We start from the raw sequence: 72089 nt of genomic DNA on the forward strand, positions 1-72089 counted from the left end.
TTGTAGGGTTAGGTAATTTATTACCATTGTTTCTTGTTTTTTGCACTAGGCTTGTAGAGCTATGAAATTCCCTCTCCAGACTGCTTTCACTGTGTCCCATAGATTTTGGATTGTTTTGTTTTCATTGTCATTTGTTGCCATGATGTTTTTTTATTTCTTCTTTGATCTCTCTGGTAAACTAGTCATTGTTTAATAATATGCAATTTAGTTTACATGTGTTTTATTGTTTTTATTGTAGTTGATTTCCAGTTTTATGCCATTGTGGTCTGAGAACATGCATTTAATGATTTCTATCTTCTTGAATTTGAAGAGACTTTGCCTGTGACACAATATATGGTCTATCTTTGTAAATGACCCATGTGCTCTTGAGAAGAATGTATATTCTGCGGCTTTGGGGTGAAATGTTCTGAAGATGTCAATTAATTCCATCTGGTCTAGTGAGTCATTTAGGATTGATGTTTCTTTGCTGATTTTTTGTTTAGAGGATTTGTCCAATGGTGATAGTGGGGTATTAAAGTCCCCTACTATGATTGTATTGCTGTCAATCTCTCCCTTGATATCCTCCAGGAGTTTTTTTTTTTATTAATATGGGTGCTCCTGTATTGGGTGCGTATATGTTTACCAGAGTTATTTCTTCCAGTTGGATTGCTCCCTTTAGTATTATGAAGTGGCTTTCCTTACCTCTTTTTATGCCCTTCACTTTGAGATCTAATTTGTCAGATATAAATATTGCTACCCCCAACTTTTTTTTTAATTTCCATTTGCCAGAAAATACTTTTTTCATCCCTTCACCCTCAGTCTTTTTTTTTTTTTTTTCCTGAGGTGTGTTTCCTGTAGACAGTAGATATATGGGTCATTTTTTCTTATCCACTCAGTTACCGTATGTTTTGATTGGGGCATTTAATCCATTTACATTTAAAGTTATTATTTATAGGTACTTGTCTGTCGCCATTTTTATTTTTTACCCCTGTGTTCCTTCTTCACTTCCAATTTCTTCTTTTTACAGCAGACCCCTTAGCATTTCTTGCATTGCTGGTTTGGTGGTAATAAACTCCCTTAGTCTTTTTTTGTCTGTGAAGCTCCTAATTTACCCTCAATTTTGATTGATAGCCTTGCTGGGTACAGTATTCTTGGATTCAGGCCCTTCCTTTGCATGACTTTGTGTACTTCATTCCATTCCCTTCTGCATAATGTGTTTCTGTTGAGAAATCAGTTGCTAGTCTGATGGGGGATCCTTTGTAGGTAATTTTCTGTCTCTCTGTGGCCACTTTTAATATTCTTACTTTGTTGCTGGTGTTTCCCAGTTTAATTATAATGTGCATTGGCATCAGTCTTTTGGAATTCATTTTGTCTGGGACTCTGTGAGTTTTTTGGATTTGTGTGGGCTTTTTCTTCCCTATATCAGGGATGTTTTCTGTCATTATTTCTTCAAACAGTTTTTCTATTCCTTGCTCAGTTTCCTCTCCTTCCGAACCCCTATTATGTGGATGTTGTTTCATTTTGTGTTGTCCCAAAGTTTCCTTAAGCTCTCCTCCTGCTTTTTATTTTTATTTTCTAGAAATTGCTCTACTTGAGTATTTTTCCTACCTTGCCTTCTAGCTCACTGATGCAGTCCTCTGTTTCTTCTAGTCTATACTATTGATGCTTTCTATTGAGTTCTTTATAGCAGCAATGTCATTTTTCATTTCTTCTTGGTTCTTATTCATTTCCTCTTGGTTCTTACACATATTATTAAATTTGAATTCCATTCTTTTCTTCCACCTCTAACCATTTCTCTGACAGGTTGCTTGCCTCCATTTTGTTTACTTCCTTTTCTGGTGATGCCTGCTTTTTTTTTCATATGCGGGCTGCTTCTTTATCTCCCCATAATCTCTCTTCTCTGGGTGTCTGGTTATGTAGTTCTCTCTCTCTTGCATTGATTAAAAGGCACAAAATACAACACAACAAGGCACAATGCACTAGGCAATGAACACAAATATATTCACAACTAGTGGCTCGGTGCATGAAATTCGTGCACATTAAATGGGGATTAATTAGAGGAAATAATTTAATATTGTTCTTTGCCCTTTATAATAGGAGTGTCAGAGATGAAAGAAAATTAGTAAAATGTATATGAAAACCTTCCTCCTGTCAGAGTCTGCAGCACACCATGGGACCCAGAGTCAAGTCCCTGCCCACCCACATGTGCCTCAAAATCGCATGAGACTCAAACCCGGCCAGCCTCTCACCCCTCATTGGGATAGGTCCAGACCTGGCTAGTCCCACCCTTGTCAAGCCCTGCTGGGCAGGGGGCATAGCCTCAGGTCCCCTGACCAGGTGCCAGGACGGGGGGCGTGGCCTGAGGTCCCCCAGCCCAGACTGGGGGTGGAGGGGGCGCATGACATGAGGTCCCCTGTCAAGCCCCTCCAGGTGTGGGACATGGCCTGAGATCCCCTGTCAAGCCCTGCCAGGTGTGGAATGTGGCCTGAGGTCCCCTGTCAAGCCCTGCCTGCCTGAGGTCCCCTGTCAAGCCCCACGGGGGTTAGGGAGGGTGTAGCCTCAGGTCCCTGCTGATTGCTTGTTAAGGCTCCTTATGGGAACTTGGCCTCAGCTGTGGGTGCAGCCATCTTTGTGATGGAGTGATGGTTAATAAGCATATTCCCTCTTTATTAGATAGGATATTAACAACCCCAAATAAAGGTGACCACCAGAGTAAAGCAAATTAGAGGATAAAAAAGAAGAAGAGAAAAAAATAGGAGTGTGAAAATGAAATTGGGAAAAGGAAAAAAAAAGTAAGAGAGAAAAGAAAGAGAATAAGAAAGAAGAGGGGAAAAAAGTATTTATGTGGGGGAAAACTCCAATAGAACAGCCACTAATGCCAACAGATGCCAGCAACAAATACCTGGAGATGAATGCAAACTACAAACAACAACTAATATCAAGCGAGGTGAGGGAAAACAGAAGCAAAAAACAAAACAAAAGAAAAAGTGAAACAATCTCACAAACAAGCATAAAAAACCAATATAATCAATAATCAAGTAAACAACAAGAAAAGGACCGAGAGAAAAAAAAATATTTGGATAGTGAAGAAAGAGAAGACAGAGATGTGTATGGACTTGGAGCAGGGGATTGGAAATTAAATATATAAGTAGGGTGAAATTTTAACAGGGTGTAAAAAGAAGGGATACGGAAAATCTAAAGCAGGAATAGGGTAAGAGAAACAGGACAACAAAATGGGAAAAGTGAGGAAGAGAGTGTTGATATAAAGGTAAAGTTGAGATAGAGTAAAATGATGCTAAAGGAAAGATGAAAATAGAATGTAGAACACTAATCCCAAAGTAAAATAAAAAGAAAATAAAATGACACCTTTTTAAAAAGGTAAAATAGTAGTAGTAATAATACTGATTGAAGATAAAAATTTAATAATTAAAAAGGTAAATTCAAGTGAGGAAAAAAGAAAAAAATAGTTTCTTAAGTAAAAGATGAAAAAAAAATGTGCAGTTGTGAAGGTCATTCACTTCCTCTACTGTTCTGTTTGGCATGCCTGTTTCCTCATCAGGACTTTATTGAATTTCTCTATGTTCTACTTCTCCTCAGTGTTGTAGGCTACAGTCCTGATTTTTAGGCAGGCAGTCCTTCTCTGTTTCTTACACTCCTTTATTTGTATTTACACAAGAGTCAATTTGTGATTCAACCCCTGGTTTGCAGTGTTTCTGGATTGACCTCTGGGGCTATAGGTCCTTTGTAGCTTGTGCTTAGGTTTTGTTTTTCCTGTGGCATTTAATACCGGTTTGGGTGAATGGACTGTGCCAGAGCTAGTTCTCTGATCATTATTTCCCTCTCTGATCCCCAGGTTCCACAAAAACAACTTTCCCCTGAAGTCTCTTAGAGTGTCCCCAATTGGGTGATCTTATCTATTGGGCTTAGTAATCAAAAGCAAGTATTTAAAGAGAAAAGAGAGAGAGAGAGAGAGAGAGAAGAGACAGAGGAAGTGTGCAAACTCTGGCGCTGCGGCACAAGTAGTGCAGTCTTTTTTCCGCTTGGGTCTAAGCAGCCAGCACACTTAAAATTTTTAGGCAGTTCTTTTGCACACAGTTCAGCTATGGGTTGCTTTTTAGAGTTCCCTTCTGTTCGCAGCTCTGTGGATCTGCTTCCACATTCGTGGATCACGCCAGCCCCAACGGCCTCGGATTTCTCTGGGCGCAGACTTCCCCAGGTCCTCCAGCTCCCCCCATTTGCATTTCTCTCTCCTGCTTGGACCACAGACCTCACCTTATCCCAGGCAAACTCTGACCTTCTTGTGAGGAGGTGCAGAGCTCCTCTGTATCCGTGTGCTCGCCCCACTTAGTGACCAGTGTTCACTGGTTCACAGCTGTTCACTGGGTGCCTTATTTTAGATTCCTGGGATTTTCAGGCTTCCAATAACATCCACTCTCCCCTTTAAGATGGTGTGGTCTCTGCGTCAGAGCTGGTCATTCTGGGAGGGATTCCAGCAGCAGTGGAGGCTGCCTGGTCAGGGGAACCCTGCCCAGCAGTCCCCCACAGTCTCCTGGAGTATAGCTGTCCCTCAGCTCACCAACAGACACTCCCAGTGCGACCACACACTCTCCCTTTGTTCTCTCACTCACAAACTATCTTGTAGTCTGCCTTCCTGTCAGCAGCCATCTCCTGAGAAATCCCAAAGACTTTGATTTTATATAAATGATTATGTACTTGTCCCAAGTGCAATGAAAAGCTATTGAGTTGTTTGGAAATTTCTAGTATAAGACTTTTAAAATTATCCATACAAGATATGATGGAAATTTACAGTAAAAAAGTAATAATCAAGATGAGTAAAAGTGGAGAGAGTATCCAATATTTAACATCAACTTGATATGAAAGGTGATATGTATCAAGCATTGTAAAGGGTCTGAGATTTTAACTTTTTTGCAAGATTACCATCAGCCTGCTATAGTTTCATGGCTTCTGGCAGAAAACATGAGACTCCTGGGTTAAGGACAAAGAACTTTATTATGGGAAAGTACTTATTACTATGGCACTAGCAATAAGCACAGTGTTAACATTTGTACCAATTTTCTGACATGCAATCCCATAGCAATGTGAAATGTGCCTATACATACAGTTGGTTGTATGAAAACAAAGGAACCCCAAATTTAATAAACCCAAATCTTTATAATGTGCAGTAAACCTGACAAACTTTTGTCCTGGATGGTAGAATTATCTTTATTACATTGGACAATAGACAAACTTGCTTTTCACTCTGGAGGAATGTAATTTTTATCATCCAAGATAAATAGCTATACAAACATACTTGAAAAAAAGTAGTCCCAAACAAAGGCAGTCAGTGAAACTATTCACTAGTCATGCAGAAAATATGAGAAATCCATGGATAATTGTCTTTCAAAATTATGATGAGTAATGAAGAGAAAAGTATAAACAAAATTTTGAAATGTATGACTTATTCAAGATAATCAAAGGGTGTCTTTCACTAAAATAAATAATAGGTTTTTTAAAGTATGGAATGAAGGGGGTGATGAGGAAAACATTGTCATTTCAGTTGCAGAAATGTTGGTTTTTAGGTACCCTTGAGATATCTAGGTAGAGATGCCAAGTAGATAAGTTAGATATATGTGAGTGAAGCTCAGAAAAAAATTGCTTTGTTTGATATAAAATTGGAAGTTGTTTACATTACTCCATAATGCAAGTCTCAGGTATGAAAGAGGTTTCAAAGGAAAATAGGAACTCTTCATTATTATTTAGTTACTAGAGACCTAGTGCACAAAATTAGTGCATGGGTAGGGTCGCTTTGACTGGCCAGCAATCAGGGCCAATTGGGGCTTCCTTCCCCCAGCTTCCAGCTGCCAGCTGCTGGCCGGAGACTTCCTTCATTTTATGCCACCCCCTGTTGGTCAGTGCACATCATAGAGAGCGGTCGAACTTTCGAGGGGGCAATTTGCATATTAGCCTTTTGTTATATAGGATGTGTGTCCAGGACTAAACTAATCAAAATGAAACATCTCTATTTTTGTATGTACATTCAGTTAGTTTTTTAAAAAAATATTTTTTATTGATTTCAGAGAGGAAGGGAGAGGGAGAGAGATAGAAACATCAATAAAGAGAGAGAATCATTGATTGGCTGCCTCCTGCACACCTCCACTGGGGATCAAGCCCACAACCCGGGCATGTCCCCTTGACCAGAATCAAACCTGCGACCTTTCAGTATGCAGGCAGACACTCTATTCACTGAACCAAACCAACTAGGGCCATTCAGTTAGTTTTGTTTTTTATCTTGATATGTTATGTATATAAAAATTATGGAGCAGGAAGAAATGTGAAAGAGTAACTATATCATTTTTCTTAATCATTTTACAGTCACAGATATTCTTTAAATATGTGAAAAATATAAACTCCACAGAAAAAAATGTGTGTGCACATATACACAAAATAGAGATTCATGTGCCATCCCCAGGTCTATGCATGTCAAGGTTAGAGCCCTCAGTCAAGTTCAATATTTTCATTTAATATCTTAAAACACTGAGTAAAAACAAAAGAAATTACATGCTCAAAGCCATGAATAGTATACATTAATATAACCAGGCAATTAAGAATTACAAAAATATTTCTAAAATGGATACAGCCTATTTTTCTAGGCATCTCCACATTTGTGTTCACAAATTTTAGTGTAGCAGAGAGTATAAACTCTTGAAGAGCCCTGCTGCATTTACATCCAAGATGCATGATTTCGTAATTCAGCATTCTATCAGAAAAACAGAATCACTCAGATAGAAATTTAAACAGTTATGATAGATTGATTAATCAATCAATAGATAGATATAAAAAGGTAGAAATAGATTTGATAAAGATATTTGACCTTATATAATTGTGAAAACAAGTTATTGCTTTTACCACTGATGCTGGAGCTTGAATTCCCAGAGTAAGCATGTGGAAAGAGATGAAGTATGTAAAGTGGGGGACAGTAAGAGTGAATTGGAACACATAAACATCAGGTGGGAACACATAAGAGTGAAACCCATGTCATTTATTGTTGAAGAAAAAAATCAAAAGACAGGAGGAGAGCCTGAAGGAGATTTGGGACAATATGAAATTATGCAACATACATATAATAGGGGTGCCAGAATGACAAGAAGAAGAGCAAGGGCTTGAAAACTAATTTGATGAAATAATGTCAGAAAAGTTCCCTGATTTGGGGAAGAAAAAAGTCACACAAGCACAGAGAGTCTGAAACAAGATAAACCCCAAAAAACCCACACCAAGACACTTCATAATTACAACAGCAAATGTTATCAACAAATAGAGACTCTTAAAGGCTGCAAGAGAGAGACAGAAAGTTACCTACAAGTGATTTCCCATTAGATTAATAATTGATTTCTCAACAGAAACACATCAGGCCAGAAAGGAATGTAAGGAAGTATACAAAGTGATGCAAAGCAAGGAACTGAACCCAAGAATACTTTATCCAGCAAGGCTATCATTCAAAATTGAAGGGGAAATCAGTAGCTTCACAGACTAAGAAAGGCTAAGGGAGTTTATCACTACCAAGCCAGCAATACAAGAAATGCTAAAGAGACTGTTTTAAAAAGAAGAAGAAGAAACAAGGTAAATAAAAAGGTAGGGAGGAAGAAAAAACACGGGCAAAAAAAAAAAAAATGGCTCCAAACAAGTACCTATCTTATATAATAAAAGGGTAATATGCAAATCAAACAAACAGCAGAACAACTGGTCGCAATGACGCACACTGACCACCAGGGCGGCAGAGTCTCAATGCAGGAGCTGTTCTCTGGTGGTCAGTGTGCTCCCACAGGGGGAGTGCTGCTCAGCCACAAGCCGAGCTGAAGGCTGGTGAGCACAGCGGCGGTGGTGAGACCTCCCCTACCTCCGTGGCAGGGCTAAGGATGTCTGACTGAAGCTTATGTGCACTCGGGAGTGGGCCTAAGCCATCAGTGGTACATCCCAGGAGGGCTCCCGGATTGGGAAAGGGTGCAGGCTGGGCTGGCAACCACCCCTGATGTGCACGAATGTTGTGCAACAGGCCTCTAATCAATAACTTTAAATATAAATGGACTAAATGCTCCAATAAAAAGACATTGAGTGGATAAATGGGTAAGAAAACATGACCCATATGCATGCTGTCTACAAGAGACCTACCTCAGAACAAGAGACTCACACAGAATGAAAGTGAAGGGATGAAAAATATATTTCAGGCAAATGGAAATGGAAAAAAAATACAAAACTGGGGTAGCAATGCTAGTACTTATATCTGACAAAACAGACCTCAAAGGGAAGGCTATAACAAGAGATAAGGAAGGCCACTTCATAATACTAAAGGGATCGATACAACAAGAGGATATAACTCTGGTAAAAATACACTGAGTGGCCAGATTATTATGATCTCTGAACGCATAATAATCTGGCCACTCAGTGTATATCCTATATAATAAGAGGCTAATATGCAAATTGTCCCCTCTACCAGGAGTTCGACCAGCAGGCAGCCCGGCCAACCACCCATGTCAGCTCCCCCTGGCCAGGCTGACCAGACCTCACCCATGCACGAATTCATGCACTGGACCTCTAATATATATATATATATATATATATATATATATATATATATACACACACATACACACACACACACTGAGTGGCCAGATTATTATGCATTCAGAGATCATAATAATCTTGCCACTCAGTGTATATGCAACCAATACAGGAGCACCCAAATCATAAAAACGTTGTGGAAGATATCAAGGGACAGATCAGCAGCAATAGTGGGGGATTCCAGTACTCCACTGACATCATTGAATAAATTCTCTATACAAATGATCAACAAAGAAACAGCTATCCTAAATATCTCACTACAGCAGATGGTCTTAATTGACATCTTCAGAACAATTCACCCCAAAGTTACAGAATATTCATTCTTCTCAAGTGCACATGGGACATTTTCAAAGATAGATCACATATTGGGTCACAGGCAAAGACTCTCCAAATTCAAAAATATTGAAATCATATCAAGCATCTTCTCATATCACAATGGCATAATATTAGAACTCAACTACAATAAAAACAATAAAAAATTGAAATACTTGGAGGCTTGATAGCATGCTATTAAGCAATGATTGGGTTATCAAAGAGATCAAAGAAGAAATTAAAAACATCCAGGAAATGAATGACAATGAAAACACAACAATCCAAAAAATATGAGACACAGTGAAAGCAGTCCTGAGAGGGAAGCTCATAGCATTACAGGCCTAACTCAAAAAAAAAAAAAAAAAAAAATCAGGTAATGAATTATCTAACTCAACAAATTAAAGAATTAGAAAGACAGAAATAAGAAAGGCCCAGAGTGAGCAGAAGGAAGGAGATAATAAAGATCAGAGCAGAAATAAATGACATAGAGACCAAAACAAAACAAAAAACAATAAAAAAGATCAATGAAACCAAAACCTGGTTCTTTGAAAGGATAAACAAGATTGATGAACCTCTAGCCAGGATCACCAAGAAGCAGAGAGGACCCAAATAAGCAAAACCAGAAATGAAAGAGGCAAAATAACAACAGACCCAACAGAAATACAAAAAATTGTAAAATAAATAAAAAAATAAAATACTACCGTGTTTCCCCGAAAATAAGACAGTGTCTTATATTAATTTTGCCCCCAAAGACGCGCTAGGTCTTATTTTCAGGGGATGTCTTCTTTTTCCATGAAGAAGAATATGGTACACATTTATTTATTTTTTTAAATAAATCTTTATTGTTCAGATTATTACAGGTATTCCTCTTTTTTCCCCCTAGCTCCCCTCCACCTGATTCCCCACCCCACCCCATGCCCTTACCACCCTCCACTGTCTTCATCCATAGGTGTAAGCTTTTTGTCCAGTCTCTTTCCGCACCCTCACACCCCCTCCCCCCTGAGAATTGTCAGTCCACTCCCTTTCTATGTCCCTGATTTTATTATATTCTCCAGTCCATTCTGTTCTTCAGATTTTTTATTCACTTGATTTTTAGATTCACTTGTTGGTAGGTATGTATTTGATGTCATTTTGTTGTTCATAATTTTTATCTTTACCTTTTTCTTCTTCTTCCTCTTCTTAAAGAACACCCTTCAGCATTTCATGTAATCCTGGTTTGGTGGTGATGAACTCCTTTAGCTTTTTCTTGTCTGTGAAGCTCTTTATCTGACCTTCAACTCTGAATGATAGCTTTGCTGGATAGAGTAAGCTTGGTTGTAGGTTCTTGCTGTTCATCACTTTGAACATTTCTTGCCACTCCCTTCTGGCCTGCATAGTTTCTGCCGAGAAATCAGCTGACAGTCGTATGGGTGCTCCCTTGTAGGTAACTAACCGTTTTTCTCTTGCTGCTTTCAAGATTCTCTCTTTGTCTTTTGCTCTTGGCATTTTAATTATGATGTGTCTTGGTGTGGTCCTCTTTGGATTCCTCTTGTATGGGGTTCTGTGTGCTTCCTGAACTTGTAAGTCTATTTCTTTCACCAGGTAGGGAAAGTTTTCTGTCATTATTTCTTCTAATAGGTTTTCAATATTTTGCTCTTTCTCTTCTTCTGGCACCCCAAAAATTCGGATGTTGGTACACTTAAAGTTGTCCCAGAGGCTCCTTACACTATCTTCATATTTTTGGATTTTTTCTTTTTGTTTTTCTGGTTGGGTGTTTTTTGTTTCCTCATATTTCAGATCTTTGGTTTGATTCTTGGGGTACGTTGATCTACAGTTGAGTTTCTGTATATTCTTTATTTCAGACAGTGTATGCTTAATTTCTGACTGGTCCTTTTCCATTTTTTTGGCATTCTCATTAAGGTCCTTGAAGGTCTCACTAAGCTCCTCGGAGGTCTCATCAAGTTTCTCGGCAGTTTTTAGAAGATTCTTGAGTAACCTTATAAATGTGGTTCTGAACTCTATGTCGTCCATTAGTTTGCTTTCCTCCATTTCTCTCATTCGTAACATGTTTCTTTGTCTCCGCATTTTGCTGCTTCCTTGTGTTGATGGAGTGGCTTTGTGTGGTAGGTGACCTATAGGGGCCAGTAGCTCAGCCTCCCCAATCACCTTAGGTGGACGCCTTTGGTACACCCCTTTGTGGGCTGAGTGCAAAGTCTTGGTGTAGTTAAGCCTTGATTGCTGTTGGTACACTGGGAGGAATTGACCTCCAGGCCAATTGGCTGTGAGGACCCGCTGTGTCTATAATGGAAGAACTGCTGTGCTGGAGACACGCTTATGGTGCAGGACTTGTTTCAGTGGGGCTTTGGTGCTCACTGAGTCTGCCTCTTGAATGTATCACTTATGGATGTGAGGAGTTGAAATCTGGTGTCTCACACTGACCACTACGTACACTGGCTTCTGGATCTCCAATGGGGTGCAGGTCAGCTACTGTCTGAGGCCACCCAACAGGAGCTATAGCAAGAACTACAGTTTTCTCCTCTTTTCTTGGGGTTTGGAGGTTTTGGAGCTGTCTGACTCGGGCTGCAAGTTTGCTAGGTAAAGCTGAGATAGGGCAGGCCATTCATATGCTAAAGCCACTGCTTGGAGCTTGGGTGGGTTCGTAGATTGTGCAGGGTGGGGTCTCAGGGCGTGACTAGGCTAGGGTGTGGCAAACAGTGATGGCTGCCAGTAAGCCGGCTCTGCGGGTCTGCGGCTCTGACCTTGTCCCTTTGTCCTGTGGCCCAGCACAATAAACAATTGTTCCTGAGCGCAGCCCTGCAAGCAAGCCTCCCTCACTTTCCGACCCCACGGCAGACAGTCCAGCTTCTCCCCATAGGAGTTTGGGTCCCCCGCGTCTCCCCAGAAACGAGTTCGGAGTAATCGGGAGCTTATGTCCCTTCGGGCTGAAAACAGCAGCGCTCCCAGTCACCCATCGCCAGCCCGATTCGCAAGTCTCCGTACCTCAGCTTTTCAGGGCTTGTGCACCCCTCAATGCTGTTTTCTCTTTCCTTCTAGTTGTAGAACTTCCACTCAGCCAGCTTTCCCGTGGTTCTGGGTGATAGACGTTTTGTCTTTTAGTTGTAGTTTTGAAATTGTTGTGTGAGGCAACAGTTTAGGTATTTACTTACGCCGCCATCTTGGATCTCCTCCTCACGGTACACATTTATTGTTAAATGAAAATAAAGGAAATTTATTACCTGTATAGGGTACGGTAGTACGGTAGTTGTCAACACAAACCAGACAAACTGGGAATCCTACAGTATCAAGAATTTACTCATTTATTCAATGACAATCATGTCATCATCTTCTGGAACATCATCATAACAATCCAATTCCTGAATTTCCTGGTGAATTTCTTGTGACTCCATTTCTTTCAGAATCAGTGGACCAAATCTCTCATGTTTAGCAATAGCACTGTCTTTAAATGAGTACTTCTTGTCAAGGTAGCCTGCTCGCAGTGCACTTGCAATGCAACTGTCAGTGATTTTCTCCCATGAATTCTTCACCCAAGTCACAACTTCTTGCAGTTTAGGTTTCACAAAGTTTCCAAACTGATTTCTCTCCATTCTATTTTCAATGTAGTCATTAATTTCCATGCTCAAATTGTCTTTGAATGGCTTGTTTTTTGCAATATCAAGAGTCTGGAGATAGGCCGTCATTCCTGAGGGAATCATTATCTGATCTATTTTTCTTTCGTGAAGAAATGTCTTCATGTATTTAGCGCAGTGAGTGCTGGCTGCATCCCAGACTAGCAGACCTCTTTGGCTCCCTACATAACAAGCGGCAGCATTAAATCGACCCACTTCCTTATAACTGCTTGTGTGGTCCAGGCTTTTTCAGTTTCAAGAATAAAAATGCCCAAAACACGTTCAATCTTATCCTTCTTGCCCTTAGAAATGATTAAAGGTGGGATTTTAGTGCCATCCAGACGAATTGCCAAAATACAGGAAACATGTGCACTTTTGTAAGCAGTGGAGGGAATGTACGCTAAGGAGGCACCCCGTTGTTCAATTGTTGTTTGTGATGATTGGCCCATAAACACTGCAGTTTCATCCATAGCAATCCTGTTGGAAAGATTGTATTTAGAGAAGTCAGCATCATCAATAAAGGACTTGAATGCAAGTGCTCGCTTAATAACTTGAGTATCTTCCAACCTAAACAATGTTGTAGATCTTCTTAAAGACAGTTCACTTCGCTGAAGGAAATTATCCAGCAAGTGTTGTGATGCTTTGAAGTCTTTGGGGGCTATGTCAAACTGTGGTGCCATTGCAAGGGCAAATTCTTGAATCTGAGTCCTATTCACAACCAAAGCCTTTGCTCTCCTGTCAACAACCCATTCACAGATCAGGTCTTCCAGCTCGGAAAATAATGGTTGCCGACCTGATCCACACTTGCGCTTTTTAGCATTTCCTTTGTCCACTTGTTCAATGAGGTTACCATACTCTGCTCGCCATTTTCAGACCAATCGGATACTCAACATCTTCTCTTTGCGGATAGCAGTAAGATTTTGGCCGCAAGAGTCTTCCATGATTCCTTTCTTGTACTCCACAGAGTAGCTTTTTCTTTTTGCGCTCATTTCTAGGGGTAAAAAAAAAGGAATTGGGGTATCAAGGTGGGGGGAGGGGGATCACTCAAAATGACGCAGGGGGGATGAGAGGGGGGAATCAAAATGGCACAGGAGAATCAGAGGGGGGATTACCATTTTAGTAACCCCTTTTGATCCTCCTGTGTCATTTTGATTGCCCCCTCTGATCCTCCTGTGTCATTTTAAGTGATTCCCCTCCCCCTACCCCTGTGCCACTGAACACCTTCACCAGACATCCCCCCTACCCCTTTATCAGACATTTATCCCCTGAGGCCTGCCTGGGGACTGTTACTGGGCTTGCTGGGTCCTGGATCTGGGCTGGAGCAGGGTCTGCCACTGACTGAGAACCTTCAGTTATCACGAAGGGGGCCGTGAGCATCAGGTAGTGTCACCAGAGACAGACCAGCACTCACCACCTTCGCCGCATCCCGTCCGCTCTAATCCTCCTTTTCTTCTACACGCATCTGCGAAAGTCTCCTCCTCTCTCCCGCCCCGCGCTCACTGCTCACTCCGACCTCCACTCCACCTCCACACAGCAGTGACGTCAGGACTCCGCGTAATGTCACTGGTTGCTAGACGCCAGTCGGGGCGGCCCTAGCGACCAGTTTACGGTAAATTAATTTTCATTCTGAGACAGAGCCTGGGGGCCTTATTTTCGGGGATGCCTTATATTTCACATGCAAAAAAATGAAACTAGGCCACCAACTTACACCATACACAAAAATAAACTCAAAATGGATACAGGGCTTAAATGTAAGGAGGGAAATCTTAGAATCCATGGGCAGCAAAATGGCAGACATTTGTCGTAGCAATATCTTTACAGATACAGCTCCTAGGGTAATGGAAACTAAGGAGAAAATAAACAAATGGGACTACATCAAAATAAAAAGCTTCTGCACTACAAAAGAAACCATCAACAAAAGAACAAGAAAGCCCACTGCATGGGAGAACATATTTGCCAATGTTATCTCCTTTAAGGGTTTAACCTCCAAAATTTACAGGGAACTCATAAAACTTAACAAAAGGAAGATAAGCAATCCAGTCAAAAAATAGGCAAGCGACCTAAATAGACACCTTTGAAAGAGGACATACAGAAGGCCTAGATATATGAAAACATGCTCAAAGTTACTAATGATCCAAAAGATGCAAATCAAAACAACAATGAGTTACATCTCACACCTGTCATTATGGCTATCATCAACAAATCAACAAACAGCAAGTGCTGGTGAAGATGCAGAGAAAAATGAACCCTCTTGTACTGCTGGTGGGAATGCAGACTGGTGTATCCACTGTGGAAAACAGTATGACCTTTCCTCAAAAAATTAAAAATGAAACTTTCATTTGACCCAGTAATCCCCCTTCTAAGAATATACCCCAAGAAAGCAGAAACACCAGTCAGAAAGGATATATGCACCCCAATGTTCATACCAGCACAATTCACAATAGCGAATATTTGGAAACAGCTTAAGTGCCCATCAGCAGATGAGTGGATTAAAAAACCATGGTACATCTACACAATGGACTACTGTACTGCTGTAATAAAGAAGGAGTTCTTACCATTTGCAAAAACATGGATGGACCTGGAGATCATTATGCTAAGTGAAATAAGCCAGTCAGAGAAAGATAAATATCACATGATCTCACTCATTTGTGGAATATAATGAATAACATAAACTGATGAACGAAAACAGAACCAGAGTCATTGAAGCATCAAATAGACTGTCCAACCTATGAGGGAAGGGGGGTTGGAGGCATAAGAGATCAACCAAAGGACTTGTATGCATCTATATGAGCATGACCAATGGACACAGATGGGGAGGGGGGTGAAGAAATATTCTGGGTGTTGGGGGCAGCCAGGGAGAAGTCAATGGGGAAAGAGGGAGATTTATGTAATGCATTAACCAATAAAGAACTTAAAAAATAAATTTAAAAAATGGAATTTCTATTTGACACAAGGATCACACTTCTGGGAATATACACTAAAAATCCCAAGACACCAATCAGGAAAAATATATGCACCCCTATGTTCATAGCAGCATTATTTACAATGCTAACATTTGGAAACAGCCCATGTACCCATTAGTAGAAGAATGGAGAAAAAAAATCTGTGGGATATTTACACAATGAAATACTATGCAGCTATAAAAAGAGGGAAATCTTACTCTTTGGGACAGAATGGACCTGGAGAATATTATACTAAGTGAAATAAGCCATCTGAGAAAGACAAATATCACATGATTTCACTTATTTATGAAATCTAATGAATAAAAGGAATTGACCAATAAAATAAGACCTGAAGCATGGAGGCATGGGACAGACTAGCATACTTTGATGTAGGTTTGGGGTGATGAGAAAAGATAAAAACAAAGAATCTGTATACTTATATGAATAGCCCATGGACACAGGCAATAGGGTGGTGAAGACCTGAGGGAGGTGGTTAAAGCAGGGGTAAGTGAAAGACATTTGTAATACTATCAACAATAAAAGTATACATAAAATTTTTCAAATAATTGTGCATGCCAACTTCAGGCACAACAATTTACTTTTTAATCTAAGAACCATGATACCAGAAGCTCTAGATATCTACAAAAATGCTGAAATTTTAAAAAGGGAGCCTAGAATTACAATGGACAAAATGACAAATGTTCCAATTAGACAAGACCATTCATTTAGGAAGTGCACTTGGAAGTAAGTGTTCTTAAATTAAACAAACAGAATGGGATTCCTGTTTTATTTGCATACAGGAGATTCCAAAAAGCTTCATTGAAAAATGTATTCCAAATTCCCTATGAAAAATTAAAGACAAAAGTGTTACCTAAAGCAAAAAACTATAAGACTGCCATGACTCATAGTACTCCCCTCTATCCTTTATTTGAATATTCAAAGACTACCAATTCTCTGTCTGATTTGTCTTTCCACTCTGAAGAGACTAAAACACTGTAATCAAAAGTTCACCAAGTTAGTGACCTTATAGACACCCCCATATCTAGCCTCAAGGGAGGGTTCTCATATAGACTCCTCTCAAGTTTGATAAGACTTTGTTTAATTCTCCATTAAGTTGCTACCAAATTTTTCCTTAAATAGCCAATGGGAAGGTAAAATTAAAATTAATGGAACACCTTGCCAAAATCTGGTAGATACTGGGGCTATACTCTGTAACTTTAGACCCCACTTGCTCAACAGCCTGCAAATTGGATCCTAGGAAACTGGCATAAGCCAGTGAAGGGTGAGAATTCTTACCAGCGTCAGTTCTCCTGGATCCCTTTCTGCAGTGCCCAGTCTATCTTTGAGTGTGGTTCTGACTCTTGGTAGTATCTTTTAATTCTGTCAGGAATATTTACTGTTTGTCCCAGCAGAAACATGACAAGATATTTGAAATATTTTTTTAAGTAGCTACATGTAAGAAGTTGGCCAAATTAGAAATTGATATTCAGAGCCAGATAGGAATATTTTAGGTCTTCTCATCTAAGCTAAAATAAAACCATCTACCCAGAGGGAAAGGAAAAAAAAAACCTTTTAAAGACTTTATGGGATGATTATTAAAATATTTCAAAGACACAGCTTTAAATCTAGTACACAAATCTTTTTATTTCTGTCTTATATGTAGATCTCCTCCCTGATATAAAGTAGTAAATTGAGGATAAAGTATTAAGGAAATTAAAATGATTTATTGCTTTTAAATGAGAAAGAGAAAAGCCATATTCACAATCTGAGTGAATATTAAAAAGTTGTGGAAGGTTTTTAGAAAAAAAATATTGGAAAGGAATTCTATTTGTGATCAAGGTGGCTAATGTTGAGTAGATTTGTGTTTTTGTAGAATTTGTTTTTCTCTCTGCTAACAATGACAAAGTTTACTTGGACTTTTGGTCCTCTTTGATAAGAAATTGTGAAAGTTTATTTATATTTGAAGTAATTTGTGTGACAGCAAAGATTTTGTGCTTTACCAAAATAATTTACTGTACTTCAAGTTGTTATATAATTTCTTTGATTACTTAAGAAAACCCAGCTTTCTCAATATTAAGAGAGCTAAGTTTTGTTTACAACCATGTAATCTTCTGTAGTTGCTTTAACATCTTCTGTTGTTTAGTTCAAAAGCAATTAGTATTATATTATAATGATCTGTGATCCTATTTAGTCAAGTGTTCACACCTTTTCATTTTGACAACTTCTCCAAATCAAATTTTTAAAAAGAGGCATTTTTACCTAAAAGTAACCTAGAGATTTTTAAAAGTGCCCCTGGAAAGTCTCAAAGAATTTGTTTCTCCCTTGGTAAAATGTTAAACTAATTAGATTTATTTGATATGTTAAATTATATGGGAAGCCTTATCAAATAAGAATTTATGTTTAATCTTATTTATATTTGTTTGTATACATATTATTAATGCAAGTGTTCTAGAAATTGTATGAAATCCTAGAATTCTCATATACCCTAGTATAATGTTATATCATAATTCCAGATATTATCTTAAAACTAGAGGCCCGGGGCATGAATTTGTGCATGGGTGGGGTCCCTCGGCCTGACCAGTGATTGGGGCCAGTCAGGGCCCAACTCACCCAGTCCTGATTGGGGCTAATCAGGGACAGCTGGCGAAGGGGAGGGACCACGGGAGGTTGGCCAGCCACAGGAGGTTGGCTGTGGGAGTGCACTGACCTACAGGGGGCAGCTTCTGCATTGAACATCTGCCCCCTGGTGGTCAGTGCACATCATAAAAACCAGTCGACCTGTCATTTGGTTGACTGGTTGTAACAGTCGCTTAGGCTTTTATATACACAAAGTGGCCAGATTATTATGATCTTTAAATGCATAATAATCTGGTCACTCTGTGTATATAATCTGGCCACTCTGAATTCCTATCTGGCTCTGAATATATATACACTAGAGGACCGGTGCACGAAATTCATACATGGGGTGTGTGTGTCCCTCACCCAGCCTGCACCCTCTCCAATCTGGGACCCCTCGAGGGATGTCCGACTGCCCGCTTAGGCCCGATCCCGGTGGACCTCACAATCCAGGACTGCTGGCTCCCAACTGCTCGCCTGCCTGCCTTTCTGATTGCTCCTAACCGCTTCTGCCTGCCAGCCTGATCACCCCCTAACCACTCCCCTGCCAGCCTGATTGATGCCTAACTGCTCCCCTGCCAGCCTGGTCACCCCTAACTGCCCTCCCCTGCAGGCCTGGTCACCCCTAACTGCCCTCCCCTGCAGGCCTGGTCACCCCTAACTGCCTTTCCCTTCAGGCCTGGTCACCCCCAACTGCTCTCCCCTGCTGGCTTGGTCACCCCTAACTGCCCTCCCCTGCAGGCTTAATTGCCCCCAACTGCCCTCCCTTTAAGGCTTGGTCCCTCCCAACTGCCCTCCCATCTTGTGGTGGCCATCTTGTGTCCAGATGGGGGCAGCCATGTTGTGTGTTGGAGTGATGGTCAATCTGCATATTACACTTTTATTAGATAAGATAGAGGCCTGGTGCATGGGTGGGGGCCAGCTGGTTTGCCCTGAAGGGTGTCCCAGATCAGGGTGAGAGTTCCCTTGGGGTGTGGGGTGGCCTGGGAGAGGGGCCTGTGGTGGTTTGCAGGCCAACCACGCCCCCTGGTGACCCAAGCGGAGGCCCTGGTATCTGGAGTTTATTTATCTTCTACAATTGAAACTTTGTAGCCTGGAGCGGAGCCAAGCCTTCTGCTTGCTCTGTAGGGGCAGCCTTTTTTGGGGGGATTTATGTATCTTCTATAATTGAAACTTTGTAGCCTTAAGCAGAGGCCTGGGCTGGCCAGGGTGTGCGGAAAGCTTGGATTCCTCCATCACTGGGGGCAACCCTAGCCTCCTGCTCTTTCCAGCTCCATGGCTGCCGCCATTTCTGTTTGGGTTTATGTATCTTCCATCATTGAAACTTGGTAGCCTTGAGTGGATGCCTAGGCTGGCAAGGGCAGGCGGAAAGCTTGGCTTCCTCCATTGCCAGGGAAACCCATGCCTCCCTCCTGCTCTCTGTGGTCTTAGCCATCTTGGTTGGGTTTATATTATATTATAATGATCTGTGATCCTATTTAGTCAAGTGTTTACACCTTGAACTTTATCCTATCTAATAAAAGAGTAATATGCAAAATAACCATCACTCCGCTACACCCACAAGCCATGCCCACAAAGCCACACCCACCGGCCAATCAGGAGGGAATATGCAAATAAACCTAACCAAGATTTCTACGGCCACAGAGAGCAGGAGGGAGGCTTGGGTTTTTCTGGCAATGGAGGAAGCCAAGCTTTCCGCCTGCCCTTGCCAGCCTAGGCATCCACTCAAGGCTACCAAGTTTCAATGGTAGAAGATGCATAACCCAAACAGAAATGGCGGCAGCCATGGAGCTGGAAAGAGCAGGAGCCTAGGGTTGCCACGGGCGATGGAGGAAGCCAAGCTTTCTGTACACCCTGGCCGGCCCAGGCCTCACTTAAGGCTACAAAGTTTCATTTATAGAAGATACATAAATCCCAATAGAAATGGCTGCCACCACAGAGCAAGCAGAAGGCCTGGCTCCGCTCCAGGCTACAAAGTTTCAATTGTAGAAGATAAATAAACCCCAGATACCAGGGCCTCTGCTTGGGTCACCAGGGGGCGTGGCTGGTTTGCAAACCACCACAGGTCCCTTGCCCAGGCCACCCCAAGCCCCAAGGGAACCCCCACCGTGATCCCAGACATCCTTCAGGGCAAACCAGCTGGCCCCCACCCATGCACCAGGCCTCTATCTTATCTAATAAAAGTGTAATATGCAGATTGACCATCACTCCAACACACAAGATGGCTGCCCCCATGTGGTCAAAGATCCTGTCCCCATGTGGACACAAGATGGCCAGCAGGGGAGGGCAGTTGTGAGGAACCAGGCCTGCAAGGGAGGGCAGTTGTGGGCAATCAGGCCAGCAGGGAGGGCAGTTGGGAGGGACCAGGCCTGCAAGGGAGGGCAGTTGGGAGGGAACAGGCCTGCAAGGGAGGGCAGTTGGGGGCAATCAAGCCTGCAGGGGAGGGCAATTAGGGGTGACCAAGCTGGCAGAGGAGGGAAGTTGGGGCTACCTGGCCTGCAGGGAAAGGCAGTTGGGAGGGACCCAGGCCTGCAAGGGAGGGCAGTTAGGGGTGACCAGGACTGCAGGGGAGGGCAGTTACGGGAAAACAGTCTGGCAGGGGAGCAGTTAGGCATCAATCAGGCTGGCACGGGAGTGGTTAGGGGGTGATCAGGCTGGCAGGCAGAAGCGGTTAGGGGCAATCAGGAAGGTATGCAGGTGAGCAGTTGGGAGCCAGCAGTCCTGGATTGTGAGAGGGTTGTCCGAGTTCCCATCCCTTGAGGGGTCCCAGATTGAAGAGGGTGCAGGCTGGGCTGAGGGACAATTCCCCCCCCCCATGCACGAATTTTGTGCACCGGGCCTCTAGTGTATGTATATGTATATATATATATATATAAACATACAGTGAGTGTATGTTTGTGTGTGTGTGTGTGTGTGTGTGTGTGTGTGTGTATACAGGCCCAGTGCATGAATTAATGCATGGGTGGGGTCGGCCAGCCTTGCCAGGGGGAGGGGACATGGGCGGTTGGTGGCCTGCCTGCTGGTCAAACTCCTGGTCAAGGGGGCAATTTGCACATTAGCCTTTTATTATATAGGATATACACTGAGTGGCCAGGTTATTATGCATTCAGAGATCATAATAATCTGGCCACTCAGTGTATATAGATGTTATATATCATAGAAATAATCGTTTCCTTGTCAATTATATTATAACTAGTAGCCCTGTGTACGAATCCATGTGCCAGTAGCTCTTTGTGGGGCCTGGCTACTCCACGCCCACTGCCCAGAGGTTCTCTGCAGCTCAGAGGCCCATCTGTGGCCAGGTGCAGAACGCTTGCCTAGTTGCTGGGGTGATGCAAGCATTTTGCGCCCCAGCCTGGCCAGAGGCCAATCTGCACCTGGGCGCGGAACACTTGCTTCGTTGCCGTGGTGACAAAGCAAGCTTTCTGCCAGACCTCTCACGCTGCCCACTCTCAGCTGCCCCCCCCGCCCCTGGGGGACTCCAGCAGGGCTGAGAGGACTGGGCACCACCATCTTGTGGCTATGGGCACCGCCATCTTTGTGACGGAGTGATGGTTAATTTGCATATTATCATTTTATTAGCTAGGATGATGTCTCATTGATGGGATGACTTATAATCTGATAGATAGAGCACCTGAATTAATCTGAAAAATAATCATATTATTTTAAATCTTAGAACACATATACTTATGTGAATAGGGGGTTAAGTTTCTTATATGTGAATAGGGGGTTAAATTTTTCTTAAGTTTCCTTTTCAAGACCTGTGCAAAACCATTAAGGAGGTGACTCAGGTGTGAATCCAGCAAGCAGAACCAATAATCATGGTCAGACCAACCCACCAGGAGTCAAAATATCATCTTGTTGCCTGATGACTAAGAACAATAGTTGACTCCTGTGGACCTCCAAGGTTGCACATAGCTGCATTCCATTCCCAGCTTCACCCTAGCTCATTCCCATTTATAATCCTCTCCCCTGCACCTTGCTGTAAGGCAGGATTTAAATGCTTGTAAGCGCCCCCTGTCTTTTTGGTTGGCTGGCCTTCTCAATAAACACCTTACGTGATTCAACCCTGTCTTCCTTATTTGACACAGCGACAGGCAGCCTAAGCCCAACCAGTGGTTTCGTGGTAACATCATCAGATATATAGCAATGTGTATTTTTATGTCTTTTGTCATTTACAGTCTTTTATTTTTTTACTCCAGTGCTTTTTCAAAAGTGAAATTCATGGGAAAAAACCATACCAATAAGTCTTAACGACTGACACCACTGCCAAATGTCAGTGTCAAATCTTGAGTGCATCTTTCACTAACAGAAGATGTCTCTCCTGACATCTTGTTCTGTGTAAACACAGGTAACTTCAAAATCAAATTGACTAGGGAGAGAAGTAACAGACATTGAGGTAGACTGCTTCCACCCAATATGTCAGATTAAGAAAAATTCTTTCCATTCCTTCTCCCTTCACTGATCATCCTTTCCCTAAATCTTACACCATGATAATAATTATGATCTTTTTTTTAATTATGATATTTTTGTCTTGCTCTGGCATGGAAAGATAATGCCATTGTTCACATATCTCAGGCCATTACAAAGGGAGCCGGGGTATTCTCCAATCTCCAAACAACTATTGTAAAGGTGCTTGTGATTCTGTAGTTCTGCCCATCACAGACTTCTCTCTGATTTCCAATGCTTCCATTTCTCTGGAACAAACTCAACACCCTCTTCATTGTGTCAGGTTTTCTAACCCTGGGGATCTGTTTTCCCATCTCTGGTTAACAATCAAAAACCCTAGAAACTTGTATCCAGGATCTGTACAAAGCAACAGACTGAAGGCAAGGGTAACCAAAATAAAATTACCTGTGCCATCTACAGACCCTTCATTTTACTGGGCTTCATGGCTGTCACCTCTCAAGTCCTGAACCACACATTCAAACAGGAATTACCAGGTGGTATTCATGATTTAAAATTTGCATCCTTTGATAGATCACTAATCCTATGAATAGGATTAAGTAAAAATGAAACTATAATAAAGAATCTCTACTTAACCCTTCAAAATATTGCAAGAATCCACTGTTAAAGCAATAGCTGCCAACAAAAAATTTCTAAACACTCAGGCCAAAGTTGTTTCTGATAATCAAATAGACCTAGGCTATCTTTTAATTAAACAAGGAGGTATTTGTGCCATAGTCAAGACCACTTGCACAATTTGAAGTAATACTTCTTGGGAAGTTAAAACTCAGTTACACAAAATCCAAGTACAAGCCCATTGGTTACCACAGATCTAATGTAACTTATCTTGGAACTTTTTACTTATTCAGTTGGTAACAAACAGTATTGGGCTCATTGTTTAGATGTGTAAACCAATTTGGTTTTTCTAACCCATTTTCATTGTATATTATGCTGTTTTTTAAAAGCATTCAGCTGTTGTCCATACAGCATTTGTAAACACAAGAACCTTATAGTTGGATGCTTCTCCAATTCTTTGAAATGATATCTAACACTTAGACTGATGCTTGTCCAATGCTTTAAAATGATACCTAAAACACATATCCTTGACAAAGCCTCCCTATCTTGACCCTCATTTTAACCCAATATAAGGAGTTGCTCAAATCTCATCTTTCAGTTGCTACTCACCCCAGAAGCTTCTCTCACCCTAAAGAAAGGTGTCCAATCATGACAATAAAAAAAATTAGATGATCAATCAAAAGGCAAAGTTCAGACAGAAGAAACACTCAGCAATGCATTGGGTTATCAGTGCCTCCTAATGGGGATTTGATCAAAAGCAGGCAATGTAGCAGCAAAATAAAATGGAATCACTTATGTTAGGGATAAAATTAAGATGATCAATACAGACAAGTAAAGAAAAGTTATCCCAATCTTACAGGAATTTACACTTCTTAGATATCAGCAAAGGACATCAGCCAATCTCCAAATGCAATTCTGTCCATGCCATCTCTGGAATCCTTTATTCCCCTGACACAAATAAGAAAGAGGACCATGAGATAATCAATTACCTGAAAAAGCCATATAACCTGTATTTATCCCATAAAAATTCTGTAGCCCGTGAGTAACTTTAAACTCATTGCTCCAATAGTCTTGAGTATCCAGGATTGCAGGTCAAAGCCTTGCATTAAACTTATTCTATTCTATTTTGTGTGTTTGTTTGCTTTCAATTCATTATGCAGAGTTTGATTTCTTCACACTTCTTTGACCCTTTAGTTGTTTAATAAAGTGTTGTTTAATTTATGCATATTTATGAATTGTCTTTATTTTATCAATTTCTAACTTCATTCCATTGTGATCAGAGAAGATACTTTGTATGCTTTTGACCTTTTAAAATTTATTACTATTGTTTTATATCCTTACAATATGGTCTACCTTGGAGAATATTCTATGTGCATGTGAGAAGAATGTATAAATTGATGTTGTTGGAGGAGTGATGTATATTTCTGTCAGATCTAGTTTATCATATTATTCAAATTTTCTACTTTCTGTTGATCATCTGTCTAGATGTTGTATCCATTATTGAAAATAGGTTATCAAAATATCCAACCAGTATTGTTGAATTATTATTTTCCTTTAATTTTGCCAAGGTTTGATCAATACATTTTGGACTCTATTATTTGTTGCATACATGTTTATAATTGTGATATATTTTCGATAAACTGTCGCTTTCATGAATATAAAGTGTTGCTCTTTGCCTCTTCCAATTTTTTACTTAAAATCTATTTTGTCGCCGAAACCGGTTTGGCTCAGTGGATAGAGCGTCGGCCTGCGGACTGAGGGGTCCCAGGTTCGATTCCGGTCAGGGGCACGTACCTTGGTTGCGGGCACATCCCCAGTGGGGAGTGTGCAGGAGGCAGCTGATCGATGTTTCTCTCTCATCGATGTTTCTAACTCTCTATACCTCTCCCTTCCTCTCTGTAAAAAATCAATAAAATATATTAAAAATATATATAAAAAATCTATTTTGTCTATTTCAGGTGTATAGGTCTCTTTTGGTTTCTATTTTCATATAATATTTTCTTCATCCTTTCATTGTCCACCTATTTGTTTTTTGTTTTTTAATATTTATCTTTTTCTTTCTTTTTGGGGGGAGATGGGACCCTTATTTTTTTAAATTTAAATTCTTTATTTTTTAAAGCATTACATATGTCGCCCTAACTGGTTTGGCTCAGTGGATAGAGCATTGGCCTGCGGACTGAAAGGTCCCAGGTTCAATTCCAGTCAAGGGCATGTACCTTGGTTGTGGGCACGTCCCCAGTAGGAGGTGTGCAGGAGGCAGCTGATCAATGTTTCTCTCTCATTGATGTTTCTAACTCTCTATCCTTCTCCCTTCCTCTCTGTAAAAAATCAATAAAATATATTAAAAAAAATAAAGCATTACATATGTCTCTTCCCCCCCCCCATTGACCTCTCCCCAGCTGCTCCCACCCCCAGCACATGCTCTCATCGCTTTATTGTCCGTGTCCATTGATTATGCTTATATGCATGCACTCAAGTCCTTTGGCTGATCTCTTACCTATCCCCACCATCCACTTTTTTCAATTTAACCTTATTATTTGTTATTAAATTTATAGGGGTGACATTGGTTAATTAGATTATATAGGTTTCAAGTGTACATTTCTATGATACAGGATCTGTGTACCCAACACCAAAAGTCAAATCATCTTCCATCATTACATATTTGACCCTTTTTACACTTTATTACCCCATCCTTCTTCCTTCAGATAACCACCGTAGTATCATCTGTGTCTATGAAGATTTTTTTTCTTACTTGTTCATTTGTTACTTTCAGTTTTATATCCTACATAAGAGTGAAATCATATGGTTATTCACTTGTTTTTGTTTTAAGTGTAAAGTGAATTTCTTATAAACAGCATATAGTTGGATACATTTTTATCTATTGTGCCAATCTATGTCTTTCAAATTCTGAATTCAGTACATTTACGTTTACTGATAATGAAGGAATTACTTATGCCATTATGATATTTTCCAGATATTTCAAATATATTTTTTGTTCCTCATTTCTTTTATACAGCTTCTTTGATTGCTGTTTTTCTAGTATACCATTTTTATTCTCTTTTCATTTTATTTTCCTTTTGTTTTTGTAATGCTCACTGAGGATCTTTTCCAATGATTCTTAGAGACACTGGAAGGGAGAGGGAGAGACAGAGAGAGACACATCGGTTGGTTGCTTCATGCACATCCCCTGACCAGGGCTGAGAGTCTGCAACTAAGATACATGCCCTTGACTGGAATTGAACCTGAGACCCTTCAGTCTGTAGGCTTATGCTCTATCCACTGAGCCAAACTGGCTAAGGCTTATTTCCATATATATCTATATACTGAGTGGCCAGATTATTATAATCTCTGAACGCCTAATAATCTGGCCACTCAGTGTATGTCCTATATAATAAAAGGCTAATATGTAAATTGTCCCCTCAACCAGGGGTTAGATCAGCAGGCAGTCCTGCCAACCGCCCATGTTCCCTCCCCCTGGCCAGGCTGGCCGGACCCCACCCATGCACGAATTCATGCACCGGGCCTCTAAAATAAATATATATATACTGAGTGGCCAGATTATTATGCATTCAGAGATCATAATAATCTGGACACTCAGCATATATATTATTATTATTATTTTTAGTAGCTAACATGGGGAGTACAATTAATATTCTAAATGTATAGCAATTCAGTGTAAAATGATACCAATGCAGCTTCAAAAGTATATAGTGTACATGAATCCTGCTTACTAGTAGATCTAATTCTAACCATTATGTTGTTATTTTCACAAACTACATCTTCATATGATATGTGCCTGTTAAAATATTTTTATGATTTTACTTTTAAATCACATAGGAAACAACAAAAGTAGTTACATTACCAAAATACAAGAATAGTAGCTTTTACATAATGTATAGCTATATAGTTATATTGACCAGTAATTTTTATTTATTTGGATGGCTTCATGTTACTACCTAGTATTTTTTATTTTCAGGCAAAAGGAATCCCTTAGCATTTATTGTAGTACATAGGTTCTATTTATTTGGAAGTGTTTTAATTTTCTCTTTAGTTTTGAAGAATAGTTTTGCAGATGTACAATTCTAGGTTGACTTTTTTTTCAAAGTTTTAAATAGATCATCTCACTGTCTTCTGTCATCCATGGTTTCTGATAAGAAATCTTATAAAGAATATCTTAATGGGTTGCTTCTTTTCCTGTTGCTTTCAAGATTCCTTCTTTGCCTTTCAACCATTTATGCTGTGTCTTAGTGGGTTTGGGATTCTTTGAGTTTACCTCTTGGAGTTTATTAAAGTTCTTGGGAATATAGAGTAATGTCTTTTGTCAGATTTGAGCTTTCAGTCATTTTTTTCTTCAAGTATTTTTTCCTGTTTCTGTCTCTTCTTCTTCTGGGATTTCAATAATGTATATGTCAACATATTTGATGGCATCCCTTAAGAACTATTTTTTTTTGTTTTGTTTTTTATTTTTTTATTTTTTTATTTATTGATTAAAATATTACAAATTTTCTTTCTACTCATCAGAATGTTATTTCAACTATCCTTTCTTCAAGTTCTCAGATTTTTTTCTTCTTTCTGCTTAAATCTGCTGTTGAACTTGTCTAGCATTTGTGTAGTGTATTTATAAAATTTCAGCTGTTGTATTTTAGCTCTAGAATTCCTATACAACTTCTTTTTGTAATTTCTGTCTCTTATTGTTATCACTCAAGTTTCCATCTCTTAATGTTATTGATAGCATTTTCCTGATTTTCTTTAGTTCTTTGTTAATGATTTCTTTCAGCTGCTTGACATATTTAAGACAGTGAATTTAAATTTTTGGTCTAGTAAACTAAATGTGTGGTGCTTTCTCAGAACTGATTTCAGTTAATACTTTTTTCTTGTTAGTGAAACATACTTTCTAGTTTCTCTGTATGCCTGTAATTTTTTATTGTTGCTATTGAGAACTGGACATTTTGAGTAATCTAATGTGGTAACTTTGGATTCTGATTTTATCTCCTCCCTCAAGATTGTTGTTTTATTTAATTAAGAGCATAGTTGTCCCTTTGTTTAGTGACTTTTTCAAACTATTTTTGCAAAATAGCTATGTGTAGTCACTGAATTCTCTTCTATTCTATCTATTTTCAGCCAAATAAGATGTCAGTATTTCCTCAAATGCCTGGATGCAATAAGAAAAAGAACAAAAGAGTGTCTGACTCTTTTAAGTTCCTTCTGACGATCTTCACCAGGGAAGCTGTTTTAGCCTATGGGTTTGAAATTGTCTGGCTGCTGTTCCAGATAATCAGTAATCAAAAGTAGTGATCGCCGAAACCGGTTTGGCTCAGTGGATAGAGCGTCGGCCTGCGGACTCAAGGGTCCCAGGTTCGATTCCGGTCAAGGGCATGTACTGTGGTTGCGGGCACATCCCCAGTGGGGGGTGTGCAGGAGGCAGCTGATCGATGTTTCTCTCTCATCGATGTTTCTAGCTCTCTATCCCTCTCCCTTCCTCTCTGTAAAATATCAATAAAATATATTTAAAAAAAAAAAAAAAGTAGTGATCAAAATCCAGAAATCCAATTCTTAGATGGCAAGATATCTCTTGCCCTCTCTGGCATCAACAACACACACCTGGATTGCAGATTGCTACCTTCAGTCCACCTGCCGTTAAGCTGGGAGCACAATACATAATGCCAAAATTCACCAAGGTTTAGCAGTATCTTTCCTCATCAAATCTACCCCTGAAATCTGAAAATTTTTGTGTAGACTCCAGAGTTCCAAATAGTTGCTTTCCTTCTAACTCAATGATTGCTTTAATGGAGGGAGCTTTCTGGAGGAAACCAGTAAGTAAGAATTCCTGGAGCTTCTATGACCTCTTCCTTGAAACCACCACTATGTGTAAATTTAATATGTATTACTTAGGAGATAATTTAATCTTCAAATCAACTATCATTTCCTCCTCTTATAATTGAAAAGTGGAAGATCATAGAAGTTAAGTAGGTTGGTCAAGATCACACCATTACTAACTAGCAGATTATTTCAAATGCACATTTGTCTAGCTACAAAATATATACTCTTCTCACAATATCATAATTATTTTTGTTCCTTTTTAAACTTTATTTTGCTTGAATTTAATCCCAATAAAGTACAAATGCATAAACCATACAATTTGGTTAGTTTTTTAAAAAATATATTTTATTGATTTTTAACAGAGAGGAAGGGAGAAGGATAGAGAGTCAGAAATATCGATGAGAGAGAAACATTGATAAGCTGTCCCCTGCACACTTCCCACTGGGGATGTGCCCGCAACCAAGGTACATGCCCTTTGTCGGAATCGAACCTGGGACCCTTGAGTCCGCAGGCCGACGCTCTATCCACTGAGCCAAACCGGTTAGGGCAATTTTGGTTAGTTTTTATATAGGTGTATAAATGTATAACTGTTAAAACCTCATCACAATCAAGGTAACAAACATTTTTACCACCCCTCAATTTTCTCATGCTTATTTATAACTTGTTTTTCCTTCCATTTCTATCCTTGGGAAACCACTGATGTGCTCATTATAAATTATTTTGAGTTTCATATAAATATAATAGTACAATGTGTACGTACTTTTCTTTTTCTTTTTTTATTTATTTTTTTGGCAGGGTAGAGAGACTGGCTTCTTTGACCCAGTATAACTTTGATTTCCATAGATGTCCTGTGTAGCAATACTTATTTAATTAATTAATTATTTTGCTGAGTAGTTTTCCACTGTATTAATATACCACAAATGGTTATCTTTGCACTTGTTTATGGACATTTTAATAATCATTTACTTTCAGGCTATGAAATAAAGCTGCTATGAATATTCATACACAAGCCTTTTTCTGAACATATGCTTTTATTACTCTTTGAAAAGTGCCTAGAAGTGAGAAAGCTGAATCACATGTTAAGTATAAACTTAACATTTTTAAAAAGCTACCAAAATATTTCCAACTGTAGTTGTAAAATTTTGTGTTGCAATCAGTAGTGTATGAGTTCATGTTGCTAGCCATCCTCATTGACATTCAATATCATCACTCTCGTTTTAATTTTAGCCATTTAATCAGTTTGTAAAGGTATCTCATTATGGATTTAATTTTCATTTACATGATTATTAATAATTTTGAGCATTTTAAATAAATCTTTATTGTTCATAATATTACAGTTGTTCCTCTTTTTTCCTCCCATAGCTCCCCTCCACCCAGTTCCCACCCCACCCTATGCTCTTACCCCCCACCCCGTCCTCATCCATAGGTGTACAATTTTTGTTCAGTCTCTTCCTGCACCCCCCTTCACCCCTCTCCCCCCGAGAATTGTCAGTCCACTCCCTTTCTATGCCCCTGATTCTATTATATTCACCAGTTTATTCTGTTCATCAGATTTTTTATTCACTTGATTTTTAAATTCACTTGTTGATAGATATGTATTTGTTGTTCATAATTTTTATCTTTACCTTTTTCTTCTTCCTCTGCTTAAAGAATACCTTTCAGCATTTCATATAATACTGGTTTGGCAGTGATGAACTCCTTTAGCTTTTTCTTATCTGTGAAGCTCTTTATATGCCCCTCAATTCTAAATGATAGCTTTGCTGGGTAGAGTAGTCTTAATTGTAGGTTCTTGCTATTCATCTCTTTGACTATTTCTTGCCACTCCCTTCTGGCCTGCATAGTTTCTGTTGAGAAATCAGCTGACAATCGTATGGGTACTCCCTTGTAGGTAACTGTTTTTCTCTTGCTGCTTTTAATATTATCTCTTTGTCTTTTGCTCTTGGCATTTTAATTATGATGTGTTTTGGTGTGGTCCTCTTTGGATTCCTTTTGTTTGGGGTTCTCTGTGCTTCCTGGACTTGTAAGTCTATTTCTTTCACCAGGTAGGGAAAGTTTCCTGTCATTATTTCTTCAAATAGGTTTTCAATATCTTGCTTTCTCTCTTCTTAAGTATGTTTGTGGGCAATGCATATGTATTCTTTGATGAAGTGTTTATTTGAATCCTTTGTCTATTTTAAATTTGTTTTTACCCCTGCACTATTGCACTATATTTCTTTACATATCCTGATGCACTTTTATTGTGTTGAGTATATATATTTTAGGGATATTTTATCCCATTGTGTGGCTTTTCTTTTAATATTCTTAATGTTGCATTTCTGAAGAAAACAGGTTTAATTTTGATAAAGTCTAAATTATTTTATTCTTTTATATTTTGCTCTTTCTGTTCTATCTAAAAATCCTTGTCTTACTGTGCATGCAAATTATTTTTCTTATTTTTCCTCAGTTTTAGAAAAAAACAATTAGGTTCAACATTTAGTTTTAGGATATATAAATTTCTCTGTGGAATGAGGGGTAATGTCTTATGCTCACTTATTTTTCTTGTGGATATTCCATTGATCTAGCATGATGTGTTGAAAATCTTTTAAACAACAATTGTCAATAGGAACATTAAAAAGGTTATTCAACGTTATGAGGAACTGATTAATAATGAAGGACATGGGATAAGATAGGATAAGGCAAAGTCTTCTAGAAGTGGTAAATGAAATACAAAGGAGACTAAAATGAAGGGATGGGAGGGTAGGGTAGTAAGTCTAAGATTTTAGCTTAAAGTTATGAAGAAATGCACATGCAGGGTATACTTAAGGCATAGTGAATGGCAACTTGTGGTTGGAGCATAAAATGCTTGGTTGTACTGAGAATAGGACTGGTTCATATTGGAGACAATTTTAGTCAGCAGCAATAAATGTTGCAGAGAGTTCTGTAAGATTGCAAAAACAAACAAAAACAATGATTGAATATTTTTTTAAGGAATCTTCAGAGACTTTATAGAAAACACATTCAGTAGTGTGGGAGGTTGTAGATGTGAGGCAAAAGGTATAAGCCAGAGTAGATTTATCTCCTAAGAAGTGTTGCAATGAAGGGACGAGGTGGGAGAGTAGTTTAAGCTGACGCTTATGTTAAGGGAATGCCTTTAATTTTTTTTTTTTAAGATGAGGAAGCAGGAGCATGCTTGTGGCAAAAGGAAGGAATCAATGAAGAGGGAGTAATTAAAGGTGTAAGAGAAAAATAACATAATAGATCAATGTCTTTAAAGAGACAGGAATGGGTCTAAATAATTACTTGTGCATGTTAACTATGTAGGTCTCACTTCATGATTTCTGTCAGTAGAAATTCACTCTTTATCTTACTAAATAATGTGCAGTGCTCATTGGAAAATTAGAATTATAGGAAAATTCCAATGTCTATTTTTAAGTTGCATGTCAAAACTTTAGGATATTTGCTTTTCTAAATTGTCTTAATTATCCTTTTTAAATTATACCTGCAGAAATTAACTTAACCTATTATGTAAGCCCTATGTTAATATTGTTCAATAGCCACATAAGTTGGCTATTTCCACTTGATTTAATGTTTGTTTCTTCAGTCACCAGATGCACGGAGAGCATTGCCTAGTATAAGCAAACCACTGACTGCAGCTGTGGCATATCTTAAAACATGAACATTAGCAAAATAAACATAGGCACCAGATTGAGTTAATATAAGTAGAAATTATACAAGTATTCTCAAAGATAACTGGTGTTTGCCACGGAGCTTACAACACTGCCAACATTTATTCCTCCTGTTCTCCAATTATTATGCCACAATTCTATGACTCAAGAATTATTTACATGTGTTTAACAACAGCATAAAACTCACACAGCAACTCAGTGAGTGTGCTGAGTCTTGTGATAAAGTCTATACTCTAAGTTCAAATGTTTCAAAATGTATTAAAACAATTACTAAAATACAAAATAAACCAGAAAGGATCTATACCGATCAAAATCTAAAGCTTGCAATAATAGAAAAACTACCCTCAATTTAGAATTAAAATTAACATGTGAAGGATTATTTAGATTTTGTGGCAATTTACACTAACACATGTTCATTGTACTACCTCTAGATTGACTCTTATAGTCGAATATCATCCCTGTTTTTATTCTTTGATATTTATTTTCTATCAAGATAGCTGGGATTTCAAGCTTTTGTGTTCTGCAACAATCTGCTGATTCCAACCTATACCCTTTATTTCATTTTTTCATTTATACAACACATTTTGTATTGTATTGTACAAATATTCATTTTCCTTGTAAATTAAAAGTACTTTAGTCCATTGTACACACTAAAAACTGGCTTTTCATTTTGATCATTTGTTTTTGTTATCACAAAGAGTCACAGTGTTTTATTCCTGCAGTAAATTAATTACTAGGGAGAATTGATCCCCATCCACGCATAATAAGGTAAAATGCTGCTGGATAAATTTGCCTGAAGACACAATTCTGAAATTATCTGGGAAATTAAAGCGAGATAGATAGATGGAGAGAAATACAAATTAGAAAGATGGAGAGAGAGAGAGAGAGAAAGAGAGAGAGGAGGAGGAGGAAGATTAGCAGGAATGGAAGATGAGAGAAGTTTGTCTCTTTTAAGAAAGCATTCCTTTATTGATGGCTTCATCCTTAACAGTCATCATTTGTCAATTAATTTACCCATTTGTTTCCTGAGATCTGCATCATTCTAGTTTCAAGCAGTAAAATATGGTATTGCAGATATAAATGGTATTAGTTTTTATTGAGATGCTTAATACATTTGAAAACTCTTTGTTAAATCTTTTAAAATGTAAGGCATTAGTCAGCATTTTTTCTTTTTCTTAAGTGGCCACATCTAAGTATTTTCAGCTTTGCAGTCCATATAGACTATGCTGTAACTTCTCACCACTTTGTTTCATGAAAGTTGTCTTAAATAATACAGAAATGAATAGACACACTTGAGTTTCAATAAACTTGATTAAAATAAAAAATAAAAATAAAATAGCAAACAGGTGGATGCCCTCAAGTAGTAATCACTAAAGGCATCATTGTGATTCATTATCAATTTATGTAGCATTATTCCATGCTCTAGCATTCTCCCATTAAATTAAAATTTACAAATGTCTATTAGTTGTCTTCATGTCTAATATGTGAAATGTTTTAATCTAGAATAGTTTCATATATATATATGTATATATATATATATTCAAGATAATGTTATTAATAATAAAATGATCTCTCATTACTTAAGAGGTTTTTAAAGAACTGTTGCAATGCATCATTTTATCCGAAAATGGGCAGAATTACACTAATTGAAAAGGCTAGAGTTCATTTTAAAATTTATTTTTATTTTTAAAAAATTAAGTGTTTTTTATTGATTTCAAACAGGAGAGAGAGGAAGAGAGAGATAGAAAGATCAACGATGAGAATCATTGATGGCTGCCTCCTGCACACCCCACACTGGGAATTGAGCCCGCAATCCAAGAATAACCTCCTGGTTCATAGATTGATGCTCAACCACTGAGCCATGCTGTCCAGGCTAAAACTTATTTTTAAATGTGTTGTTTGGTTTTGTTCCTGTCTAGTACACGATTTAATATATCAATGGATATATAATTATTATCCTCAAATATAAAAGTAATTCTAAAAGTATCAAATATACAAATAAAATAAAAATAGCATGTGGCATACATACATAATTTATATACAAACAACTAAAAAATTAAAAATGCCATGTATGCATACAAGCATAACGTCACTAATAATCATGAACATGCAAGTTAAAATGAAGAATTTTTATGCTCACCATATTGACAAAAACAGAAAATAAATCAGTATTGTGACTTTTAATAAATATGTGAGGAAACATAAATTTTCCAACAGTTTTATAGAAAAATTGAAAATATTGTAAATATTCACAACTTGAACTCAGCATTTTTCATTATTTCAAATGTATGCAAGTTAGCAAATGTTAATTACCCCAATATTTGCAATAGTAAACATTTAGAAACAGTCTAAATGACTATAAGTAAGGGCATGGTTAAAATAAACAAACAATAATATAAAAAAATGCAACCACACAACAGAATACTACAACCATTTAAAAGAACAAGAGACTTCTATGATTATATATGAAGACATATTGACAATTATGAAAGCAAATTGCATAATAGTATATAGAATATAATTCCATTTTAAAATAAAAACATTAATATAAATATGTAAAAGTTCTTTACAATAATAAATAGTGTAACTTAAAATGTTTAATCTCTCTGACCAAGTTTCTACATTTAAAAATATTCTAGTTCCAGCCATGGCTGGTGTGGTTCAGTTGGTTGGGTGTGTAGTCAAGCACCAAAAGGTTTCGGGCTCAATCCCCCATAGGGCGAGTATAGGAGGTAGTGGATTGATGTTCCTCTCTCACATCGATGTAACCCTTTCTCTCTCCCTCTCCCTTCCTCTCTCTCTCAAAAGATCAATAAAATATTTTTAAATATAAAAAAATAAATTCTAGTTTCAAAAAGTCATAATGGTTTGAAAATAAATACATGAATAGGAAGAGAATAATTATGAAATGATTCTTAGTTGTAACTAGTCAAACAGCCTAATTAGAGTTATACATATAAATACAAATGCAATTAAATGAACTAAATGGTAAGAAGATAGAACACTTTTAAATTTACAAACATTATTTTATGTTTTCTCTGTTAGGAGTTAAGAATCTCATAAATATTTGAAGAAAAATCAAATACTTTGATAAAACTGCTATCTGTACTGTTTGAAATGCTTTGTATGAGCATGCCAATATGAGTTTGGAATCTTATTAAAGGAAATTCCAAAAGTCAGTTAAACATAACCTGCAGAAATGGTTCATTATGGACTTTGGGAAAATTGTATTAGTATTGATGATGCAGTCAATATAGAATGGACTATGTATACTTATTAAGTGGTATTTCCATATTTTATTTGTCTGAATGCTATTGATTACAAGGAACAAAATAACTAATTAAAATGATTCAAAAGGTAAGAACATGTATTGTCTCACATAAGAAGGGGTCTGTAGGTTGTGCATTTTCTGGGAAGCTCCTCTAGTCTCAAACATATTAGTGCTTTTGGTTAGCTTCTCATGATGGTACAATGGCTGATTCAGTTAATGAAGTTTCCCAGCCAACTTACCCTTCTCTCTGTTTGTCCAAGATTCTGTCACATGCCACTGCTTCAAACCAATTATTGATCAAGGAAATGGGAATGCCAAGATTGTTTTAGACTTTTCAATATTTGCCCCAGGAGAAAGGAAAGGGGTAAACATTCCTGGGTTTATAATAGGTTGAATGTTAAAACAAAATAAAAGTTCACAAAAAAGTGAAGAAGGTGAAGAAAATGCCTGCATGGTAGGCAACCAAAAGCCTATGTCATAAATATCAGAGGCTTCTATTCAGTGAATAGGTAATGGAGTCTAGGGATTAGATACCAAGAGAATTTGTTCACTCAGATTTTTGACTCTCTTATTTAATGCTTGATTTTTCTCATTTGGGAAAATATCTCTTTAGATGTAAAAAAGATTAGTAAAATAATAAATAAATAAATAAATAAATAAATAAATAAAGATTAGTAAAATCAGAATGCAGTGAAAATCTCATGTGCTATATAAAGCAATAAACTGGGACTTAGGAGACCAAGATTTCATTATTCTACTTTGCCACTGAGTTTCTGTATCATCATGCTGTGTCTTCACGCAGGGACTGTAGAATAGGTAATACACTGTATGTATCCTACTTTGCAGAATATGGAATTTAAATAGGTAGAAAAGTTTAAGTTTTAGCTACTTCAAGAAGTATACTATGCTAATGAGTTATTACCACAATTTTTAAATATGAAGAAATGTTAGATAATTCTTGAAAAATGACATTGGAAGATGAAATGCTGAAGAATAGTTTTAAAGCATAATAACAATATTGGGTTAAATATGCATAAAATTCCTGTTTGTTATAAAATTTGATTAGGAATAATTAACATATAATGCAATACTAAATATTCCATATGGTGTATTATGTGTAATAAAGTTTATTATAAGGCAAAGAACAGTCTTTTAAAATGTTTTATAATTAAATCAATGTTTTTTTTAATTTTTTAAAATAAATCTTTTAGACAAGTACCGTATGATTTCACTCATATGTGGAATATAATGAACACAATGAACTAACAAACAAAATAGAGACAGACTCACAGATAGAGAGCAGGCTGAGAGCTGTCAGTGTCAGGGGCACTGGATTGGGGGTAGAAGGATTGAACAAAAAAAACACACACAAAAAAAGGAAAGAACTCATTAACATGGACAACAGTGAGGATTGCCAGAGGGAGGATGGGGAGGGGAGGGGAAGGATGACATAGGGGGGGATAAATGGTGATGGAGAGAGACTTGACTTGGTGTGGTGAACACACCATACAGTGTACAGATAATGTGTTGTAGAATTTTGCACTTGAAACCTGTATCAATTTTTAAATCAGTGTCACCCCAATCAATTCAATAAAATAATAATTCAGAAAATCACTTAAAGACTGTTTGAATGCCAGATTAAAGTATATTAATGAGTACTGTTTATTTTCCTCTCACTACTTTCATTTATTTTTTATGTAAAATGGAAAATATAAAAATCGAGTTATCCTATATAATACTAGAGGCCTGGTGCATGAAATTCATGCAAGGGGGGCGGGGGGTCCCTCAGCCCAGCCTGCACCCTCTCCAATCTGGGACCCCTCGAGGGATGTCCGACTGCCCGTTTAGGCCCGAGGGATCGGGCCTAAACGGGCAGTCGGACATCCCTCTCACAATCCAGGACTGCTGGCTCCCAACTGCTTGCCTGCCTGCCTTCCTGATCACACCCTAACTGCTCCCCTGCCAGCCTGTTTGCCCCTAACTGCCCTCCCCTGCAGGCCTGGTAACCCCCCCAACTGCCTTCCCCTGCAGGCCTCAGTCCCTCCCAACTGCCTTTCCCTGCAGACCTGGTCGCCCCCAACTTCCCTCCTCTGCCTGCTTGGTCACCCCTAACTGCCCTCCCCTGCAGGCTTGATCGCCCACAACTGGCCTCCCTTTCAGGCCTGGTCCCTCCCAACTGCCCTCCCCTGCTGGCCATCTTGTGGTGGCCATCTTGTGTCCACATGGGGGCAGGATCTTTGACCACATGGGGGCAGTCATCTTGTGTGTTGGAGTGATGGTCAATCTGCATATTACTCTTTTATTAGATAGGATAGAGGCCTGGTGCACGGGTGGGGGCCAGCTGGTTTGCTCTGAAGGGTGTCCCGGATCAGGGTGGGGGTTCCCTTGGGGCATGGGGCGGCCTGGGCGAGGGGCCTGTGGTGGTTTGCAGGCCGGCCACGCCCCCTGGCGACCCAAGCGGAGGCCCTGGTATCTGGGGTTTATTTATCTTCTACAATTGAAACTTTGTAGCCTGGAGCAGAGCCAAGCCTTCTGCTTGCTCTGTGGCGGCAGCCATTTTTTTGGGATTTATGTATCTTCTATCATTGAAACTTTGTAGCCTTAAGCGAGGCCTGGGCCGGCCAGGGTGTGCGGAAAGCTTGGCTTCCTCCATCACCAGGGGCAACCCGAGCCTCCTGCTCTTTCCAGCTCCATGGCTGCCGCCATTTCTGTTTGGGTTTATGTATCTTCTATCATTGAAACTTTGTAGCCTTGAGTGGAGGCCTAGGCCAGCAAGGGCTGGTGGAAAGCTTGGCTTCCTCCAATCCCGGGGAAACCCAAGCCTCCCTCCTGCTCTCTGTGACCTTAGCCATCTTGGTTGGGTTTATTTGCATATTTGCTCCTGATTGGCTGGTGGGCGTGGCTGGTGGGCATGGCTGGTTGGCTTGGCTTTTGGGTGTAGCGGAGTGAGGGTTAATTTGCATATTACTCTTTTATTAGATAGGAAAAGGCTAATATTCAAATTGTCCCCTTGGGAGTTTGACCAAGTGGGAGTTTGACCACTCGCTATGATGTGCGCTGACCACCAGCGGGCAGCACAGAACTAAGGAGGCCCTGGCCAGCAGCCGGAAGGCCCTGATTGGCCCTGATCACTGGCCAGGCCTAGGGACTCTACCCATGCACTAATTTCATGCACGGGGCCTCTAGTTTTTAAATAAGTGTGTAAGAGGAAATCAATCACTGCAAAAAAAATTGTTTTAAAGGAGAAAGCATCACTCCAGATCCTATTCATCAGAAATAATCATGAACAGTCAAAATATATTGACTATAACTTCTAGTTGTATTTTACAAATGTTTACTAACAAGTACAATGATAATTTAACATCTTCCAAACTCATCCTCAATCTCAGTAGCTTAAACTCAGAAGAGAGCCAAATCACTCATAAGATTTTAGAAATGAAAATTATTTTGTAGCCCTGCCCATTGTGCTCAATTGTTAGAGTGATGGCCTGCTCACCAGAGGGTCTTGGGTTAGATTCCTGTCAAGGGCACATACCTGGGTTTCAGATTCAATCCCCGCTATGGTCGGGGGTGTGTGTAGGAGGCAACTGATCTATGTGTCACCCTCACATTGATGTTTCCCTCTTGTTTCTCTCTCTGTCTCTTTATCCCTTATACTTTTTCTAAAAATCAATGGAAAAAATAAATATTCTCACTCCTTGGGTGAGGATTTTTTTAAAAAGACAATTTTATAAAGTATAATATAAATATAGGCATAATTTTCTTTAATAATAACAGTTATATTTTGTGATAATCGAAGTATGAAATATATGTTTATTAATTAATAAATCTTTACATTGGTTAAAGCAGAGAAGTTCAACCTGGTAATATATTTTCAAATTCTGACTATTCTTACCATTAATAAAGCCATGACTGACTTTCTTTTTCTGTTTTACAAAGCTATTGTGGCAAAGATATCAATAGAGGTTTCACTTGGAGATAGTTTGGGCTGGAGCCAAAGATCACTAGTAAGGCAGTTTTTCTCAGATTTTAATATTTTTAAAATAAATCACCTGTGGATTGTTTTTTAAATTTAGAATCCCAGTGGAGACCCCAGATGTTCTCATTAAGAAATTCTAGGAAGAGGCTCAGGGATTATTCTTATTTAATAAGTACTCTAATCAGCTCTGCTGCAGATGGCTTGCAGGCCAAATTATATAAACAATGCTCTAAATTTTATTCCCATTAGTCTCTGAGTAGAGACTTTTCTGTGTGAATAGTTTTACCTTATCTAGAGGGCATACTTAAGATATATTTAAGACCTTAGAATTTGTGAGATATTCTTACACTTAGGTCAATCATTTCATAACTAAAATCCCATTTGAGATTTTGACAGAAATAAATATTATAATCTGGTCATCGCTGTCCAGGCCTAGGGACTGCACCCATGCACAAATTTTGTGCACTGGGTCTCTGGTACAGAATAACTAATTATTTTAAAATAAATACATTCTTAAGAGTCAACTTCAAAATTATCATATAGAAATGCTCAGTCTAAGAGATACTATGATATCCTAAATAACACAACATGTGTGTACTGATCTTAACTTCTCATTACAACTGTCCAACTTATGTTTATTACTTAACCCATTCGACCTTACCTTGTATAATTGTACATTGGTTTTATATTCATTGCTAAATATTTTTTAAAAAACAAATAAAGATTAGTCAGTCATTAATCCCTCTATCCATACCCTTTTTCAGGATATCCATTTACCAGTGTCTCATAATTTCTATTTAAAGTCCCCATCATATGCCCTAATCTTCCATCATTGGTACAATTATAGTATACGGTCCTTTGGCTTATAGGTGGTTTTTGATATTTATAACATGAATGCCTTCTGAAGAATCATTGCTTGTGCAAAGTTAGTGCTTTGTTCACGGTAGAGAAAGCCAAGGAATTCCATCAGATCTGACCACATCACCTAAACAAACAGGAAGTGAAGGTGAGTAGTTTCAGGCTGTGACCAGCCTGTCATTTGTAGAGGATTGCTTATTTGTCTTTTGTTTTGTTTTGTTTTGTTTTGTTTTGTTTTGTTTTGGTTTGGTTTTTTAAATGTCCTTACAAGGACGGACCTATTTATGTTATCCATTTTCTAGTAGGATATTAGCGTCAGAATTTGTACTCCTAAGGCCAAATCAATGTCAGTTGCTGGCCTACTTTTTATTGATTTATCTTGCTTAATGAAAGAAAGTGTATTGAACCTAAATCAAAAGAGATGTCTATTTTTCACTACAAGGTTTTATCTATTTTATTTATTCAAGAAAATATAAAATACATTTTTAGTATGATTCTCTTTTACTAACATTTTTCTTTAGGAATCATAACATTATTCTATAAGAAATTCTACCATACACATGTTTACTCAGACTGGCAAATATTTTCCCTGTTTAATTATATCTCTAGAAGGATTATCTCTTTCTCTGCCTTGCTTCCTTGACCACAGAAGAGTTTATGACTGCCCTCCATGGTGAAAACATAACATTTCTCAGTCTCAGACACACATCTTTTTATCCTGTATATTATAAACAATTGACTATCTGTAACTCTTCAGGTGAACCATGAACTGGTTGGAAAAAGCTACCCATGTGTCATAACTGTCTTTCCCCCTTTTTTTGTCAAGGATACCACAACACTTTTGAAGAAATGATGTGACAGAATAATGAAGATAGGCAATATATATTAGATATATATTTGATACCTGGAATCACTAATGTGGGGAGTGCACAGAAGGAAGCCTGATTCTATAGAACACCAATATATACAAAGTGAGCAGACGGGAAGGCATCAATGAGTTAAATGGAAGTAAAAGGACCAAGATAGTGACATAAAAGCTAAAAGAAAAAAAAGAGTTTCAGAAAGATAGACTGGTCAATGATGTTAAATGCTACAGAAGAACACAATTAATATAGGGTCCAAGAACAACATATTACATTTATTATCACATATTACATTAGTGAGCTTGGTTAGAGAAGTTTTGTTTTTGTTTTGTTGTTGTTTTTTTGTAGGTATGAATGAGATTCATATATATTGCCAAGGACACTGACTCAGCAATTTATAAAGGCTGTCTGAAAATTCATTTAAATTGGTTCTCCTTTTGGGAAAGCCAAATAAATTAAAACACAAATATCAAATATTCCATGTTATTTACTCTTTGAGGGCACAGACTCAAATTAAATCCTCCTCTGATTAAACTTGATAAAGAATGTGAGAACTTATAAACTTACTAGAGGCCTGGTGCACAAAATTCATGCACAGGGGTGGGGGGTCCCCTCAGCCCAACCTGCACCCTCTCCAATCCAGGACCCCTCGGGGTTTGGGCCTAGACCAGCAGCTGGACATCCCTCTCACAATCCTGGACCACTGGCTCCTAACCACTCACCTGCCTGCTGGCCTGATCACTCCTCACTGACCGCCCCCCACCCCCCGCTGGCCTGGTTGCCCCTAACTGCCTCCCCCTGCCAGCCTGGTCACCCCACACAGCCTGCTGCTCAGTTGTTTGGTCATTCCTCACTAACCCCCCTGCAAGCCTGGTTGCCGCACGCAGCCTGTTCGGTAGTCCGTTCAGTTGTGACGGTCACTTAGGCTTTTATATAGATAGATATGCATAGCCCATGGACACAGGCAGTAGGGTGGTAAAGGCCTGGGGGGTAGGGGCTGGGAGGATGGAGTAAAGGGGGGAAATGGGAGACATCTATAATACTATCAACAGTAAAAATATCTATTAAAAATTAAAAAATTGAAAATAATGTGAAAAATGTTTCAGTGTTTTGTTTGTAATTTTTATTAATTTATTGGGGTGACATTGGTTAATAAGATTATTTAGGTTTCAGGGTACACTTTTATAGTACATCATATATACATTGTATTGTATGTGCATCCTCAGAATTGTATCCCACTTGGTCATGGTATATGATCTTTTTAATGTGTTGCTAGACCAGGTTTGCTAATATTTTGTTGAAAATTTTAGCATCTTTGTTCATCAGAGATTTTGGTCACTATTTTTCTGTCTTTGTAATGTCTTTATCTGGTTTTGGGATTGGGATAATGCAGGCCTCATAAAATGAACTTTGGAGTGTTCCCTCCTCTTGAATTTTTTGGAATTAGTTCTGTGAATGTTTGGTAAAATTCACCTGGGAAGCCATCCAGTCCATTCCAGGACTTCTGTTTGCAAGAAGTTTTTTTTGTTTTGTTTTTGTTTTGTTTTGTTTTTAAATAATCCTCACCCAAGGACAAGTTCATTGATTTTTAGAGAGAGGGGGAAGGGTAGAGAGAGAGAGAGAGAGAGAGAGAGAGTTGACAGTGAAACATTTAATGATTGCCTGACATGGGATCCAACTGGCAGCCTTGGTATATAGGCATGTGCCCTGAGTGGCATCAGAGACGATGCTCCAAGCAACTGAGCCACACTGGCCAGGGCTGGAAGTCTTTTGATTAGTGATTCAATTTAATTAGTTGTAATTGGTCTATTCAGGTTTTCTCATTCAGTTTTGGAAGATTGCATGTTTTTAGAAATTTATCCATTTGTCCCATATTGTCCAATATGTTGGCATATAGTTCTTAATGTTTTCTTACAATCCTTTTTATTTATATGGTGTCAGTTGTTATTTCTCTTCTTTCACTTCTGATTTTAATTACTTAGGTTCTCTCTCTCTCTCTCTCTCTCTCTCTAATGAATCTGGTGGAAGGTTTGTCAATCTTTTTGTCTTTTCAAAGAACAAACTCTTGGTTTCACTGATTTTTGTTTTATTTTGTGCTTTTAGTCTCCATATCATTTATTTCTGCTCTAATCTTTATTAATTTCTTCCTTCTACTTACTCTGGGCTTTATTTGTTTGTATTTTCCTAGTTTTGTTAAATGTGTAGTGTTAGATTGTTTATTTGAGATTTTCCTTGCTGCTTGAGGTAGGACTATAATGCTATGGTTTTCTCTCTTGGGACTGCTTTTGTTGTGTACCATAGATTTTGGGTTGTTTTGTTCTCATTTTCATGTGTTTAAATTTATATTTTATTTCTTTCTTAATCTCACTGTTAATCCATTCATTTTTTCAGTAACACATTTAGCCCCCATGTGCTTGTGTGTTTCCCAGTTTTTGTTGTTGTAATTGATTTCTAGTTTTATACCATTGAGTTTGTAGAAGATGTTTGATATGATTTCAGTCTTCTTAAATTTACTGAGGCTTGCTTTATGTCCTAACACAGCCGTGGGCAAACTACGGCCCGCGGGCCCGATCCGGCCCGTTCGGCTCTTCTATCCGGCCCATGGAGCCGAAAGAGTGGAGGGTTCTCTTGCTCTCCCCTCCGCTCCTTCACCAGCAGCAGTGTTAACATGGCAACGTCCGGAAACACGGCCACAGCTCCTTCTTTTGAGTGGGCAGATTTATATCCGCCCATTCAGTAGAAGGAACAACCTTTCAATCTTTCAGAGGCTCCTTGTAATGCCCGCGGACGCGTCCCCCGACATCACCCTGGGAATGCGTAGACACGTTATCGTGGTGATGTAGGGAGACACGCCCCTGGAGAGCACAGTATCAGAGCATTAGCTAAAAAGAAGACCAACAACACTGTTCCCACTGAAGTTGATGTTTTAAAGACCAAAAACCTTTCAACCCAGTCTACATTGCCATCTACATTGCCATCTACATCTACGTCCTGGGCATAATTTGGAAGTTGCACTAAAGAAAATGTTTAATTTACTGTTTACACATTTTGTTCTTTTCTATTTGTTTTAGTTTTAAATTATTTTATTATATTTAAGTTTAATTTGAAAGGCTTTTGTACCTTTCCTTTGTTAGGCAATTTTATTTTGCCTTTGCCATCTTCAATATAAGGTATGTTATTGTGCTATGATTCCTCCATTTTTTGAAGTTTCAAATTATAATAATTAGTGTTTACATCCTTCTTGTTAAAATGTTTGAAATGAATAAAACTATTGAAATAAAAAAAAAGACCGTACCCTTTTATGTAATGATGTTTACTTTGAATTTATATTAGTTCACACAAACACTCCATCCATGCTTTTGTTCCGGCCCTCCGGTCCAGTTTAAGAACCCATTGTGGCCCTCGAGTCAAAAAGTTTGCCCACCCCTGTCCTAACATGTGGTCTATCCTGGAATATATTCCATATGCACTTGAAAAAAATGTATATTCTGCTGCTTTGGGGTGAAATGCTCTAAAAATAGCTTTTAAATCCATCTAGTCTAGTGTGTCATTTAAAGTTGCTGTTTCCTTGCTGATATGCTTTCATTATTATTATTGCTATTAGCTAGAACAAAATAGATCCCTTTTTCTATTTGTCTTGCTTAGTTCTCAAGTCATGCGACCTACTAAGACATTCTTATTTTCATATTATATTTGAATAAGTATTTGTACATTTTTCTCTAACGTTACAAGTACAAAAGTAATGAGAATCAAAAGATAATATGTTTAACATTTTAAGGAGAAATTATAAGAATTATTTAAATTATAATTAAAGTATGGAATCTCATCAAAGTAATGCTTCCTTTGCATTACTTAAATCGCTCATAGAACAAAATATATAGACTATTTCCTGAAGCAACCTGGTGACACAGATTCAGTGTATTATTAGAACTATCAAAATTAATTTTTTTATTTTGTTAAAAAGATTGTGTAATTTTAAGTTATTCAGAAAATAACTTTACATTAGCTTAATTGTGGGTACTAGCAAGATGACCCATTAGAGAGAATGTAATGTAAGCTGTTTTGTTTGCTTTCCAAGTTCACATTTTATTTCCAATCAATGTAAACAATAGTTGGAAAATTTGATGACCTAATTATCTACTATTCTCAAGAATAAAACAGAATGTCAAATATGTATCTATTTAGAAGGTAGGTCAGAATACTGTAGACAGGAAAGGAACAAAAAACCTCAACAACTTTAATCATGTTTTCTACAAAGCCACCTTGATTGCACATCAATATTCATATTAGAAATCTGTAGGACATTTAATGTTCTGTCTAAATTATATGTTGTTAATTCCAAAGGCTTGCTCAAGCCAATATGTAAGACAATGAAAGCAAAGATCCTTTTTAAAGAAACTTCTTGAGTACATGCAGTTTTCTTTTTTCAATATGGATGAAGAAAGGTAACCTGTAGAAGAAGAAAATAGGGGAATAAAAATGTTAAGAACTTTTCAACTGCCTCCTGCCATCTTTTTGTGTAGCTTACCCTTGATTGCTGCCATTGACTTCACATAATGTTACTTCTCCATTTACTCTGTCTCTCTCTTTGCATCCCTTGTGCTGAAAGCCAGACTTTAAAAATAAAGATAGCCAGCTTTCTGGAAAAAGGACAACAAAAACACACAACACCTCTCTGCTTATAGTTAAAAAGAGATTTGAACATGCCAGAATGTTATACAAAGCCTGAAAGAATTGCAAAATACTTAAAACAAAATAAACAATGTGTATGGAAAGATTTACCATTTTACTGCATGTCTACTACTCAGTCCCACTAGTATAAATGAGTCTAAGATTATCATAGAGGTGAATAGTAATTCTTTTAGAAACGCAAATGAAATTTGACATCAAATAAATCTATTAATTCATTTGGCAATTAAAATCACATACACCAGAGATTAGAAAATTACAGAATGCAACCCAAATACAGCCCAGTTCCTGCTTTTGTACAGGAGTCAAGAACGTATTTTTACAGATGAACATTTACAATTGATTTGATAATAGAGAACACTAGCTTTGAACTCCAATTAAGATAACTTTATCCACCTGCAAAAATAAACCTATTATTCTTATAGGACCTTTATTGCTAAAAATAGTACTAAGTTTTATTTTTTATTTAATTAATTTCTTTATTGATTAAGGTATCACATATTTGTCCTTATCCCCCCATTCCCATCCCAAACCCCTCCCAACGCATCCCCCCACCCCCCTGTTGTCCATGACCACTGGTTAGGCTTATATGCATGCATACAAGTCCTTTGGTTGATCTCTCCCCCTTACCCCCACCCTCCCCTACCTTCCCTCTGAGGTTTGACAGTCTTATTGATGCTTCCCTGTCTCCGGGTCTGTTTTTGTTCATCAGTTTATGTTGTTCATTATTTCCCCTAGATGAGTGAGAACATGTGATACTAGAAATACACTTATAAGAACCGAAAATGAGACAAGCAATAATGGTTATGCTGAGAGGCAAATGAATCAGTCTGTAGTGAGTTTCTTTCTGGGCCAACAGTTCTTTTGAGTCCCAATTTCAATGTCAAACAGTTCCTTATGTGTACATGTCAGCGATGATATTTCAGTTCTGGATGGTGGACAAATGGTGGTAATGCAGGTCCGACCCTCTCTGGTTTGGTCCTGGGCTCAGTTTTATATTTTGAATTTCATCAATAAATATTTTCTGGAATCTATTTTATGTCTTCTTAATGTTGATTATTGATCCACAAAGCCTAAAATTAATTTAGAGTGAAATTCTATTTATATTAATAAAAGCATCCCAATATAACCATATATGACCAGCTTTTATTATTAGAGAGACTAAAATGGAATAAAATATGAAATCATGCTCTAGTTTCAAAATTGTAGATAATAGTAAGGATGTAGGTTTTCTTTTTTTAAAAATTTCTTTATTGATTAAAATATTACATATGTGTCCTTATTCCCCCATTACCCCCACCTCCCATTCATGCCCCCACCCCCCTGTTGTCTATGTCCAATGATTAGGCTTATATGCATGCATATAAGTCCTTTGGTTGATCTTTCCCCCTTACCCCCGCCATCCCCTACCTTCCCTGAGGTTTGACGTTCTGATTGATGTTTCTCTGTCTCTGGATCTATTTTTATTCATCAGTTTATGTTGTTCATTATATTCCACAAATGAGTGAGATCAAGTGATATTTATCTTTCTCTGACTGGCTTATTTCACTTAGCATAATGCTCTCCAGTTCCATCCATGCTGTTGCAAATGGTAAAAGTTACTTCTTTTTTATATTGGCATAGTATACCATTGTGTAGATGTACCACAGTTTTCTAATCCACTCATCTGCAGATGCGCACTTAGTCTGTTTCCCAATCTTAGCTATTATAAATTGTGCTGCTCTGAACATAGGGGTGCATATATCCTTTCTGATTGGTGTTTCTGAGTTTTTTTTTTAATTCACTCAGAATTTATCAGAAGAAATTATATATGCTCTCTAAAATTTCTGAAGTCATAACAAACAGGTTTTTCTTCTGAGGATTTGTCTTCAACAAGTTATACATCTACAAATATACCAACTACCACACTTTCACAACCAAAATTATGGAAATAGCCTAAATATCAAACAATAGACAAAGTGAACTAATCAATGAACAAACCAGTCAACCAGTCAATTTAGTATTATTCAATTATGAAAATTATTTTTATAAAATATAATAACTTGAAAAATATAAGGCAGAATTAAGATGTTTATACCGTATGATTACAATTATAGAAAACAAAAATATAAACAGATGAAGAACAACAACAAAAATACCCATACAGCCCTGACCGGTTTGGCTCAGTGGATAGAGCATCGGCCTGCGGACTGAAGGGTCCCGGGTTCGATTCCAGTCAAGGGCATGTACCTTGGTTGCGGGCACATCACCGGTGGCAGGTGTGCAGGAGGCAGCCGATCGATGTTTCTCTCTCATTGATGTTTCTAACTCTCTATCCCTCTCCCTTCCTCTCTGTAAAAAAATCAATAAAATATAAAAAAAAATATTTTAAAAAAATACCCATACATATTAAAAATACCAGCAGGAAAGACACTAACATTCCAGAAGTAAATTTTCCTGTGTGGTAGGATTGCTGGTGGGATTTTTATCTTAATTTATGTGTTTCTCCAATTTTCACTAATAAATATGTATCACTTCTGTAATGAATAAAAGCAGCAAACTTTGCTTAAAATGTAAAATGTGTGAGAGGTCACACTTTTTCCTAAGTACATTCCAATGAACATAACTTAACCTTCCTTGAAATAATCAAGGATGTTTTAAGGCCTCCAGGTCATCCTTCAAAGCATAAATTCTCATTACTGGGATTATAGATCAAGCCAAAGTGAAAGACTGGGTTTAATGTGCATGACCCCAGAATATATATTCATATTCAATGGAAGCATTGGGCTTTTAAAAACTTCAATACATATATATATATATCAATTAATTATCTAACCATTAGCTTGAATCTCTAACAATTCAAAGTTTAAGTTAAAAGTTTATTAAACTTTGTTCCTGTTATTTTGCTTGTATTTAAAACCAACATATAATCTTTGTAAGTTACAATGGATATTTGTTTAGCTATTATAGCAGAAAACTTGAACCTATCTACACTAATTAAAGAGTAACATGCTAATTGACCATGCATTCACGACACCCACCAGCCAATCAGGAGTGAGTATACAAATTAATCCAACAAAGATGGCGGACTAATTTGAATATGCAAGCAGCAAGTGGCCGGGGGCAGGGCGGGATGCTTGCGTCATTGCCATGGTGATGACGCAGGTGTTCTGCACCACCCCAGCTGCTCGGGGCCTCTGGGCAGCATGGGAAGGCAGAAAGGAGGCTCTGGTCAGAGCTAAGGCGGTGCTGGCAGCCTGGAGAAGGAAGGCCCATTCTTGCATGAATCTGCATGCATCGGGCCTCTAGTTTCTATTATAATTTCCCTAACTGTCAGATCTTTATTATTTCAGATGGTTCTTTCTTTCTTCTTCCTTCCTTCCTTTCTTCCTTTTCTTTCTTTCTTTCCTTTTTACTTTCTTTCCTTGTTTTATTTTTTTTTTTCCTGTGGGTGAGCAGAAATATGCATTTAATACTTCTGTAAAATTTTTGTTTGCTTTTGCAATATTTTGTAAAGAATAAAAAAACAGTATGCCATAAAAATTATATTATGAATTTAAATTGCAACACTCATTGTAATTACATTATCATCATATAATGAAATTTAAAAAAAAACACTTTTGAATTCAAGACCATACAAAATCACTTAGGAAAAGTAGATGAAAGTTGTTATTACTTTGATTTAATTATGAAAATTAAGAATAACGAACTAATCAAAGAAAAGTAGCTGACAATTTATTTCTGTTGATGAATTTTTTTTATAATGAAATCCAGAAGTATAAAAATGAGTTTCTGAAATTCAAGTTCATGCCAGCAAATGTTCCTTATTGGTAGCAAGAATTAAAACATAAATAAAGCCTTAGACAATAGACCCTTTTTATTTTTATTTTTTAAAATATATTTTATTGTTTTTTTACAGAGAGGAAGGGAGAGAGTTAGAAACACTGACGAGAGAAAACATTGATCAGCCACCTCCTGCACACCCCCTACTGGGAATGTGCCCGCAACCAAGGTACATGTCCTTGACTGGAATCGAACCTGGGACCCTTCAGTCCGCAGGCCGATGCTCTATCCACTGAGCCAAACCGGTTTGGGTGACAATGGACCCTTTTGAAAGATTACACATAACTAATATAAATAAGAGTAAAGATGTATAGAAAGACTTGAAATTTTTAAAGCAACTAAATAATGGAAACTGTAGAGTTGAGCTACAGGAGATGAAGGAAAGCAGGAAGGTCACAGGAAAGTCACAGCTTGTCCAAAACACAAAACCATTTCACTTATTTTTAGAGGCTGTAGAGTGAGTATTTCTAGATAACATTTTTCATAAATTACTTTTTTTTCCTAGCTCAAGGAGAACATGTATATTCACATAAGGAAGTTATTTTTCTTCTTGACCCAGAGTAAGTAATTAGGACCAGGAACAGAAAAGTTTCTGGAGGCAAAGTTATGCAAGGCATGGTTTTGTCATGGTGAATTACCTTCCATTTATCATGATACTTCTTTTAACCTATGTATCCCTTATCCCTGAAACAGAAAGATAAAAGGTTTTATTGTTGTCACTGTTTCTATTTAGTAATGAGTGGATCTGAGACACAAGGACACTATGGGAGTGTTTACTACAAATACTCTGAAGGATATCAACTAGTTACTAAGTATAGGTTCCAAGTATACATGTATACTCTACTAACTGGGAGCGATGTGTATGGGTCAAAATCTTACCTATAAGTGATGTATGTACATAGAAATTTTTTAGATTTGGGAAAATGATCACATTTGCAATCTAAATAGCCCATCCAGATAGCAAAAGAGTAAGAGTTATACTGAAACTGAATTTTTAATCTGTCACCTAAGTAAACTTTGTCAACTACTGCCAGAATATTTCTGACATTAATTATAGTCCTAGTTTTACCAGAGACTTAAGAAATCTATGTAAACAGCATTTTTAAGTATAGCTGACCTTGAACTTACATCCATAAGTAAAACCAAATTTTAGCCACCTAATTTCCCCTTCACTACTATAGATATTCAATTTATATAAATTATTTCATCATTAATTATTAGCTTAGAAATTTAAATACATTATAATATTCTTTGATATGAAAGTCATATTTAAGCATATCTTTTTAATATAAAACTACAGATCAATTATTCTAATTAATGTATGGCATGGTAAGACAACCCATATCAATGAAATACAGAAAACAGGTTAACTCCTTAATACTGATGCTTTATTTGAACCTTTTTTCCCCTTTATTCTTACCTGTCTACATTGAAACTGCTGGTGATTTATCTGTGGTCTCTCATTTCACACCCTCCCTTCTGTGTTCTATCCTGCTGAACACAGATAAATTGACAAGTTATATTGGTTTTGCCATTAGTAGACACAATAGGGAAGACAAAGAGTTAAGGAGAGAGAAGCTTTCTACCTTGGGTTCTCAACAGCCAAGGGAGTCTGATAGTTGATGGAGTAGCAACAAGGAAGAGGGCAACTACAGATTACAGTAGCCTGTGAAGAGACATCACATGTTGTCAAAGAGTCCCAGCTGCAGTTTCTGGGAGGTGGCAGAGTATCAAGCAGCACAGCAGCAGATGCATGCTCAGAGAAACCAGTCCAGGTCCTTTACCACTTTCATGACCTCTGGGTACTATCCCTTCTTTTTTGTCCCTTCAAAAACTCTCCTTTCTCTTTTGTTTTTCTAGCCATTTTAATACCTTCGATGACTTTTCTGAATACAATCCCTGCTGTTTGAAATTCCTAACTTGTTATATGTTTCCCTGACTGCATCTTGATTGATACCCTGTTTTTATTAAATTCAGTGAAAAATACTGCTTGAATTTAGTGAAATGTTAGGCACAGCTTTTACTTCAGTAATAGTCATGTTCTAGTTTAGAGGCTTCACATTCGAATGTCTTCAAGGTTCAGGCAGATAAAATAAACATGTAGTTTGTAAAACATAATAGAGTATTTAAGACTATATTGGACAGATAATGTATGTCAAAAGTATCAAATTAAAAGTATTCAATCTGTGACCACTATTATAATTTTCCATTGATTATGATTGTATGAAATGGTTAATGAGCTGTGTTCTTTAAGACAAATTTTTTAGAAAAAAACAATCTATTTTATGAGTGTATAAGTGTATAATTATGTTCACCAGCACCAATTCACCTTTATCAGTATTCAACTCACATTTAAAAAATCTTTGTTTATATTAAAATAAATTATGCCCTTACTGGGCAACTCTAGCTTTATGTGAGGGACACATTGAGGGTGCCCAAGAAATAATGAAATGGTTTGTTCTTTCAGACAATTTTTTTTAAAATTTCTAATGGCATACATAGCAGAAATTACTAATTACCCTAAGAAGACAGGATAATCTCTAAATGAGGATTTAAATGTACCCTGATGAAAAGGAATATCTTATGTAAGAATGTTCAGTTAGAAGGTGTTAGTCACAGAAAAGAATGAGGAAAATATTGGCAGAACCCATACAACCATGGCTGGAAAGAAAGACCATTTTCTCAGATATATGTACAAAAATTATAGATGCAGGTACAATAGATTCTGAGCCGTCAAGTTCACTGAAATACTTTTAGTGGTTAGAACTGAAGCACATCAAGTAACTTTCAGCTCACAAAAGTTCTCTCATGTAGATTTATCTACAAGAGAGAATGAAAACTGGGATAAAAAATATTTTGTATCATTGATACTTTTCTTAGAATAGTTTACACCAGCATTCTGGTTTTGTGAATTTGACTGGCAAAAGTCAGTTTCTAAGAATCTCAACAAATCTCTAATAATAAAAGCATAATATGCTAATTAGACCAGACAGCCGAATGACCTTCTGGACATTCTTCCAGATGACCTTCTGGATGAAGCCGGGGCTGCAAGGGCCGATCCCCTTGCACAGATTTTGTGCATTGGGCCTCTAGTTTGCATATATTAACAACTGATTCTCTGAGCTTAATTATGAAGACCCCATGCCCTGAAATAATGGGAAAGCTCTAGCATAACATATTAGTAATTATTATTAAATAACTTTAAGTCTAAAAAGAAAGATTGTAGAAAATAATGTAGATGTTTAACATTGAAATAAAGGTCCTATCATTGTAAAATAATAATTAATTAAGAAAAAATATCAGAGCTTATCAACACAAGTTGAGAACTAGAGGAAAGGGGCACAAAGGACACTTAAGTGAACTAATTTTCAAAATACAGTCTATTGATGGTGCTTCATTTGTAAATTAATATATAATTTTTAAAAAGTAATACCTGTTTTGTTTAAAGACATTATAGGTAACTCAAATAAACAAAAAAGTGGTATATATTTACCAAATTATAACAAAAGTAACCTCAAAGGGAAACATGAAGAGCATGTAGCTAAAGTTAAAGATATACTGCCTAAACCAGAGACAATGAAATTTCATGATATAATTAAGCCCGCATACATTTTTTGAAAGAAAATAAATGCTATGAATTAAAATTTTAAAGGATCAGATTTATAAAATTCTTTAATGGTATACTATCTACACATTTACTCACATAAAAATTAAAAATTATTGTTAAATAAAAAAATACAATGGATACAAAGGTAATAGTGAAATGACAAACTGGGTGAAATATTCACTATATGTGATTTAGATTAGAACTTAATATAGCAAAAGCTGATGCAATTAATAGAAAAATATTTAAATATTTAAAAACTATAAAGTTAGGAAAAAAGTAAATACAAATTACAAAAAAAAAATGGAAAGATATTCAACCTCCCTCACTATGACAGGAATACAACAAATTCACAATTGGATATTACATTTTGTCCCTTAGATTTACAAGACTTAAAAGTGTAATAAAGCTAAATATGACTTCTGTGCTATACCTTTGACTTTACATAAATGCTTTTGTTGTGCATAGCAAATTCAAAGATGCAAATAACAGGATGTCAAAATATTTTTCTCACTAATCAGCACTATTGAATTATATCAATAAGCTTTGAGTTTCCATGACAACAAAATTCAAATGTTATAAGAATTATGCAAGTATAGAAATGTATTTAAAAATACTACTTGAATAAAAGTAGAATACATGAAAAACTAAGTTATTGTGGAGAAAAATTGAGACTAAAAACATACTTGAAAATTTATTTTTGCCTGTGTTTAGATTTATTATTTAAATACTTCCTTGCAGTTAATGAAAGGAAAAACAATTTAAATATTTTTTGTTTTATTTAATTAGAAATGGTAGTTCTTTGTGAAAGCTGAATTCGCTAACTAGATGTAAACACATTTTATTAAATATTTCTATAAACCAGACAAGTAAAAATGCTATTTAAATCATCCCAAACCTTGAAGTATCTATTTTAAACCACCTTATGATTATTATATAAAGATGAAAAACACCTTTCTGGTATTTTTTTTGAATTTTGCTTTATTAATGTTCAATTCATTCAGCCTTTTAAAAAATGACGAAAACAGTAAGGCCTTGAACTTTACAGTAAGTATATCCAATTATTCTTAATCATTTAGCATACATTCTTAGTTGTGAAATATGGCACACATTTAACAAGTACATGAAATACAAATGTACAGCTTAATGATGAATAACCAGGAAATAAGCATCTGTGTAATCACCATCCTCATCAAGAAATAGAACATTGCTATGATATCACTGTAATTAATTCATTATTAATAATAGGAAAGGAGCAAAGGGAAGGCCAGACATTGTAGGCATGTTCCCAGCAAAACATTGGGGGAAGGGGACTGGATAAAGGGAAGATACATGCATGACCAGTAAATGTGGAATGACATAGGGAAGATACTTTTTTGTCAATCACACCTGGGGACCGAGAGAGCTGGCCAGAATAGACATGGCACTGCAAGCCCACAAAGATTTGGAATACTAAATTCCCTGAACATAGAAATTCTTTTATGTTCTTAAGCTCTTGACTCTCTTGGGATTCTTGTGATTCTGGGCTTGTGGTGTTCTTTTGCTGCTGCTTCCCTGCATTTGCCCGCATAGCCCACAGCCATGTGGACCCCACATACAATGGACTAATGGACCATAACTAACCTGATGCTGAACTGGACCCAGCTCCAACATGGAAAGGAAACTCTGGACACTGGCTTTGCTTCTAGCTTTACTGAAACCCCAGACATACTTCTATGACTGTACTAAAGGAAATGGGACTTTAGACATGCAAGGAATTAATTCCACGCAAACAAAAATCACCCATTCTCCTGTATGAGTCCCAGAAAATTCTTTTTCTCAGGATATCATAAGAACTCCACACCCAACAGCACCCAGTGGTAAAGAGGGCCCCCCTTCATCCAATATCACTACCTACACAGAAGCCCTTCACTATTCCACTGTCCCTGCCTAATTTCAACCACTTCTCTTCCCCATAGACATGACACAGAATGATTTTTTCACTTTATTTTATTTTATATATTTACCAACTAAGTATAAACCTCTATATATAAACCACAGATACATACATATATATATATATATATATATATATATATATATACACACATATATATATAGATAGATATAGATATATATAGATATATATATAGATATAGATTTGGATATAGATGATATAGATATACATAGAGATATAGAGATAGATATATCATATGTATCTATCATATATTATATATCATATATATTATATATATTATCCTATCTAATAAAAGAGAAACATGCAAATTGACCGTACCTCTGCTACACCCACCAGCCAATCAGAGCGAGTATGCAAATTAACCCAACCAAGATAGCGGCAGCCATGGAGCTGGAGCGAACAGGAGGCTTGGGTTGCCCCCGGAGATGGAGAAAGCCAAGCCTCCCAACTGCCCTGGCTGGCCCTGGCTTCCGCTCAAAGCTACAAAGTTTCAATTATAGAAAATAAATAAATCCCAGATACCTGTTTCCAGCTGGCCCTGGCCTCCGCTCAAGGAGGAGCTGAATAAATAAAAGAAAAAAAGGAGGGGCTGGGAGCTTGGGTCGCTGGGGGCCATGGCCAGCCTGCAAACAGCCATCAGTCCCTCACCCAGGCCGGCCAGGCACCCCAGCAGGACCCCCACCCTGATCCAGGACACCCTTCAGGGCAAACCAACTGGCCCCCACCCATGCACTAGGCCTCTATCTATACTAATAAAAGGGTAATATGCTAATTAGACTGTGAGACCTTCCAGGAGACCTTCAGGACGTTCCTCTGGACAAAGCCATGGTGGTGGGGCTGAGGTAGAGGCGGTTAAAGGCCAAGAGGGGAGGGCAGTTGTGGGTGATCAGGCCAGGATGGGATGGCAGTTGTGGGTGATCAGGCTGGTCGGGGGTGGGGCCATTGGGGGTAAGCAGACCAGCAGTGGTGCCAGTTGGGAGCAAGCAGGCCATCAGTGGGGGTCAGTTGGAGGTGATCAGGACAGCGGGGGGGGGGGGCAGTTTGGAGTGAACAGGCCAGCAGGTAGTCAGTTGGGGGTGAGCAGGCTAGTGGAGAGGGAAGGTGGGGGCGAGCAGGTCAGCAGGGGGGCAGTTGGGGGTGAGGACACTGGCACGGGGCACAGATGGGAGTCATCAGGCTGGCAGGGGGGGCATTTGGGGGCAAGCAGACCAGCAGCGGGGGGCAGTTGGGGGCAACTGATACTGGCAGGCAGAGTGGTTAGGGGCAATCAGGCAGGCAGGCAGGCAGGTGAGCAGTTAGGAGCCAGCAGTCCCAGATTGCAAGAGGGATGTCTGACTGCCAGTTTAGGCCTGATCCCTGTAAACCAGCATTAGGATGTTCTTCGAGGGGTCCCAGATTGGAGAGGATGCAGGCCGGGCTGAGGAACACCCCCACCCATGCATGAATTTCTTGCACCGGGCCACTAGTATATATTAAATATATCATATATATTATATATGTTATGTTATATATGTTGTAATTTAGCTTTACCTATGTACCTGAAAGTGAGAATACATAGGGCATGCATATCTTCAACTCTACTAGTTACCAACTATTGTCGAAATCAATTATACCAGTTTATACAACAATTAGAAGTGTGCCAGAGTTTCAGTATCATGGGTACATAGTGACATCCTACTGTGGTATATTTGTATTGTCTTGATAACTAGTGATATTGAACACCATATATATTGTGACCCTTTGGATTTACACTTTTATGAAATACCTGTTCAACTGTTCAGCCCAATTTTTAGAATGGTTTGTTTATCTTTTATTTCTGATTAGAGGCCAAGTGCAAGAACTCATGTACATTGAAAGGAAATTAATTAGAAGAAAGATTTTAATATTGCTATTCGCCCTTTCTCTACTATAGAAGTGTCAACCAAATTCATGATTGACAATGACAGATTTTAATACACGCATGTGATAGGTGCCAGCGAGAGCTTTATCTATATAGATAAACTTGCTTAATTAGACCTGATTTCTGATTTAGCTAAAATTTTTCCAGCCCAGTGAAGTACCCCAACTTCTCTTTCAGGTAATTATCAGCAACACAGCAGTAAATATCAACACGAAGCAGATTATTATTGTAGATCATGCAGGGAGAACAAAGGGTAAAATATTTAACTGCAGCAGTGTTTGATTATATTCTGCACAGTGAGAAAACCTGAAGTCACTTTCAAAGTTCACCATTTCTTACTTCTTTTCAGTTGGGTCAAGTTTTTAAGCTTTCTAAATCTCCATTTTCTGGCTAATGAAAGGAAAATAGGATTTTACCGAGTCTCCTATCTACCTACTCCAGGACTTCTGTGAGGATCAAATGAGATGACCCAAGGGAAAACGCTTCACAGACATTAAGTTAAAGTGTGAAATGTTTGCACTTGGCTATAAAGCAAGTCATGATCCTGGGCTGAAGAAACTGCAAGGAGACTAGTCATTGCTAGGGAAAGGAAGCCAGTCATTGCTACATAACATCATTACCTATCACATACAGTGACTGTTTTGGGATGGGCTGGCCTGTGGGCTGCATTTTACACTATGTGGTCTTGACAGCATTGGCTGTGATTTGTTGGGCTGTCTCTCTGGGGTGGTGGTGGGGACTGTGTCCCCCTTGGGGGAAGCCGAGTGTTGCTTTGTGGGTGTCAGGTCCACGGTGCCTTTTTTCTGTGTGCGTCATGGCAGCTACCATGTTGAGTTTCTGCCCCCTGGTGGTCAGTGCGACCTGTTGGATGGTTGGACACTTAGCATATTAGATTTTTAAATATATAGATTCTTAGGACATCTTCATATATTGTAGATAATAAATCATTATGGTTTTACATGTTGCACATACATTGTTTTACCCTAGATTCATCTTTTCATATTATTAATAATGTCTTTTTATAAATAGAAGTTCATAATGCTTTGATTTCCTTCTTTAATACATGTTATTTATCTGTTCATTTTTATTTTTTGCTATATTGATTAAGAATTATTCCTTCTTTGAGGTATTAAAATATTCTCTTATATTATCTTCCAAAAGCTTAATTTCTCTCTATATATATCACTGTATCATTCTTTTATGCCTTTTATATTTAGATTAATAATTCACCTGGAATTGACTTTTGTGGGTGATGTAGAGGTCTGATTTAATTCATTTATTTTTGCAAATGGATAATCAATTATCCTAGAATACTTTTTTTTTTAATTTTATATTTTGGAACAATTTTATATATATAGAAAAGTTGTGAACTTAATATAGAGGATTCTGTATATACTTTCCTCAGATCCCCCTAATGTTAACATCTTATATAATCATGGAAAATTTGTCACAACTAAGCATTAACATTGATACAGCTTTATTATGTAAAATATGAACATTATTTAAATTTCACCAGCCGAAACTGGTTTGGCTCAGTGGATAGAGCGTCGGCCTGAGGACTGAAGGGTCCCAGGTTTGATTCCGGTCAAGGGCCCATACCTTGGTTGTGGGCACATCCCCAGTGGGAGGTGTGCAGGAGGCAGCTGATCGATATTTCTCTCTCATCGATGTTTCTAACTCTCTATTCCTCTCTCTTCCTCTCTGTAAAATATTAATAAAATATATTTTAAAAAATAAATAAATTTCACCATTTCTACTAATACTAGAAGCCAAGTGCAAAGATTCGTGCACTGGTGGAGTTCCTTGGCCTGGCCAAGGAATTTAAAGTACAATATAAATGAGCCCTCTCGCAATCCAGAACCCTTCAAGGGATGTTGGGACTGCCACCAGTTTCAACCTGATCCCCACAGGCCAGGCCAAGGGATCCCACTGGTTCAAGAATCTGTGCACTGGGCCAGTTTCAGCCAGATCCCCACAGGCCAGGCTGAGGGACCCCATGGGTGCATGAATCCATGCACCTGGCTCCTAGTATGCATATAAGATCTTTGGTTCATCTCTTCACGTCCTCCCATCACCCCCTCCCCTCTAAGATTCATCAGTCTGTTCCATGTTTCCATGCCTGTGCACTGAGTGTCTGCCCCCTGGTGGTCAGTGCACATCATAGCTACCAGTCGAATGGTCACTTAGGCTTTATATATATAGAAGGTGGTTTTTTTTTCATGTTTTTTTTTAATAATTTAATCCAGAATATTATATTGCTTTAATAAAAGTATTTTTCTCATATAATCCTATATAATAAAGAGGTAACATGCAAATTGACCCTAACATCATCACAAAAGATGGCTGCCCCCATGTGGTCAAAGATGGCCACCACAAGATGGCTGCCAGGGGAGGGTAGTTGTGGGTGATCAGGCCAGCAGGGGAGGGCAGTTGTGGGGACAAGGCCTGCAGGGAAGGCAGTATGGGGGGGACCAGGCCTGGAGGGGAGGGCAGTTAGGGGGGACCAGGCCAGCAGGGGAGGGCAGTTGGAGGCAACCAGGCCTTCAGGTGAGGGCAGTTGGGGGTTACCGTGCCAGCAGGGGAGGGCAGTTGGGGGCTATAAGGCCAGCAGGGAGCAGTTAGGTGTCGATCAGGCTGGCGGGGGAGTGGTTAGGGGTGATCAGGCTGGCAGGCAGGCGAGTGGTTGGGAGCCAGTGGTCCTGGATAGTGAGTGGGATGTCCAACTGCTGGTTTAGGCCCAATCCTCCAAGGGGTCCCAGATTGGAGAGGGTGTAGGCTGGGCTGAGGGACACCTCCCCAGTGCAAGAATTTTGTGCACTGGCGGGGCTTGATGGGGAACCTCAGGCCACACCACCTGCCTGGCGGGGCTTGACAGGGGACCTCAAGGAACACCCCCCTGCCCCAGTCCAAGCTGGGGGACCTCAAGTCATGTCCCCCACCCAGTGGGGCTTGACGGGGGACCTCAAGGTTCATCCCCCACCCCAGCGCTGGGCTGGGGGACCTGAGGTTGCACCCCCCACCCGGCTTCACAGGGGCCCTGAGGCTGCACCCTCCACCTGGCGGGGCTTGATAGGTGACTTGAGGCTGCACCCCCCTCCTGGCACAGGTCCAGGGTACCTAAGGCTGTGCCCCTGCCTGGGGCTGAGCCAGGGGACCTGAGGGTGCACCCCCTGCCTGGCGAGGCTTGATGGGGTGGGGCCAGCCTGGTCTGGATCTCGCCCAATGAGGGTGGGGCCAGCTGGGTCTGGGTCTCATGTGATTTTGAGGGTCACATGGGTGGGCAGGGACTTGACTCTGGGTCCCATGGCATGCCCCAGACTCTGACAGGAAAAAGATTTTCATATACATTTTACTAATTTTCTTTCATCTCTGACACTTCTATTATAGTGAAAGGGCAAATAGCAATATTAAAATATTTCCTCTAATTAATTCCCTTTTAATGTGCATGAATTTCGTGCACCTGGCCACTAGTATATATATATGTGTGTGTGTGTGTGTGTGTGTGTGTGTGTGTGTGTGTGTGTGTGTATTTACACATATATGAGGTTTATATATAAAAAATATTACCCAGCAATAAAATCTTGCCTTTTGCAACAACATGGATGAACCTAGAAGGTGTTATAAGTGAAATAATAAATACCATATAATTTCACTTATATGTGGAATTTAAAGTACAATATAAATGAGGAAACAACATATTAACAGACATATTCTAAAAGTTCTTACATTATTTATTTACTTACTTAAATTTTATAGCACATGCACATAAGACACTTCACTCTTTTTGTTTTTGTTGTTGGGAAAAGAGTGCCTTATATCTACCTGCTGGCCTCAACTCTTTTTTTCCTTTTCACCTTTTTCATTGATACCCTCTCCCCAAACTCTACCCGCTGACAACCATCAGTTTGTTTTCTGTCTCTATGCCTCTGCTTTTGTTTTGTATGTCCACTTCTTGTTTTTTTATTTCCATATATAGTGAAAATATATGGCATTTGTCTTTCTCTGGGGGGCTTATTTCACTTAGCATAATAACCTCTAGGATCCTCTATAGTGTTGCAAAACGTAAGATTTGATTCTCTTGTATGACCAAGTAATATTCCATATTATGTATGTGCCACAGCTTCTTTAATCACTGATCTATTGATGGGCACTTAGGTTTGTATCTGGGTTATATATTTTGTTCCACTGATCTATGTGTCTTTTTTTTTATGCCCGTTCTGCATCTATTGTTATTATCATGTGATTTTTCTCATCTTTTTGTTAATGTAGCATATCGTGTTTATTGATTTTCAGATATTGTAGCAACTTTGCATCCCATGAATAAATCCCACTTGATTATAATGTATGCTGTTTTAATGTATTGCTGAGTTAAGTTTGCTAATACTTTGTTGAGGACTTTTGCATCACTGCTCATTGGGGATACTGGTCTATAATTTCCTTTCTTTGTAGTGTCTTTAATCTGGTTTTGGAATCAGGATAATGATGGCCTCGGATTTTTTGAATAATTTGAAGCCAATAGCTATTAATTCTTCTTTGAATGTTTGGTAAAATTTCTATGTGAAGCCATCCAGTCCAGAGCATTTGTTTGTTGGGAGCCTTTTGATCACTTCTTCAATTTTATTAGTTGTAATCAATCTGTTCAAATCTATATATTTGCTTTATATACTTAGATGCTCCTATATCAGGCACATAAATGGTTACAAGGTTATTTCCACTTGTTGGACTGATACCTTTATCAATATGTAATGTCCTACTCTGTCTCTTATTATAGTCTTTGTTTTAAAGTCTATTTTGCATTATAAAAATATTGCTACCCTACCTTGTTTTTTCACTTATATTTACATGAAATATCTTTTACCATCTCTTTAATTTCAGTCTGTGTGCATCTTTTGTTTTGACGTCAGTCTCTTGTAGGCTGTATATACATGGGTCTTGTTTTCTTATCCATTCAGCTACACTATTTTTTGATAGAAGCATTTAATCTATTTACATTTAAAGTGATTATTAATAGGTACATATTTATTGTCATTTTATTCTTTATAATTATGTTCCCAAGATTAACCCTAAGAAGCCTACAATAAAACGCATCATAATTCAATGGCAAAGTTTAAAGACAAAGAAACTTATAAGCAGCAAGAGAAAAACAGTTAATTACCTACAAATTAGCTCCTATAAGACGTATTGTCAGCTGATTTCTCAACAGAAACATTGCAATCCAGAGAGGATTTGCATGAAATATTCAAAGTGATAAAAAGAGAGGACCTACAGCCAAGACTACTTTACCCAGCAAGGCTATCATTTAAAATTGAAAGAAAAATAAAGTGCTTACCCAACAAGAAAAAGCTAAAGGAGTTTGTAATGACCAAACCAGATTTATAAAAATATTTAAAGGGCCTTCAAGAAGAAGAAGAAGAAGAAGAAGAAGAAGAAGAAGAAGAAGAAGAAGAAGAAGAAGAAGAAGAAGAAACAAACAAAAAAAAAGAATGGAATTAAAATAACAAAATGGGAATAAATACATAACTTTCAGTAATCACTTTAAATGTAAATGGCTTAAGTGCTCCAATCAAAAGACATAGGGTAGCTGAATGGATAAGAAAGCAACACAATAGACAAGATCTGAAAAAAAGCCCAAGTACAGATCAAGAAATGAATGGATAAAAGGCTGTGATATATTTATACAATGGGATACTATGCAGCTCTAAAAAAAAGAAGGAAATCTTACCTTTTAGGATAGCATGGATGGACCTGGAGATCATTTGCTAAGTGAAATAAGTCTGTCAGAGAAAGAGAAATATAATACGATCTCATTTACTAGTATATGTGGAATATAATGATCAAAGTAAACTGAGGGACAAAATAGAAACAGAAGCATGGATACATGGAACACACTGATGGCTGTCAGAGGGGAGAGGGGAGGGATGAACTGGAAGAAAGAAGGTAAAGAGATTAGCCAAAGAACATATATGCATAAAGCATAGACATAGACAATAGATATGCATAAAGCATAGACACAAACAACAGTCTGGTGATTGCAAGAGGGAAGGGGGAGGCAAGGGCTGGGTGAAGGTGGGCAAAAGGGAAGAAAATGGGTACATCTGTAACAGTGACAATAATAAAAATAAAATTAAAAATGAAATAATAAAAACAATCATGCATGGAGAGGAAGCAGGAACAATAATGATAAGGACAGACCATCAAACCTCAGAGGGAAGGCAGGGGAGGGTGGGCATACTGTCCTAAAAGGTAAGATGTCCTTTTTTTTTTAGAGCTGCAGAGATCAACCAAAGGACTTGTATGCATGCATATAAGCCTAACCAATGAACACAGACACTAGGGGGATAAGGGCATGTGCTGGGGGTGGGAGCGGCTGGGGGAAGGTCAATGGGGCTGGGTGGGAGGAAAGGAGACATATGTAATACTTTCAACAATAAAGAAATTTAAAGAAAGAAAGAAAGAAAGAAAGAGAGAGAGAGAGAGAGAGAGAGAGAGAGAGAGAGAGAGAGAGAGAAAGAAAGAGAAAGAAAGAAGAAAGAAAGAAAGAAAGAAAGAAAGAAAGAAAGAAAGAAAGAAAGAAAGAAAGAAAGAAAGAAAGAAAAGGACATACATGTATGGCAAGAAAAGATACATGCCCAGAAAAGTAGAAAAGAAAAACTATGGATAATGAGGGGAAAGTGGCGGCTGAATAGGCAGACATGTCCTGTGCCTTGTCCCAGAACAGATAGAAGGAGTAACTAAATCTAATACATACACCCCGAATTGACGAATTAGACACAGCTGGTTAGACAATTCTCAATCTGAAAGGGCAGAGGACACCTGGAGAATAGTAGGATTGGGAACCTGGGCTGGAGAGAGATGCAGGACCACCAGGCAGTAAGGGTCAGAAGGAAGCTGCACTGAACCAAGGCTTCCTTGGGGACAGGTGTAACATCTGACTGTGGAAAGGAAGTCCACAGAGCTGCTTGCGGCTGGGGAATCTAGATGTAAGTCCAGAGCAGCGAGATGCTGCACCCAGAAAGGCAGCCTGAAGAGCTGGCCGAACCATGAGGTGCCTGGGTGAGAGAAACTCACATTCATGTGGTTGTTTTGCCTCTGTTTTGTCCTTGCTTTTATTCGCTATACCCAGTTCACAGGACCTTTCAATTGTAAACACTCACCCGAGGCTGTGGTGCAGGTGGAGGTGCAGATTTGTGAAGTCAGGAGAGAGAGGCTGTGGAGGGGAGCAGGACAGGGAGAGGTGACCAGGAACCTGGCACCCTAGGAAACTAAGCAGCCATTTTTCTGCTGAAGTGCCAGCTCCTCCCATCAGCCTCAAGGCAGCTAATACCACCTCACCCAACCTACGTTTTGAGCTTTTCAAAGGAAACAAAGACTCTGAATATCCCCAAAGAGCCCTCAGAGACTGGGCTGAAGAGGGGCCATTCAGCCCCAGAAAGTGATACAGCACCACCCCCACATAAAGCCCTGTCAGAAACAGACACTTAAGTGATTAAGATTGACAGCAGGGAGACAGGCAAAGTGGGCAGATTGGTCCCACCTGCTTGCAGCCAAGGCTGTGGAGATAGAAACAGAGGAGTGGTAGATTGCTTGGAACTTCAACATGGTGCTGATTACCTAACAGGAAACTCAGAAGTGACAGACAGAACAGAAGAGTGGGGTCTTAAACTAAAGAATGGACCTTGAAATAACTGACTCTGTTCCATCCCCTTGCCCTCTATCTAAACCATAGGCATTCCATTTTATTCCCATAAATTTTGTTAGGACTGCCTTTCAGGCACAGATGGTCAATTGACATGTTAATTCCAAGGTATAACTAAACCAGATAAGTAACTATGCTTTTTCTAGCTTCTGTACATATGCTTGCTTGAATAATGGGAAAATAAAAGGGGTGTGGTGGTGGAAATCTGAGCCTGTGATGGGAATCTGGTGTATGTTCTTATCAGTTTATGGTCTGGTCACTGCTCCCTCTTAAAGTGTCTATCTTGCAGGACCTGTTTGCTTAACCATATTGAAAAGGCCATAACCTAAAATTCTCCCAGACAGAATTGTCAGGGCTGGCACCAGGCCAGGCCTTGAGATAGGGTCTCATGGCACCAATCCTAGAGTTTTTTTCCTCTTTTTGCTTTTATAAGCTTACCCCAACTTCATTTCAGTTTGTTTGTTTTGTGGTGTTTTCTCCCCATATATTTTTTCTTCCTTTTATTTTCTCTCTTACATTTTTCTTTTCTTGATATCATTTTTGTTCTCTTTTCTTGATTCTAATTCTCTTTTCTCTGAAGGTCACTTTTATTGTGGTTATCGGTGCCATGAGTACATGCATGCTTTGTTCCCTTTGTGTTGTGTCTTGTTGAGTTGTATTTTGTGCTGTTCGGTCAACATGGTAGAGAACGAGCCACATACCAAGACACTCTGAGAGGAGACTCCATCCACAAATGGCACAATAACATTTAAGACACAACTACACCAAGAGAACCCAAATATCCCAAATAGGGGGCATCCCCATAATACTCAGCCCAGAACACCTGAGAGATTGTACCACTTGGTCCTACAAAAACATCCTATACAATAAAAGGCTAATGTACAAATAGACTGAATGGTGGAACAACCAAACAACTGAACGACCGGTCGCTATGACGTGCGCTGACCACCAGGGGGTGCACGTGGAACATGGTGGGCATTGGCTGTAAGCGGCAGAGCACAGAACATGGTGGGCATCAGCCATGGCAGGATGATGGAGCAGGTGAGCAGGGGCGCCAGACTAAGGTGGAGCACTGTTCGGTGTTATTGGTGCAAGTCTTTGGTCGTTACTGAAAATTCTTTGCTCCTACATGCCACAGTCCCACCCAGCACTCGCACCTGCTGCTCAAGTCACTAACCATCTGAGCTGCAAATCAAAACAATGAGATACCATTTCACACCAATCAGAATGGCTATCATCAACAAATCAACAAACAACAAGTGCTGGTGAGAATGTGGAAAAAAATGGAACCCTCGTGCACTGCTGGTGGGAATGCAGACTGATGCAGCCACTGTGGAAAACAGTATGAAGTTTCCTCAAAAAATTAAAGATGGAACTCCCATTTGACCCAGCAATCTCACTTCTAGGAACATATCCCAAGAAAACAGAAACACCAATCAGAAAGATCAAAACACACCTATATTAATAGCAGCACAATTTACAATAGCTAAGATTTAGAAACAGCCTAAGTGCCCATCAGCAGATGAATGGATTAAAAATCAGTAATATATCTACACAATGGAATACTACACTGCTGTAAAAAAAGGGATTCTTACCATTTGTAACAGTATGGATGGACTTGGAGAGCATTATGCTAAGCTAAATAAGCCATTCGGAGAAAGATAAATATCACATGATCTCACTCATTTGTGAAACATAATGAACAACATAACCTGATGAACAAAAATAGATCCAGAGACATAGAAGCATCAAACAGACCATCCAACCTCAGAGGGAAGGTGGGGCTGGGGTGGGGTTAGAGATCAACCAAAAGACTTGTATGCATGCATATAAGCATAACCCTTGGACACCAACAGTAGCGGGGTGAGGTTATGTGCTGGGGGATAGGAACAGCTGGGGAGAGGTCAAGGGGGGTAAAAGGAGACATATGTAATACTTTAAACAATTAAGAATTTAAATTTAAAAAGAAAAGGAAAACTATGTGTTGACCAGGAGTGTATTATGCTAAGTGAAATCAATAAACAAAGAAAAACAAATACCATATGATTTCACTTATATGTTGAATCTAAAGAACAAACTACACAATCAAATGAAATGGAAACAGAATTAGATACAGAGAACATACTGATGTTTGCCAGGGGGGAGGAGAGTTAGGTGTTGGGTGAAAAGGTGAAGAGATTAAGAAATACAACTTGGTATTTGCAGAATAGTCACAGGGATGTAAATTACAGCATAAGGAATATCATCAATAATATTGTAATACAAATATATTAAGCCAGTTGGGTACATAAAGTATATGATTGTCTAACCACTAGGCTGTACACTTGAAACTAATACAAAATAATATTGAATGTACACAAAAATTAAATAAAAAGAAAGTCAACTTGGATTCTGAAAGGAATTGTACTGAATCTTTAGGTCTGATCCATGAACTTAGGATGTGTTTACAATTATTTAGGTATTTTATTTATTTTAGCATTCTTTTGTTGTTATTTACAAAGTACAGTTTTGCACTTTTTTAAAATTTCTTCTAAATATTTTATTTTGGATATTATTGTGTACCGGATTGTTTATGTTTTCATAATAACCATTGCAAGTGTTTTTTAAAAAGTGATTTTGAATATTGGTTTTGTCTCTGAAATAATTTATTTGCTCTTTTTTTGTATGTTCTCCAAAGAATCCTAATATATAAAAACCCAAGGTCCATAATGACTGACCAAAGGCTCAACCAAAAACCGGAAGTCAGTCCTGCAGTCAGTGCTGGGTTGCCATGGCGACCCAGCACTGACTGCCGAGGGGGCTGCAAATCAGGCCCAGAGAGAGGCCCAGAGAGAGAGGCAGAGTCTGATCTTCAGCCTCCATGGCAGCTGTTGATCAGCCATTGCCTCTTTCTTTCTCTCCAGGCCTCTGCGGGGGCTGTTGATCAGCCCAACCTCTCTGATCAGGCCCAGAGATAGGCCTGGAGATGCTGACTGGCATAGAAACTGACCAATCAGAACCAAATCTGGGTGAAGTGTAAGGAGCCAATGGCTGCCTAGGAGGTGGAGCTTTTGATGCTGACTGGCATAGAAAACGACCAATCAGAACCACATTGGTCAGCAGGGGATGGCAGTTGGGGGTGAGACCAGGCTGGCAGGGCAGAGCAGTTAGGCACAAGATCAGGCCAGCAGGGGAGGGCCATTGTGGGTGAGATTAGGCCAGCAGGAGAGGGCAGTTGGGGTCAACCAGGCCAGCAGGGGAGGGTAGTTAGTGGTGATCAGGCAGGCAGAGGCAGTTAGGGGCTATCAGGCAGGCAGGTAGGTGATCAGTTAGGAGCCAGCAGTCCCAGATTGTGGGATTGGGCCTAAACCGGCAGTCAGACATCCCCCAAGGGGTCCCTGATTGGAGAGGGTGCAGGCTGGGCTGAAGGAACCCACAACACCCTCTTTGCACAAATTTCATACACCGGGCCACTATTTTGCTATATAAAAGATCATGCCATGTGAAAGTTTATATCCTTCCAATTTGGATGTCTTTGATTTCTAATGGCCCTGGCTAGAACCTTTATTATAATTTTCAATCGATTTGGCAGTAACAGACAATTTTTTCTTGCTCTTGGTTTTAGGAGGAAAGCTTTCAATCTTTCATCATCAAGTAAGATGTTAGCTGTAAATGTTTTGTAGGTGCCCTTTACAATGGTGAGAATGTTACTTATTAGTATTTTTTTGTGAGTGTTTTATCATGAAGAGTATTGAATATTGTAAAATATTTTTGTAACTGTTGAGGTTATCATATTAATATGGTACATTACATAATTGATTTTTACATGTTGAATCACCTTACATTCTTGGGAAAAATCTACTTTGTCATAGTGTCTATTCCTTTCCATAAACTGCTGGATTTCTTTGCTCTTACTTTATTGATAAATTTTGTCTATAAGAAATATTGGCCTATAATTTTTGATAGTGTTATTACTTTAGATAGAGGATAATTCCAACTTCAAAGAATGAATTAAAAACCATTCCCTCCAACATTTTTTGTTTATGGAAAATTTGTGGAACATTGGTATTAGTTCCTTAAACTTTCGTAAAATTAATCAGTAAAGCCATCCCATTCTGGGTTTCCCCTTGTGGGAAATTTTGTTTGTTTTAGATTCTTAATTCAGTATCTTTACTTTTTCGTATATCTATACATATTTTCCATTTCTTCTTGTATCAAATTCAATAGTTTGTATCTTTCCTTGGATATTTCCATTTAGTCTAGATCAGTGGTCGGCAAACTCATTAGTCAACAGAGCCAAATATCAACAGTACAACGATTGAAATTTCTTTTGAGAGCCAAATATTTTAAACTTAAAATTCTTCTAACGCCACTTCTTCAAAATAGACTCTCCCAGGCCATGGTATTTTGTGGAAGAACCACACTCAAGGGACCAAAGAGCTGCATGTGGCTCGGAAGCCATGGTTTGCTGACCACTGGTCTAGATTATCTATTTTGTTGACATATAATTGTCCATATTGTCCTTCGTAATCCCTTATTGTGTTAATCAAGGTTCTTCAGAGATACGGAAAAAGAGAGAGAGATTTTTGAAGGTATTACTCCATGGAATTGTATACAGGTTCAAAATCTGTAGGGAACCTGGAAACCTGGAGACTCAGTGTAGTTTCCATTTGAGTCCTCTGGAAGAATTCTTTCGTGTTCAGGGTAGGTCAGTCTGTATTCTATTAAGACCATCAACTGATTGCATTAGGTTCACTCATATTATGGAAGGTAATCTGCTTAACTCAAAGTTCACCAATTTAAATGTTAACCTCATGTAAAAATATTTTAAAAAACACATTCACAGAAACATCCAGAATGTTTGACCAAATATCTGTGCATCAGGCCCAGTCAAGTTAACATATAAACTTAATCATTATACTTATATCACTTTTTATTTCTACATTATTCCTTCATTCCTAATTTTAGTAATTTGAGTCCTCTTTTTTTTCCTTTTAGGTTTATCCAAAGGCTTCTCAAACATTCAAACCTTTTCAAAAATAACTTTTTTTTTTTTCATTTTAGTGTCTCTGTTTTTCTATTCTCTCACCTATTTCAACTGTAATCTTTTTACTTCTTTTGTTATTCTTGCTTATGTTTAATTTACTCTTATTTTTATAGTGTGTTAAGGAAAGGGTTATTTATTTGAGATAATTCTTTTTTAAAAAATCTTTATTTTTGAAAGTATTACATTTGTCCCCATTTTTTCCAATTGACTCCTTCTAGCCCGCCCCTGCCCCCTGCCCCAGGCCTTCACCACAATCTTGTCTGGGTCCATGGGTTATGTATATATGCATACAAGTTCTTTGGTTAATCTTTTCCCACCCACCCCTGCCTTTCTTCTGAGATACGACAGTCTGTTCCATGCTTCTATGTCTGTGGATCTATTTTGTTCATTAGTTTATTTTGTTCATTAGATTTCACCTGTGAGTGAGATCATGTGATACTTGTCTTTCTCTAATTGGCTTATTTTGCTTCGCATAATACCATACTTTCCCAGTCCCTTCTTGCTGCCTATCAGGTAAGAGATCCTTCTTTTTTACAGTTGCATTTAAATGTACCACAGCACTTGGGATGTTTCTAGATCTTAGCTATTGTACATTGTGCTACTATGTACATAGGGATGTATATATTCTTTCAGTTTGGTGTTTTGGTTTCTTAGGATTTATTCCTAGAAGTAGGATCACTGGGTCAAATGTCAGTTCCATATTTAACCAAGGTGGTAAAAAATTTGTACTCAGAAAACTACAGGATTTTGAAAAAAGAGATAGACGACGATATAAACAAATGGAAAAATATACCGTGTTCCTGGATTGGTAGAATTAACATCATTATAATGTCCATACTACCTAAAGCAATCTATAGATTTAATGTGATCCCTATTAAAATACCAAGAGCATATTTCACAGATCTAGAACAAATACTCCAAAAATGTATGTGGAACCAAAAAAGACCCCAAATAGCTGAAGCAATCTTGAGAAAGAACAAAGTTGGAGGGATCACAATAGCAAATATCAAGTTATACTACAGAGCCATAGTAATCAAAATAGCCTGATATTTGTACAAGAACTTGCATATGGATCAACGGTACAGAACAGAAAACCCAGAAATAGACTCAAGCCATTATGCTCAGTTATTAGTTGACAAAGGAGGCAAGAGCATAAAATGGAATAAAAAACAGTCTCTTCAACAACTGGTGTTGGGACAATTGGACAGATATATGCAAAAAAAATGAAACAAGACCATCAACTTACACCATATACAAGAATAAACTCAAAATAGATAAAAGACTTAAATGTAATTAGTGAAACTATAAATATCCTAGAAGAAACCATTGGCAGCTAAATTTCAGACATCTCACATAGCAATATGCTTGCCAATACATCTCTTAGAACAAGGGAAACAAAATAGAAAATAAAAAAATGGGCCTACATCAAAATAAAAAGCTTCTGCACAGAAAAAGAAATCAACAAAACAACAAGAGAGCCCACTGTATGGGAGAACATATTTGCCAACGATACATCTGATAAAGGGTTCATATCCAAAATAAAAGGAACTCATACAACTTAACAAAAGGAACATGAACAATCTAATTTAAAAATGGGCAAAGGACTTAAATAGACACTTCTCTAAACTGAGATAATTATTTTTAAATGTAGGCATATACTGATATAAATTTCCTTCTAAGCATTGCTTTAGCTACATCCCATATGTTTTGGGATGCTCTTATTTCATTTTCACTCAAATAAAAAGATTTTCTAATGACTCTTTTACATTTCTCTCTGGGCCTTTGCTTATTTAGCATTATCTATTTAATTTCATATCATTTGTGAATTTCCCAAATATTCTTATGTC

Source organism: Plecotus auritus, assembly GCF_963455305.1.
Source record: "Plecotus auritus genome assembly, chromosome: X".
In the NCBI taxonomy this organism is placed as follows: domain Eukaryota; kingdom Metazoa; phylum Chordata; class Mammalia; order Chiroptera; family Vespertilionidae; genus Plecotus; species Plecotus auritus.